The following is a 72,089-nucleotide window of genomic DNA, read 5'->3' as shown; positions in this document are numbered from 1 at the left end:
GGAGATCGGACGTTACCTGAGGACCTACTGCCACCAGTACCAGGACAGCTGGAGCCAGTTCCTTCCCTGGGCGGAATACGCCCAGAACTCCCTTCGGCAGTCAACCACTGGGCTCAGCCCCTTTCAGTGTGTCCTGGGCTATCAACCTCCTCTCTTCTCAGTAACCGGTACTGGTGGCCGTTCATCGCTCAGGATGTGTCTAGGTACGTCAAGGGTTGCTCAGTCTGCGCCGTTACCAACACCCCCAGAAAACTCCCGGAGGGCAAGCTTGTTGTCCTGGTTTATCAACCTCCTCTCTTCCTTTGGTCGGGTGAGCCCTCCCAGGTTCCAGCTGTCGATTACTGGTTCCATCAGAGCGTGAGGGTATGGGACTCGGCTCACGTTCATCTCCAGCAGGCAGTGCAGAGGCATAAGGACCAAACTGATCGTCGGCGCTTGGAAACTCCTCAGTATCAGCCAGGACAGAAGGTGTGCCTATCGACTCGGGACATTCGCCTCCGCCTGCCTTGCCGTAAGCTGAGTCCTCGATACCACTGTCCATTCACCATACAGAGCCAGCCGAACGATGCCACATACAGACTCAACCTTCCTCCACAGTACCGGATATCACCTTCTTTTCATGTTTCCCTATTAAAACCCTTCACTGATCCTGTCACTCCTCCCTCCACAGAAGCCGTTCCAGTGGACGTACTTCCTCCTCCGCTTCCCATCGTAGAAGAGCCCATCTACCAGGTCCGTACCATCATGGACTCGCGGCGTCGAGGTCCCAGGCTGGAGTATCTGGTGGACCGGGAGGACTACGGCCCGGAGGAACGGTCGTGGGTTCCTCGTGAGGACATCCTGGATCCAGCCTTACTCACTCAGTTTCATTCTGATCATCCTGACCGTCCAGCTCCCAGGCCCCGGGGTAGACTTTGTCGCCGCCCTCATCCCTCTTCTCAGTCGTCGAGAGCCGCCTCGGAGGAGGGTGGTACTGTCAGGATTCCACCAGCTCCATTCACTCCTCCCACTCATTCACTCACTCCTCCCTCGCGTTCAATATCCCCTGAGTACTGATCACCATCACCTGCACTTCATCATTACACCTCCCTTTATATTCAACTCCCTTTTACACACTCATCGTCTGGTCTCGTCTACACATGACCCACAGACTCTCCTGCTATACTTACCCGCTTCTTACCTGCCTCCCGTTGGACATCATACAAGCCTTGCCTTCAGCCATCATCATCTGTCTACTGCCTTTCATCTGCATCCGTTCCTGGGACCCTTCGCCTGCATCTGCAAAAGAGACACTTGTTAATTCCTCAGCTAAGTCACCATACAAAGTATCATGTGTCTTAATACTCACCATATCTCTGTCTGCTTCTGCAAAACCTGTGAAATAAACCTATTCACTTACCAGCAGTCTGACTCCTGTTCCATCCGTGACACGTGCACTACGCAGTTTAGCCAATTACAACACACCGCCCCAACTAACCAACTGAGCCCATTGCCTGTTTCTGAGGGAGTGGTTTCATAGAATCAGGAAGTCAACCGGTCGTTCAAATGACAGAGGAGAAAGCGGCTTACAATAAAGGTGAAATTTATGAAAAATAAGGCTTTTTTTAAAAATAGCACACACTTAGACATGTTATATTGCACCCCGTAAACACAATCATGCAAAGAAAAAAAGCAGTAAACCACCCCTTTAACAGTAAATTTCATTACTGAGGGTTAAAAATCACTCCCTTCTTTATAAAAAAATCACATTGTATTAATAAACACAGTAAAGCTGGTAGTTACCTCTTCTCAGCTACAGTGTCGTATCATCTGACAGCAAGTTTAGGATTCTACGGTGAAAAGTAAAGAGAGGAGGAGCACAGTGAGGGGGCGAGTAAAAAGTGCTCCGGTAAAATGGGTTTAGCGACGCCCCCGACTGCATGACACATTTATTTTTCATGTTTTCTGTAGTTTTAATTTACACAAGTTTTAATCCAGAAAGGGAAAAGTGCAATGCACAGTGAATATACTGTAATACTGCGGTAAAAACAAACAGCTAAAGACCAGTATTAGATGATTGGCTTCTATCTGCTTTTAAAGAGGTTTTGAAACTAAAATCATCTGACAGAAAAGCTAGAACCAGCAGCTCTGTCAGGCTGGAAACCAGCTACTTCCAGATTAAACCAGCTAAGTCCAACCACCAAATAAACAAGAGGTCAAACTCCCTCTAGGTGAATATAAGCAAATACAGAATGTAAAACTCAATGTACCCCCCTCTATGACCCTCGGCATATTACATAACACAATTGCATGAGACAAACAATCCATTTTATTCTGCTTCTTTTGTCATAATACTAAAAATGTTCTGCCAGATCTGTATTTAACAGTCCATCCTTAACAAATAAACTGTCTCCAATTGAAATACTAATGAGCAGGGCTTCCCCGACCTCGACCCGGGCATTCTCTCTTTCTAGAGGAAACCCGGAAGTCATCCTGGCCGATTATGTTGCTGAATAAACTAAATTATATTTATGGTGATGTTTCACTAACCCTGCCTGTTTCCACAGATAAGCCAACCCATAAATTCGTGCCTAACCCGCAGGTCCTGATCCGAAGTTTGAAATCAATGAAGGTGGGCGAGCCCAAATACCTCTAGGTCACCAGAACCAGCGTTCTGACTGACCACCAGCCTCAGTGGATACATGCAAAGCAGACACTTTATATTTTTCACTTTTGTTTTTTAACATGTCAATGTATTTAAAGTTTTAATAATACAGGTGTGTTGTAAATGTCATTTTTTTATATTCTTTTGACTGAATGTGACAGTTGCAATGTCTGGTACCACTGGGATTGCATGAGCAGACCAAATTTTGAAGAAACTTACTTTTGTCTGGGATCCCAAGACCCTGCGTTAATGTGTGTGTTTAAGTATTTTTTGCTAAATATATGTAATATAGGCTATATCATGACTTCACACTTGTGAATAAAACTTCAACACAGAATTAGTTGCTCCTTTTTATACGAAATTAACTCATGGGGCTCATTTTTTTTTTATATACAATTTAATTGTTATGGTAAGCTAGTTGAACATAACTAAAATTCGTTCCTTTCACAACTTGACTAGTTTAATTGTTGTATCACCACTGTGTTAAATCGCGTCCAACCACACAGTGCCTCGGGAAAAGGAAGGAGAGGATAAAAGGAAACAAAATCACATTGTAGAAATGTTTTTGTTTCCAACAATATGGTCCATTTTGTCAACGAAATCCATCGTTTGGGGGAGATTCGGAATGTTTCCTGTGAAAAAAAATACTTCACTTGAGGATTTAATAAAGATTCTTTGAAATCACTTAACTGAGCAAACAATTAAGAAAGACAACAATCACAACAGTGTGTTTGTGTAATTAAATCCCCATACCAGGGATTTAACTGAGAAGACGCCAGTTATGCGTCTTCTCCATATACACATAATGTGACATCGCTTCATTGCTCTCTTTATTCTATTCACAAATGCAATATACGCTCATGAGTAATTTATGGCATTGACATTTAAAGTAGGGTAAATGTGCAAATTACTGTGGTTGATCATTTTACCCACTTGTAATTCAATTTTAACATTTTAATTGTTGTGGTTGTACATTGTGAAAAACATCTCACCATGTTTCTAACCATTATGGAACATTATGTGTTTTTTGCGGAAAAAGATTTTTTTATATTCATTAATTCATGCATGCCACAAACAAACATTTCTGTTCAATATAATATCTTGTTGAGGTTATGCAGGCTCCCAACTGAGCAAGCAATAGGGAATGGCACAAAATAATCACAAACGAAACTTTATTATTGCACCACAGATACATTTTTACAAGCTCTCAAACAAAACAATTTTAAAAGTCCATCCTAGGAAAATAGAAGTATATAATTGAAACCAAAGAAACAAACCTGATGGCTGTTGGATTACTTACTAGGAAAGTATCCGATAGGCCACTGGCAAATCAACGGCTGTAATCATTAAATCATATCACACGACACAATATACAAACTACTGAGCATTCATTAACAGATATTTTGTTCAACACTGAAGTGCCTTGAAACTGTCAGAAACAGAGTCGTAGATCCAATTGCAAGTAAGCAGTTTATTTCGACGGGCAGCACAGGAAACAAAAATCAATACGCCACAATTTGCAGGCGGGCGACCTGAAATACACAATCCAAGTAGTGTAGGCAGTGACAGGAATAAACACAGCGTGGATCTCAGACCGATGGCTGGTTGAAGAGAACTCAAGGCGATTTCCGTACTGCTTGGAAGCACAGACTTGAAGGAGGAAATAACTCTGCTAGGAAAATTCTGACACAGGAACTAGGTGAGAGAACAAACAAGAGTGACGAACCAACACAAGGCAATACACTCCAACTAGATATAGGCAGCTTAACAAGCAGTAGACTAGCTGCAGCTGGAAACTGATTAGAGTGATCAGCTGGTTCCTAAGCAACAAACAAGCACCACACACACAGACCCCACACCCGACAGATAGGCAAAATGAACACACGGATCCATGAACCGTGACAGTACCCCCTACCCTAAGAGTGTCTCCTGGCACTCCCAGGGGAACCTACCTGGCGATTGTAATCATTGATAAGGGAGTGATCCAGTATGTCCCTAGCAGGAACCCAACTTCTCTCCTCCGGACCGTAACCCTCCCAGTCCACCAGGTACTGAAATCCGCATCCCATCCTTCTCGAGTCCAGAATGCAATTGACCAAATAAGTGGGGCTGGCGGATTAATGTGTGAATGGAACACAGGCTTTAATTTGGATATATGAAAAACGGGATGAATTCTCCTGTATGCAGGAGGGAGTTTTAGGCGGACTGCCACAGGACTAAGAATCTTGTTGACAGGAAATGGGCCGATGAATTTGGGAGCTAACTTTTTACATACGGAGCGGAGAGGAATGTTCTTGGAGGAAAGCCACACTTTTTGACCCACAACGTAGACGGAAGGCTTCGACCGGTGGCGATCGGCCTGGGCCTTCGTGCGCGCTGCCCCTTGGAGGAGAGTCTCACGGGCTCTACTTCAAGTGCGGCGGCACCTCTGGACGAACGCATGAGCGGAGGGGACAGCAACTTCGGATTCCAGACTGGGCAAAATAGGTGGCTGGTACCCTACGCTACATTAAAATGGAGATAGGCACGTGGATGACGCTGGTAAAGAGTTATGTGCGTACTCAACCCATGAGAGTTTCTGACTCTAGGAGGAAGGATTCTGAGAAACCAAACATCGCAAGACTCTCTCTAAGTCTTGGTTGGCACGCTCGGTCTGGCCATTGCTTTGAGGATGAAACCCAGAAGAAAGACTGACTGTAATGGAGACTTTCTTACTAGTGTGGTTCAATAGTGGTGTGATCACGGAGTGTGCATCGGTTAGAATGCAAAGGAATAGGATGGATGGATCTTTATGGGTTTTCATTTTCAGATGGGAGAGTATAAATGACTAGTTACATATACGTGTGTGGTTCTGTAACAAAACAGACAATAAAAGGAATATTAATTACCATTTACATACAAGTAACAAAAAATAGTAGTGTAAGTATAACCTGGGGAAATGAGAATTTAACCAAAAGAAGATAATAGGTAGAATTCACCATATATTCACTGTAATAACGCAGTCATATGCTATCACGCAGGCCCGAAAGCCTTCACCACTACTCAGGACTACTGCTATTACACATAAATAGACACTACTACACTACTAATCAACAGAACTGACATACAGGTGACTGCACTAGCATAAGAGGATGCTATCAACCAACTAAACGTAAAATAGAATGAGCATTAAGTGCGCAGGAAAAAACATGACTTGTCTTAACATCTTAGCTCAAGTGCTAACAACGATGAATGTGAAAAAATAATGTCAAACATACTCTAGTAACACTCTTATACGCTTTAAAATTACAGACATTGCACAGCTAAAGACCCACCTGTCTCAAGGACGCACACAGTGAAGTAAGGAAAAAGAAAAACGAGGGAACATGCAACTATCACCGATGCTCTGGGCCGACTAAATAAACACAGAAGCTTTCCTTATTCACAAATGGCTGCGCCCCTAATGGTCGGCCTGGGAACTGCATGCAAACTAAAAATACGGTATATAAACAGTCTTGTCTTTTCAACACTGACACTTGCCCCCAATAAATGACAAAACTCTCTCCAAAATTTGGAAATAAGCTGGAGACCCCTGTCAGAAACCACGTCCATCGGGAGGCCATGTAAATGAAAGACGTGATCTACGACAGCAACCGTTGTCTCCTTTGCAGACGGTAATTTGGGCAAGGGGATGAAATGAGCCACCTTCGAGAACTGTTCCACTACGGTCAAAACGACCGTATTGCCCTGGGAGGGCGGGAGGGCAGTAACAAAATCTAGCACGATGTGGGACCAGGGTCTCGAAGGGACAGACAACGGCTGAACTAACCCATCCGGTGGGTGATTGGAAGTCTTACCACGAGCACAGACCGAACATGCCAAAACAAAACTTCAAATGTAGCAAGCCATGGAGGACCACCAGAATCATTGCTTGACCAAAAAACTAGTGTGATTAACTCCTGGATGACATGCTACGTTGGAACAGTGATCCCCTCCGAATGACGTCGGACTGTAATCCCTCGGGCACAAATAAACAACTCGGTGGACACTCGGGCAGAGGCGTTACCCCTTCTAAGGCCAAATGGACCTTCGACTTGATCTCCCATATGTGTGTGGAGACAATGAGTCTCTCAGGAAAACTGCACTCGGGAGTGGACCGGCGAACGGAACGGTCAAAAATACGAGATAAAACATCGGGCTTCATGATTTTGGAGCCCGGACGATACGACAGAGAAAACTCAAAACGACCGAAAAAAAGTGCCCACCGAGCCTGCCTGCAGTTGAGTTGTTTAGCTGATCTGATATATTCTAGGTTCTTATGATCGGTCCGGACGATAAAGGGTACCCCTGAACCCTCTAACCAATGACACCACTCCTCCAACGCTAACTTGACTGCCAGCAACTCTCTGTTACCAATGTCATAATTACGCTCGGCAGGGGATAAACGGTGAGAAAGAAATGCATAAGGATGCATCTTGTCATCCGTGGGTGAGTGCTGGGAAAGAACCGCTTCTACCCCCACCTCTGACGCGTCGACCTCCACCAAAAACTGACTTGAAGGATCAAGGGCTATAAGAATGGAAGCTGAAACGAAGCGGCTCTTGAGGTTGGTAAATGCAGCTTCAGCTGTACCAGACCACCTGAACGTCGTCTTGCTGGAGGTCAAGGCAGTCAGAGGAGCGGCTAGTTGACTGAAATTCCGAATGAAACCCCGGTAAAAATTGGCGAGCCTTAACCTTTTCGGGATCCATGCGCACCCCCTAGGAGGAGATGATATAGCCCAGAAATGGAACCGACTGTGCATAGAACGAACATTTCTCCGCCTTGACAAAAAGCCCATTCTCTAACAGCCTCTGGAGCACTCACCTGACGTGCTGAACGTGTTCCTGGAGAGAAGAAGAAAATATCAATATGTCATCCAGGTAAACATATATGAACTGATCTACCATATCCCTCAGCACGTCATTCACGAGTGCCTGGAAAACCGCAGGGGGGTTAGACAGACCGAAAGGCATGAATAAATATTCAAAGTGCCCTCTGGGGGTGTTAAAGGCAGTTTTCCATTCATCCCCATTCCTAATGCACACCAAATGATAAGCATTACGTAAATCCAATTTCGTGAAGACGGATGCTCCCTGTAACCACTCAAAGGCTGAAGACATCAACGGCAAAGGATAGGTATTCCTTACCGTGATGTTGTTCAGCCCTCGGTAGTCAAAACACGATCGCAGAGAACCATCCTTCTTCGCCACGAAAAAGAACCCTGCCCCCACTGGAGAAGAGGAAGGGAGGATGAAACCGGCTGTCAGAGAATCAGAGATGTATTTCTCCATGGCCTCCCTTTCTGGAGCAGAAAGTGAGTATAACTTGCCTTTAGGCGGAGACATACCTGGCAGTAAATCTACAGCACAGTCATAGGGACGATGCAGAGGAAGAGAAGCAGCCCGCAACTTACTGAACACTTCCTTCAGGTCAAGATACTCATATGTGGCACGTTAGATAAATCTGTGTGTTCATCCTGAAACACAGAAGAAGACACAGAAGTACACGCAGACACTAATCAAGAAGCATGACAAGATCTACTCCAGGAGAAAACAGAATTCCTGCGCCAGTTAATATGCGGGCTATGGAGTACCAGCCAGGGATGACCTAGCACCACAGGAGCAGGAGTCTTAATTAAAAGGAAGTCAATGTTCTCAGAATGGTTACCTGAGGTGACCAATCTTAAAGTAACGGTAGAGTGTGTGACCGAGGGTAAAAGTTGACCATTAAGTGCAACCACAGAAATGGGCTGGTAGAGCGCCACCACTGGTATTTTGAGTCTGTGTACCAGATCGACATCCAAAAAAGTTACCCTCGGCTCCTGAGTCGATTAGAGCCTCACAGTCGAAGTTCGAAGTCTGTAGTCTTAAACTCACTTGAGGATGAGTAACAGAAAAAAGAGGATTCAGTCCGTGCAACCCCACCCGTTAGTAACCTCTAACCTACTAACGGGTGCTGGCTTTTACTGGACACTGCAGCGCGATGTGACCGGCGACTCCACAATAAAGACATAATCCCCGCTCTCTCCTCCTCTGCTTCTCCTGTGACGATAGTCGAGACCTGCCCAACTGCATAGACTCAGTATCGGGAAGAGATGCTGTTGCCTCGTCAGGTGAGTTAAAAACAGGGCTATGTGCATTCCTCGAACAGCCTCTCGGTGACTGTCGCCCTCGTCGACGTGATCTGGCTTCCACTTGAATCGCTAGATCAATCAGTTTATCCACCCAGGTAGGTAATTCCAGTGCATAAATCTCGTTCTTTATATACTCAGCAAGTCCGTATAAAAACATGTCCCATTGTGCTTCAACATTCCAGCCACACTCTGCAGCTAACGTACGGAATTCAATTGAATAATCTGTTACCGTACTCTCTCCCTGTCGCAGTTCTGCTAGAAGACGAGCCGCATCTCAGCCAGAGGCCGCACGATCAAACACCTTACGGAGTTCGTTGGAGAAAGCTTGAAATGTGACACAGCACGGAAGTTTCTGCTCCCAAACAGTCGTTTCCCAGCTGCCCGCTCTTCCCGCGAGCAAGGTAATCACAAAAGCCACCTTGGATTCCTCTGTGGGAAATGAAGAGGGTTAAAGTGAGAGATATAAGGAGCATTTGGCTAGAAAAGGACGACACAACTGGGGCTGACCAGAGTAGAACGCTGGAGGCGGAAGGCGAGGTTCCGTGGAAAGACCGGAACGGATCACCGAAGCAGGTGGATTACCTGCGGCCTGTTGTTGATTATCCTCAGTTCGTAATTGTTCTACCTGTCTCGTCAGTTCCGACACTTGGACTACGAGCGCCTGAACAGCACGGCCCGTGACCATAGTTATAGGGAGTAGATATACCCACTAGATATAGGCAGCTTAACAAGCAGTAGACTAGCTGCAGCTGGAGACTGATTAGAGTGATCAGCTGGTTCCTAAGCAACAAACAAGCACCACACACACAGACCCCACACCCGACAAGGCAAAATGCACACACGGATCCACGAACCGTAACAGAAACGAGCAGCATTATTCAATGCTTTGACGTAATTTCCACTGAAACAGGAATACAGGGCGGGGCATATCAATCAGCCCCTCCCCTTTTTAGAACAGCCAATAGCGTTTAGTTTGTATCACAACTCGGTAAAGCCAGTTTCCTTCTAATCTCTAACCGTTTCTCCTCCTAATCTCTAACCGTTTCTCCCAAGGGGGTAATCCATCAGCCAGAAACTGAAGCCTCCCTGGGGGCCGCCACTGTAGCAGACCATCACCTGCTGTTAGCATTCCATTGACTCCCATTCATTTTGCATCACTTTGACAGCGAATAACTTTACATCTGAGGCGTCCAAAGACGTCCAAATTGTCCATTATTTATTTCTAAAGAAACACGACAATGTATAAAAGGCTCCATTACTTTGTATCTTCAGTTTAGCCGTTTTTGTAAAAATAGGCTAATGATAGCGTCTTAACCACGCGACTCTCTGTCGCTCAGTAGAGAAATTATTGTATAGACAGGAGGAGAAGCATGCAAGCAATCTTTTACTGTCTATGAGGCAATTGGGGGGACATGGAGGCATAAAGTCAAAATGACAAAATAATTAATAAGAATACTTACCAAAATTTGCTCCAGGTCATGCTCGCCGTCTCTGCAAGATTAGGTGATTCAGATTTGTCTTGGCACAGCTACTAGAAGATTTACAACTGTCAGACAGGTTGCTCACGTCACATCTGTGTCATCAAGCTCAGTTTGAGCCTGCGCAGTCGTTCAGCCATCCGGAAGTGAGTGCTTCTAATGGGCTTCACTTTTCTCCGTTGAAATCAAGGCAAGGCAAGGCAAGGCAAGTTTATTTATATAGTGCATTTCATACACAATGGTAATTCAAAGTGCTTTACATAGAAGAAATTGAAATAATCAAAAGAAATCAGAATAATTAAAACAGTTTAGAATAAAAGATAAAATACAGAATAATTAAAACAGTTTAGAATAAAAAATAAAATAATAAAATAAAATACAGTACGAACAGTCGGACGAACAGTGGCACAGTGCTCATTCAGTAAATGCACAGCTAAACAGATGTGTTTTGAGTCTGGATTTGAATGTGACTACAGTAGAAGCACATCTTATCTCTTCTGGAAGCTGGTTCCAGCTGCGGCTGGCATAGTAGCTAAAAGCGGACTCGCCGTGCTTAGAGTGAACCCTTGGTATTTCAAGCTAATGTGATCCTAATGATCTGAGTGATCTGTTGGGTTTATATTCACTGAGCATATCTGCAATGTATTGAGGTCCTAGGCCATTGAGTGATTTATATACCAGTAATAATACTTTAAAATCAATCCTTAATGTAACTGGCAGCCAGTGTAAAGACCTGAGGACTGGTGTGATGTGTTCATATTTTCTGGTTCTGCTCAGAATCCTGGCAGCAGCGTTCTGTATGAGCTGCAACTGTCTTATGGTCTTTTTGGGAAGGCCAGTGAGGAGTCCATTACAATAATCCACCCTGCTGGTGATGAAAGCATGCACAAGTTTCTCTAAGTCTTGACTGGAAACAAAGCATCTAATTCTTGCAACATTTTTCAGGTGATAGTATGCTGATTTAGTTATTGCTTTGACATGACTACTGAAACTAAGGTCTGACTCTAGAGTCACAGCAAGATTCCTAACTTGATTTTTAGTTGTTTGACCCCTAGACTGAAGGTATGCGTTCACCTTGAGAACTTCATCTTTGTTTCCAAACGCAATGACTTCAGTTTTGTCTTTGTTTAACTGAAGAAAGTTTTGGCAGATCCAATTGTTTACTTCATCAATGCATTGGAACAGTGAGTTAATGGGGCTGTAATCGTTAGGTGATAGGGCTAAGTAGAGCTGTGTGTCGTCTGCATAGCTGTGGTAAGCGATTTGGTTATTTCTCATTATTTGGCTCATTGGGAGCATGTACAGGTTGAATAGGAGTGGCGCAAGAATTGAGCCTTGGAGGGATTCTGCATTTCATGGATGTCCACTCAGCCTAATGATTTCCAATCCTCACATAATAACCTCTCCCTCCTAAGTATGACCTGAACCATTTTAGGACTATCCCAGAAAGCCCGACCCAGTTTTCCAGCCTGTCAAGAAGTATGTTGTGATCGATAGTGTCAAATGCAGCACTGAGGTCGAGTAGTACCAGCACTGAAAATTAGCTTGTATCAGTATTTAAGCGAATATCGTTTATTATCTTTATGAGCGCTGTCTCTGTGCTGTGATGCGGTCGGAAACCAGATTGAAAATTGTTAAAGTATCCATTCGAGCTTAAGAATTTGTTCAGCTGATTGAAGACCACTTTTTCAATGATCTTGCCTATGAAAGGAAGATTTGAGATCGGTCTATAGTTGTTTAATATGGTCTTATCCAGATTTCTCTTTTTCAGGAGGGGCTTGACAACTGCAGTTTTCAGGGAGTTCGGAAAACTCCCAGAGAGAAGTGAGGCATTTACCACTTCTAGGAGATCTGTTTCTAAACAGTTAAACAGTCTTTTGAAGAAAGATGTGGGAAGTGCGTCAAGAGCACAGGTTGATGTTTTAAGGTGCTGTACAGTATCTTCCAAAATTTTGCCATTTATTTTTTCGAAACCAGACATAGTGAATAATTTCTCAGGCTGTGGTCTGATCTGTCTGACCCCAGCGCAACTCAAGGATGAGCTGATCAGCTTTCTGATATTATTAATTTTCTCAGAGAAGAAGGAAGCAAACTCACTGCACTTGCTGTCTGAGAGCATTTCACTGGGAATCTGGTTTGGGGGGTTTGTCAGTCTCTCTACAGTAGCAAAAAGAGTGTGTGTGTTGTTTATATTGCTGTTTATAATATTCGAGAAGAAAGTTTGTCTAGCTTTGCCTATTTCCTTATTGAAAGCATGGATGCTGTCTTTGTAGATGTTATAATGGACTACAAGTTTTGTCTTCCGCCACATGCGCTCTGCTTTTCTGGATTGTCTTTTCATATTTTGCACTGCTGTTGAGTTTCTCCAAGGTGCTTTTTGGCTGCCATTCTTCTTCCTGACTTTCATAGGAGCAATATCATCATACACTCTTTACTTTTGAGTTAAAAGTATCAAGGAGAAAATAAACAGAGTCAGCAGATATGCTTGGTGTTAAAGATATAGCCTTCATAAATAGTACACTAGTGTTCTCATTTAAGCATCTCTTCTTAACAGACACAGATCTAGCTTCAATGACAGGAGGGATCAATATATCAAAGAAAATACAAAAATGATCAGACAGTGCTACATCCTTAATAACAATTAATGAAATGTTTAGACCCTTGCTGATAAGTAAATCTAGAGTGTGTCCACGATTATGTGTGGGTCCATGTACATGCTGAGTCTGATCAAAATTTTTTAAACCGTTTTGATTTCTTCTGCCATATTGGTTTCTGCATTATCTATGTGAATGTTAAAATCTCCAGCAATGGCAAAGCAGTCAAACTCTGAGTAAATTGTTGATAACAATTCTGTAAAGTCCCCAGGCTGGAGAGTATTTTGGAGGCCTGTAAATAATGATAACTAAAATGCGTGGAGCACCTTTTAACACAATACCCAGATATTCGAAAGACGGGTAATTCCCAAATGATATTTGCTTACATTGATGGACATCTTTAAAAAGAGCAGCTAAACCTCCACCTCTTCTGATAGCTCTACAGACACACATAAAAGTAAAGTTAGGAGGGGCTGTTTCATTGAGGACTGTTGCACTGCAGCTTTCTTCTAGCCAAGTTTCATTTAGCAACATAAAATCCAGGTTGTATGTGGTTATTAAGTCGTTGACTAGAAGTGATTTATTTTTAAGTGAGCGGATGTTTAAAAGTGCTAACTTAACAGTCTTACTTTTTGTCCCCACAGCAATCTTAGTTTGTCGTGTAATAGGCACCAGATTAGATGGGTTTGCTGTATGGCTTTTGAAGGCCTTAGACTTTCTATAATGTAATCGTACAGCAATAGAGAAAGATACATGCACATTGGGTTCCCGCTTTTTCTGTAAACATTTGAGAAAGTTATTGTTGTCATAGCGGGGACCCGACACATATCACTGAGAGCTGGTATCAGTTGTTTTTGGTTCACCTCGAGCCGCTGGAGGAGGGTGTGGGCCCTGGCGTTGTGGCAGACGCCGAAGGGCTCTCACAGGGGGAGGGGGAGGGCGAGCTGGGCCCGCAGGCTTTGGTGGTTCCGGGGCCTGGCGTTTTTTTGTTGGTATCTGGGGGCTTGCAGCAAAAGAGTGGGATAGTCTAGTTCCAGCAAATACCAGTTGTTCCATTTTCTCTGAGAAGCACAGAAGTGGAGATGCTGGAGAGAGAGATAACGTGTCTGGTGAGAGCGGCTGTTGCTCCGGTGTTATTGGAGGCTGTAATATGTTGTCCTGATTTCCCTGGCTGTTTTCCAGAAAGTCGTCTTTGGGTGCTGAATCTTGGAGAAGTTCTAATATGTCACAGTCTGTCTGTGGTGAGCTCTGTGGGCAGGGCTCAGCTGAGATTGTGTCCGTGAGCAGAGGTTGTTGTGGCTGAGTGGTGTTATCATTGTCTTTGTGTGATGTGTCAACCGCATGTCCATTCAGGTGCTGAAGTGAAGTCCTGTGGTCATTCATACTGTATCCAGGTGTGTGTGTGCCATTCAGGTTGAGTGGATTGGCACACACTGCAGAAGGATGACGGAGGGAGAAGTAGATATAGTCCTTTAGCACTCTTGAACCAAGTTTGTTTGGGTGGTGGCCATCCTGTTGAAACAGTTGCCTCTGACTCCAGAAAAGATTGAAGTTTTCAATGAAGTTCACTTCTTTTATATTGCAGGTTTTTTGCATCCATGTATTAACCCTCTGGGGTCCTATGTGTTTTTGGGGTCCTGGAGCATTCTGACATGCTCTAACATTTGTGCTTTTTTCAGTTATTTATAAACATGTTAATGGCAAAGGTGTAAATTCACTCTATATAGCACAAACAGGGCTACCATAATATGTTAGCAAGATGTATGTACATGTTTGTATTTTTGAGAGAATATTGTTTATGCATGGTTATTGAAAAAACTAAAACTTAAAGTCTCTGAAATAAGGCCACAAAACACATACTAAATATGTGTCCACAAGACCTTTGACTAATGGATGTTCTCGCCTAGGATTTTTGCTTCAAAATGATCTGAAAATCATCCTTCCAAATCATTCACATAAAACAATACATTGATTTAAATTTAGTAAAACACTTTTTGTTTGGAAAGGCAATATGCGAAATGGGCGTGACTCATGTATAATGGTCTGATTCACACCTGTGAAGACAAAAGACCTACTTAATGAGCCTGCATAATGAGCTTTTCACAGGTGTGTCACTGAGCCACAAGAAAGAATACAAGGACACAAGAAAAGAAATGTGTATATATACAACAAAATTGGTTCACAGTTGGAAACATCTATAAAAAAATAGTATTTTTCCACTTGTATTTTTGCTTGCAAATTGTATAATATCCAAGGTGAACATTTCTAGTAATTGTGTAGTTAATTCTCATACTGTATTTTCAGAAAGTTTTGGATATGTATCCTCTCCCCAAATTTGTCACTAATAAAACACAATACAAATAATTTGAAGAGAAGGCTTATATTGACATTTTAAGATTTTGTTTACATCTACCTTGTAAATATATTATTTGCTATTTTATTAAAAAGGTTACAATTACAGCAACAATTAAAATAACAATATTTCAAGTGTAATATTTCTTTGTAAAAACTAAAGTATACATTTTATCATACATATTTCAAAGTTAAGGATTCATTAGTTTGAATAAAGCCTACATTGGAACAAACACTATAATAGCATCCTAGTTGATGACTTTATTTTTGACAAAACAAACATAGCCTAATATATTTAACATTTGAGCAGAAATTGGTGAACAAAAGCTTATTCAATGTGGCAGTAGTCTATAGTTTAGGCTACAGTTAATAATCTATCCAAAAACTAGTCAACGAAATGTTGTCTTTCATATTTCTTCTGTAACATAGGCATATCGTTTGTTGTTTTTATGATAGCCTATATTAGGGCATATAAATATTAATATACAGTTTAATACGTTGCTAATACAAAGACATTTTAACGTTATTTCAACATATTTCAGTCGATTTTCACTCATCTCAGTATAGCAATAGGGTTTGGTAAAAACTGTTCAGTTCATTAATTCACACACAGACGCGATTCATATTTAAACAGTCTTTTTGCGGTTTACATACACTATGATATCGCAATTAGAACACTAAAAAAAAAACTTACTTCTCAGATGGATATTTCATATTTCTTTGTAAAAACTAAAGTATACATTTTATCATACATATTTCAAAGTTAAGGATTCATTAGTTTGAATAAAGCCTACATTGAAACAAACACTATAATAGCATCCTACTTGATGACTCTATTTTTGACAAAACAAACATAGCCTAATATATAACATTTGAGCAGAAATTGGTGAACAAAAGCTTATTCGATGTGGCAGTAGCATATTTTACATTAAACAGTTAATAATCTATCCAAAACTAGTCAACAAAATGTTGTCTTTCATATTTTGTCTGTAACATAGGCATATCGTTTGTTGTTTTTATGAGCCTATATTAGGGCATAAATATTAATTTGCAGTTTAATACGTTGCTAATACAAAGACATTATAACGTTATTTCTACACATTTCAGTCGATTTTCACTCATCTCAGTATAGTAATAGGGTTTGGTAAAAACTGTTCAGTTCATTCATTCACACACAGACGCGATTCATATTTAAACAGTCTTTTTGCGGTTTACATACACTATGATATCGCGATTAGAACAATAATAATAAATAACTTACTTATCAGATGGATCCGTTGCTCCTCGTAATGAAAAAAAAACAGCACATGTTCTGAGGTAAATGTCCCAGGATTACTCCTCACACAGCCTCGCAAGAAGAAATAGTAGGCTACATTAATCTGATGATTACATTTGTTGTGTTTATGTTGCGTTTATGAGGGGCGTTGACACTTTGCATGTGTTGCTTCAGATCATTTGCGTTTGAATAGCGCGCGCTCTCCGTGGGCGTGTCACATTAGCAGAATAATGAGCTGAGAGAACGATAATGAGATCGGCTGACACCTCTCTCTTTTTTAATAGATTACATAAACAGAGAATATTTATTTTAGTTTTGAATTAGATATTTTAAAAGTACAAACTTAAATGATTATAAAGATATTTTGCTCATGCTTGTGTGAATAGTATTCGCTGAGCTTTGTTTAAGTTTAGAGACGTGCACCAGAAAAAAATTTAACGGAGACAGAGAGGCAGAAAGCACACCCTGTTTATTTTCTTCATTTTACAAAAGCACACGGTTTTGATGTTAATGTGAGTGTACACAAAAAAAAAGAAGACCCTCTATAGTTTATAATCATGTATTGCTTTTATTTATATGACCAAAAATGACGGAGTATTTTAAGTCTATGTTGCTGCTATGTGGAAAAAAAACAGAAAAACGCGCCGGCGCGTTTCTCGACCCCAGAGAGTTGAGCCCAATCAACCGTGAAAACCTGTTTGTTCCTCTTGCTGGGAGTGGTCCACTGATGAATGTTTGAACTTTCAGTCTTTTAAGTGTTTCAAAAAGTTCATTGAAATCCTTTTTAAGGAGTTCTGACTGCTCCCTATGAATATCATTCTTCCCCACATGAATGATGAGTCGATTTGCAGTCTTATGTTTCATAAGAATGTTCTGAAGTTCCCTGTTTATATCAGAAGTTGTTGCTTGTGGAAGGCAGCATGTTGTTGTATCCCTGCTATTAATGTTTCTGATTATGGAGTTGCCCACTATCAGAGTCCTGGGCCCGGCTGCAGTCTGAGCTGAGTGCCGCTGTCTGCTCGACCTTGAGCCCCAGTTAGCATCAGTGTTGGCTACAGGGTGATTCAGTCTGTGTTCGATCACATTCATCACATTTGGGGATTTCTCATTCATTAATACATCAAATCTGTTCTCAAGATGTATAGGCGGTGGTAGGAGACCAGTGTTTGCAATCCTTGTCAGAACCGTATGTGGGGTAGAGGATGCTACTGCGGCAATATGTGATGCTCGTGACAATCTGATGTCACGAGTGCCTTTGGGTCTCACTCCCTGTTTGTGCCATCGATTTGTAAGTCGATCGGCTTGTTTCTCTACACTCAGTATAGCCTGTCGAGGAGCAATAGATTTCTGGGACTCACCGGCTGTATGCTGAGGGCGTCCATGACAAAGCTCTGTTGTGTGTTCCGTCTGGTTTGGTGGTCCCGCAATTAACTTTGTTTCAAGAATTGCAATCCTTTGTAAAAGTCTGTGGCAGTTAGAGCAGCATGTAGATTCCAGAGGAGGCATTTTCTAATCCTTATGAATGTAGGCAGTTGTGTTTTCTCTTCCCTGGAATGTAAGCTTTCAGTGGGAGGCTGGTCGAATAAAAGAATTCTGCTTTTTTTTCAAGCGTTTGAGCACTGTGCTGATTTGCTGAAGTTAAAATTAGGTGATAAAAGGATATAAAATATAGAAATATAAAAGCGATAGAGCAAAGTGCGGAGCAGTAAGCGAGAGCGTCCGAACAGTAGCTGAGCAGGAAGTAAGAAGGAATTATCATTCAAGGGGGTCGCTGTGTCCATTTCTTTTACTGTCCATGGTTTCTCCTCCTAATCTCCTCCATATTGCTTAAAATACAGCATTCTGTGCAGTGTTCAAATGGGTCCAGTATGTTTTCTGGTCTGATAAAAAAAATTCGCGTGACACTAAGATGAAACCAGACTTCATTCGCCACAATGGAAAGCATGTTTTCCTATACTAATATTGTGCACCATGTGCCATTCCAACGCTATCTCACGACCAATTCGTACGAATTTGTACGAGTGATTAAAAAGTGGCTAATACGTATGATTTTGTACGACCTCACTCGTACAAATTTGTACGATTTGTCTAAACCCACGTGATGGGTAGGTTTAGGGGCGGGGTCAGGGGTAGGTCATTCGTACAAATCCATACGAATTGGGCAACGTAAAATCGTAAAATATGTACTATTTAGCAAAATTCGTAATAATTCGTACGAGTGAGGTCGTATGGATTCGTACGAATTAGCCACCTCGTAAAATTCGTACGAATTGCCGTGAGATCGAGCTAGCCAGTCACCATGTAGAAAATAAAGTATATGTGTGAACAAGCAAATGATTTTAGCCGCAGCTTCAACGTCTATTTATAATGTAGCCTAGTGGGCAGAGCTTCAGATTCTAGAGAGTATTTAATTGGACAGAAAATCTGATGAGAAGCTGAAGTGCAGAGTGATGACATCGAAATCATGTATCTATATTTGCGGAAGTGAGAGACTGTAAGTTTTGAATGCTTATATCTTATAAATGTGAATTTTGTCATTGTTTTGGAGCACAGCAGCTTAACAGCAATGCTAACATATTCATACTAAAATCCCAAAAGTTCAGTTTAAACTTTAAGTAACCGAAAACAGTTTATTTGGTCCAAGGACCATGCACTATACTTTCAGGGGCGCTTTCTCAGGAAACAGGAAACTCATAAATATTCATGTGCCTAGTGTCACTGAAAATTTCAGACACTGAATATTTCAGAAAACCGGTGTAGGCTAATGGAATAATAGAGACATCTTTAAAAAGTCTATATTTAATAAGACATGGTATGACTTACTTTGTAATACTTATTGTTAGTGAGTTGCTTAATGAACAAGGCATACTTTTATCATATTCAGAGTTCATCAATTTAAGAGTAGGCTATACTATACACGGGTTTCTTGTATACAAACAATACCGGATGCGCGCGCATCCAGGGGGCAAAAAACGGCTATCTGTTATGCCGAGTTCTGTAAAAGAACATTGTAATTAACGTAGATTTCGCATTATTTGTAATTTCTTGTTGACTCAATAATAAACTGCAATTCCAGAGTTGGATCTGTTTGTTTGTGTTTCATATTAATATAACATTATGTAAAATGTCCAACTGTTTTCGAATCAAAATCCGGACATACTGTGATGCATGTATGAATTATCATGTTAGACTATGTTAGTAATGTAATAGCGCTATAGAGCCCGAATTTGCTTTTATATCCTAAGTTAACCTTGTTTACGTTACTTTACGACCTGCAACATATCATGACTGCACACATATAACGTTCCCTTTCGAACGGTCACTTCGTATTGCGTAGCTATACGCAGTGGGGGGGAAACTCCTTTTCCTTGATTTACTGAAGCCTTTATGTAAAGCGCATTTGCAGCTGCACAGCTGCACAGCTAGAACATGAGTGTCTGGCTCGCTCATAGGCTGCGCTGGGGCAACTGCACATCCAATGGCGCGGGCGCCTTTGACGTGCGACCAATGAGATCACTCTGCGTCATACACGTCAGAGGGGGCGTGACCTCAGTCTATAATATTCCCCGAATTCGCCATTATAGCAGATTTTACTCCTTCAGCGACAAACTTCACGTCTCTGACCATTTATTGAGCCTTCGCCGTCGAACAAGCCTTCAGCCTGAGCGAGCTACAGTTCAGCAGACTACACATCTCAACCGTGTTTCTCCTGACGCCGTCTCTCCTGTGGATATCCTTTTCAATATCTGTTTATTATGTGTTTATATCTGTATCAGCGTTGTTCCATATTCCTCGTGTTAATCCAGGCCTACGAACACGCGAGCTTCATTTCATGCCTGGGACTCTACCACGCAGAGAATGCACTCTCTGTCGGCGGATGTGCGGCCTGCGCGTGCATGCCTATCTCCGTGCTGCGAACTCGGCTAACGTTAGCTCTCTCTCGAGGCGGCGGCGCCGCGTCACCCGCGCTTCCTTCTCCGGCCCTACTTCAGCCGAGGAAGAAGAAGTGCCGCAGCCAACGGCATCCAGAGAGCACGGACGTTTGTGAATGCACGCCGGCCACGTCCCCGCGGGCTTCACTCACTCCAGCTCAGTCATCTCCGGTCCCGTTCGAGGGAGATCAGCGCGCCCCCCTCCCCCCCCCCTCCCACGTGGCGGGCCTCGTCTCCTTCGGCGGACCCAGCGAGGCAGGACTAACTCCGACGCTGAAATGCTTCGGATCCTAACACAGGCCGTCGCGGACTGCGAGCTCGAGTGGAACTAACCTTGCTAGCTGGCGCCGACCAGCAAGGCCGGCGAAACAGGCCTCTCAGCCCCGCCCTGCGGCTGATGCCGAACGCTTCCCGCCAAAGCCGTCCTAGCACGCAAAGGAAAGAGAGGGCGCGTGTCCCGCACTTGCCGGACCACCCTCAAAGAAGCCAGCAAAACTTCCCACAGCCCCCTGTTCAGTTCAGGCCCGCAGCAGTGAGCGCGTCTTTGCAAACAAACGCCGTTTGCACGGCGACCCAAATAAAGCACACGAGCACAACACATGGGTTCACGGTCCCCCTTCACTAGGCGGCCCCTCCCCTGTTGTAACACTGACTTCCCCACACGCAAATGCTTGTGCAGTCAGTCCAACATTCAATGTGTGCACAAATCACAATATATGGGTTCACGGTCCCCCTTCACTAGGCGGCCCCTCCCCCGTTGTTACACTGACTTTCCCACACGCAAATGCTTGTACAGTCAGTCCAATACTCAATGTGTGCACAAATCACAATATAAGGGTATCAGGTGCCCCTACGTTAGGCGACCAGCCCCAATCAGTGTGTCAAGCCCTAGCCACGCGGCTTCTAGCTTGGCAAGCTATCCCCGATGTGTCGAGTTGGGTCATAAACACTATAAAGTGAGGTTACTCGCTCCAATTCGCTCGCAGACCCCCGAAATTTTCAGGCGGTTCTCGAGACTTTGGTGAGAAGCAGCGTGGGTCACGTGCTTCGCACTGAAGTACAAAATCTATTAGCAAAAGGGGCGATAGAATTAGTCCCCCCGGCGCTAAAAAATATGGGTTTTTACAGCCGCTATTTTCTGATTCCGAAAAAAGACGGCGGTCTCAGACCCGTTCTAGATTTGAGACATTTGAACAAAGCTCTCATTAGACGGCCGTTCAAATTGTAAACTATAAAACATATCCTCGCGCAAGTGCGCCCGGGAGATTGGGTTGTCACAATGGATCTGAAAGATGCTTACTTTCACATTCAAATAAATCCTCGTCACAGGCCATTCTTGAGATTCGCCTTCGAGGGCCGGGCTTATCAATACACCGTTCTGCTGTTCGGTCTATCGTTGGCACCCCGTACATTCACGAAGTGTGTGGATGCAGCACTTTCTCCTCTGAGATTTCAGGGAGTGCGCGTGTTAAATTATCTCGACGACTGGCTGGTGCGGGCACAGTCGAGAATCGAGCTATTATCTCACAGGGATTTTATTCTCTGCCATCTAAAATCCCTGGGTTTCACAATCAATGTTTCAAAAAGCAAACTAACCCCCAGCCAGAGCATGATCTTTCTGGGCACAGTTTTAGACTCAAGATATGACAGCGCGACTCACACAGAGCGCGCGCTCTCGGTGCGAGCGCTTGCAGGCACTTTCAGATTCCCCTCGGCGAGTGGTCCCTGAACCCACAGACGGTCAGTCTAATATGGAAGGTGTTTGGCGAGGCCGAAATCGACCTTTTCGCCTCGAGAATCAACACCCACTGCAAATTGTTCTTCTCGAAGAACAGGGACGCGCTGGCCCATGTCTGGCCCAATCGTTCCCTTTATGTCTTTCCCCCCCGTCTCGATGATTCCATAAGTCATCAAACGGGTCAGAGAGGGGGGGGGGCCCAGTCCTTCTGGTGGCCCCTCTCTGGTAAACCAGACCGTGGTTCCCGGAACTGGTTCAGTTATCGGCCACAATCCCATGGCCTGTCCCACTTAGGAAAGACCTCCTCTCACAGGCGAACGGGACATTGTGGCATCCGAGACCCGATTTATGGGCCCTCCATGTTTGGCCCCTCAACAGGTACCCAAGGACCTCCTGAGAAGGTTTTAAGCACTATATCTGAAGCCAGGGCCCCGTCGACTCGGCGCCTGTATGCTTCAAAATGGTCAGGTTTTTCCAGCTGGTGCTCGAAAAATCAGGCTGACCCAGAGTCATGTGTGATATCTGTGGTTCGCTCATTCTTACAGGAGCTGCTGGACGCGGGTTGCTCCCCGTCCACGCTCAAAGTGTATGTGGCAGCCATAGCAGCACATCATGTTCTGACGGCTGGCCAGTCACTGGGAAGAAACGACCTGGTCGTAAGATTCCTGAAAGGTGCGAGGAGAATGAACCCCTCCAGACCTCCGTCTGTGCCGCCTTGGGACCTCTCCACGGTCCTGGGGGCTCTGAAAGGTCCGCCTTTCGAACCGCTCCAATCGGTTGATCTAAAAACCCTCTCGCTGAAGACCGCTCTCCTTATGGCGTTGGCATCTATCAAGCGAGTGGGAGATCTGCAGGCGCTCTCTGTGAGCCCTGCACGTTTGGAGTTGGGTCCAGATGACTCCAGAGTCATCCTCAAGCCCAGACATGGTTACGTTCCTAAAGTGCTCTCAACACTGTTCAGAGCACAGGTGGTGACATTATCAGCCCTCCCTCCTTCTGCAGAGGATGGAGAGGTTCATCTTCTCTGCCCTGTCTGAGTGCTGAGAATCTATCGGGAGCGTTCGGCGTCTTGTAGACAATCAGAACAGCTTTTTGTCTGCTTTGGTGGTAGATCCAAGGGGGATCCGGTCACTAAGCAAAGACTGTCTAGATGGATAGTGGATGCTATTTCTATGGCTTATACCGCAGCCGGTCAAGTTTGCCCTATAGGTATCAAGGCCCATACGACCAGAGGTATGCCTCGTCATGGGCTTGGTCATCTGGCATTCACATTAGTGATATTTGTGATGCGGCCGGCTGGTCCTCGCCTTCCACATTTATGAGTTTCTATAATAGGGAAGTGCCTTCCCTGCAGGCGAAGGTGCTTTCGGTATGATTAAGACCCGTCGGTGGCTGGTCTTGTCATATATTACTGTGCACTATCACATTCACATATATATATAAAACCCGCTGTTGCCGGTTATATTACATATATATAAAACCCGCTTTTGGCCGGTTATATGACATATATAAAACCCGCTTTTGCCGGTTATATTCCATACATATATAAAACCTGCTTTGGCCGGTTATAATTTCATATATAAACCCACTTGACTGGTTATATGTTCATATACTAATAACCCCGACAGTGTCTGGGTTCATTGGTGTAGTATGTTGGGTTATTTCTAACTGATGTGTACTATGTGTCCGTGCGATGTAGAAAATTACTATATCCTGAAACTCGCGGACATTTTTTTTCCTTTGTTTTTTCTCCCCTCTTGTCCTGTCCAGCATCAAAGCGCAAGCATAATGATTACCTTCAGGGTTTTTCCTGCATAGACAATTATGAGGCGGCCGCCTCCGTCAAATTTCGTGCCGCCTCCGCCTCTCGACCAAACTCGGACAGACAGTCACGTGCTCATATACACTTTTTCCACCGTGACAGTTCTGTCGCGATTCCCGCTTGTGTCCATTCTCTAACCGTGTAGTTTGCCGATAGTGCTGCACGGATCATAATCCGCGGGTCGAGCGGGCCGAGTAATAAAAACGTTCCATTCAATCGAGGGTGGATGACAGCTAAATGAGTGTAATAAAGACACGGAACTCCCATCATGTTACCTAATGTACAGGACGGTAACTAAGTTGCGCTGTTGAGTCTCGCGCAGTTATTTATAACATTAATTATAGTTAAGAAACAATATATAGGCTACACACGACCAGAGTGCTGTTTTCCTGAATGCCATTACGATTGAAACCGAGATATTAATTTTGTCACCAGGTGAACAAACCGGGAACCAAAATATTGTTGACTCGTTTCCAAGGGGAAGGAATGCCGGTGTAACACCGGGCCGGTGCTGGGTTTACCTGTCATGGCCGCCGACCATAACAAGCGCCAGCTGAAGCCAGTGAGTAGCGCTTCATTGAAGCATGTGTCCGGGAAAAAGGAGTATAAAGAGAGGGGCTTGAAGCACAGCAGAGGAGGAAAAATGCTCGGGCAGTAGGAAAGCTCTACAAGAGTGCGCGAGTGGATTGTAGCAGCGGCAGCGGCAGTGAGCGGTGACAGGTGCAGAAAGCAGCGGTTTAAGACCTGATCAGTGTTCTATGTTGAGTCCCCCGAGACATGCTCATTAAGTGAGTCTTTTAAAAGAAACCACGAACAGCAGACTGGTGGCAGACTGACAACCGTGACTGGCAGAAAAGAGAGTGGAAACCCGCTGCAATTCACGCGATTCACCGAGGGAAAGTTAAGTGCACCCTTTTATGATTTACCTTCTGGCGAAAATCACATGTAAAGATTTACCATCACCAGTGTACGACTAACCTGTGTTTGTGGGCAGTGTGTGTAATCCTGTTGACAGAGCAAAGAACAGTAATGGTAACGGCTGGGAAGATTGCTGAATCCATGTTCATCTTCTGAGACAACTATTCCTTGGATCATTCACCTTATGAAGAGAAGAGAAACGAGTTGATTAATCACTGTGAAGGTAGAGTAAGTTTGCAGTGTCTGAAAGAGTGAAACAAACACGTGTGGAGATTTACAAGAGTGATTTATGCACAAGTGTGGGGAGATCAAACAACTGTGTTTTCTCTGAGTCTCTGACGGATGAAATTGAGCCATAACTTTGAAGATTCGTTCAAACTGATTTGTCCCCTCTGCTGTTCTGTGAACAGAGAGTCTACCGCTGCATTCTGCTATTGTTGTCCTGTGGTAAGCGAAGATTCAGTTATTAACTGTTGGATTCTGTACTCACCATTGCTGTTCTGTGAACAGAGAAATTCTGCCGTCCGCTGCTGTATTCTGCTATTGTTGTCCTGTGGTAAGCGAAGATTCAGTTATTAACTGTTGGATTCTGTACTCACCATTGCTGTTCTGTGAACAGAGAAATTCTGCCGTCCGCTGCTGTATTCTGCTATTGTTGTCCTGTGGTAAGCGAAGATTCAGTTATTAACTGTTGGATTCTGTACTCACCATTGCTGTTCTGTGAACAGAGAAATTCTGCCGTCCGCTGCTGCATTCAGCTATTGTTGTCCTGTGGTAAGCAAAGACTCAGTTATTAACTGTTGGATCTGTACTCACCATTGCTGTTCTGTGAACAGGGATTCTGCCGTCCGCCGCTGTATACTGCTATTGCTGTTCTGTGAGTCTGCTGACTGCTGTGTTTGAGCCACTGTCTGTCCTACGAGCTATTCAACGAGTCTGACGGCGAGAAAAGCCACTGTCTGTCCTACGAGCTCAACGAGTCTGACGGCGAAAAAAGTCACTGTTCGTCCCACGAGCTATTTAACGAGTCTGACGACGAGAAAAGCCACTGTCTGTCCCACGAGCTGATTCAACGAGTCTGACGACGAGAAAAGCCACTATCTGTCCTACGAGCTATTTAACGAGTCTGACGACGAGAAAAGCCACTATCTGTCCTACGAGCTATTTAACGAGTCTGACGACGAGAAAAGCCACTGTCTGTCCCACGAGCTGATTCAACGAGTCTGACGACGAGAAAAGCCACTGTCTGTCCTACGAGCTATTTAACGAGTCTGACGACGAGAAAAGTCCCTGTCCGTCCCACAAGCCCACCCAGAGAGGAATATATTTACCTGAAGAACGGAAGAACACCTACCAGCACTCCCCTCCCTGTATCGTGCCACAACCCCGAACGTCCCTGCCCCTGCTTTTATCCCTTTTTAATTTTAATAAAAAAACTTTTTAAACTTACCTTGGTTGTCTGTCCTCTGGTGTCTGCTCCTCCGGAGTGTGGTAAATAACCCTTGGCCTTAACATCGGTGACAGTTTCATAACAGTTCAATAAACAAATAGTTAAAATTAAGTTACTTACATTTTTAGACTGTTTTTGTTCTGTTTTAGCAGCGAAAATAGTTCCAAACAACAGAACCATATCGCGTCTCACAGCAACACTCATCCATTATTCATTACTGAATCATTCAGCGTTTTGAACTAACAGTTAATCGCTTGAGTCAAAGATTCAATTGCCCATTATTAAACCGCCTCATTCTGAATCAATCAGCCGTTTGAACGAATCGTTTACATTAATGACTCAATGACTCGCTCATTAAGACGGCAGCCTGCCGCCTCCTACTGGCGGTTTAGTTTCAAAGTATCATTCTTTTATTATTTGTATATTCAAAAAATATTCAAAACATTCTCATCTCATTTAATACAGTTATAATTTTTCAATGTAAATTATTTAATTTGATTGGTAACAGCCTGTCTTATTATTTTAATTGAATGTATTGATAAAATGTAAGAATTTGAAATGATATTTAGAGCATACATTAAATAAAATTAGGGGGAAAATGCCCTTTATAAAGGTACAAAAAATTGTTCTGATAAGAGTGTTTTCAAAAATGAAACATTGACAATAAGTTTAAAGGGAGTAAAGCCTCTGTTTAGGCAGAAAGAAAATGTAATTTTGCCAAAAGAAGAACTTTTAATTTAAATAAATGTTAATTGTGTGATATGTTACCATATTATCATGCTTAATTGAATAATTGTAATGTGATGATCAGATGCAGGTATCTAAATCAAAGAATATGGGTGGTTGGCGGGTGGATTATTATTTATGGATTATACAGTTTGAACAAGAATGTTTTAATGTAGACATATAGAATCATCATACTGGTGTGATTGTATGCATCAAAGTTTTAATTCAAGGCTAAGGCAAAATATCGAGATATATATCGCGTATCGTGACATTGCCTAAAAATATCGCGGTATTAGGCCATATCGCCCAGCCCTACGTCAGAGGCGCCCGCGCCATTGGATGTGCAGTTGCCGCAGCGCAGCCTATGAGCAAGCCAGACGCTCATGTTCTAGCTGTGCAGCTGCAAATGCGCTTTACATAAAGGCTTCAGTAAATCGAGGAAAAGGAGTTTCCCCCCCACTGCGTATAGCTACGCAATACTCGTTCCCTAACTCTGGGAACTGAGGTTACGTGAGTAACCGAGTAGTTACTTTACTGTAAATCAAAGATTCGACGATGGATTATGTGGGAAGCCTTAGTACCTCCGACCGTGGCGATTATATTAAAAAATTTACTCTCAGCAATGGTGAGATCTTGCCGGATCCCTACGCAATACTTGACGATCTTTGGATTGTGGATGACAAGAAGTGGCCAGCAATTGTATGGCCTGATATATATATATATATATATATATATATATATATATATATATATATATATATATATATATATATATATATATATATATAATTGCCTAATTCAGACACCAAGTGTGTATACAAGAGAAATGATTAGAGCGTACAAATCCCTTGATGCATTCAACTACGTGCTATGTGGTCATGTGCAGCTCGTCAAATACTTTGATGCTGTACCGGATTTTTGCGTGTTGAGGTCAGATGTGCTCCCTAGTCAAAGGCAAGGCATTGAACCCAAGCCTTATGATGCCTGGGCGGGTGTATGTCCATAAGGGCCTTGGTTACATCCTTACGGCTAACTGCAAATGCATGGCAGGGTACGTCTATCAAAATGTATCTGCCATCAGAAACCCTTTAGTCCGGTACGAAGACCGCGGGTCTTTTGCCCCCTGGCTGCGTGCGCAAGCAGTGATGACGTCGCCGAGAAATCCATGTATTATCTTTGATGCAATCCCAAGTAGAGTTGTATCATTAGAAATGTATTAAAGACTAATGATCTGCCATGTTCAACAGTGTTTTGGTCATCTAAATATGAAAACATTCAGTGGAAAAAAGTATGCAACATCAATTATGTTCTTTATAAATAGGAGTTAGAGAGGTATCCATTAAATTTTGCGAGGTAAGGAGTGTCTTGAACGTTTCAATTTAGATATGGAAAACTCATGTGAGTCATGCGGTGTTGCTAAGGAATTTTTTCTTTGAATGTGTAAAGGCCTACTCGAGATTTCTAACATAATTTCTAGGTTGTTTGGAACAATAATGCAAGTTGATCTGTATGATGTCATATTTTATTTTTAAACAGGATACAATTGATTCCAGAAGTTAAAAAATATTATCATACAACTCTTTCTTTTATTTGGAAAATATCACATGCATGCGTGAAGCTGAGACTGCGTCTGATGTCTGAAGCCAGATCCTATTCTATTGCGATAATGACCTTGCCAAATGTGCACTCGCGCTTTCCGTAGTCGCAGCTCTCATCAGCTGTCACTAGACGAACATTTCATTTTAAGATGTAGATATTTGTTTGTTGTTTTAATATATAAATGAATAATGTCGTCGAAAGGGACGTCGCGAGGTTTTTACTTTAATACTGTGCTGTCTCTCGCGCGCTCTCTGGCTGCTCATCGACCCGCTCCGATTGACAAGGTGAGAGTTTTACTTCCTATTAGCATCTGAAGCTAACAGCTAACAGAACCAAAACAAACCACAGTTTAATCCAGTACCTAATGTTCGCTCTTATTTATTGCACCTTTTTTAACATGTATATCCAAATGTTGAAGACTATTCATTCAAATCGGCTAACATTATCTTTATACAGTCAGTGCTTTAACGTTACTAGTTTAACGTTCGTCCTCCTCAAATAAAGATATTAACATTATTAATCATTACCTATGTGTAATCTTCTATATATTGAGTTTAAACCAATTTCAATTGAATAAGCAATGTAATTATTGTTTATTTTAAGTGCTTTAGTGTTCCGTAACAATACAGTTGTATGATGAACAATGAATGACAGGATAAAACTATTAATCTAACAACAGCAATAATAGTAACAATAAACAGTCAACAATTCACACATTTATAGTATGCATTTATATTATGTGCTGGCTGATGTTTCAGATCAATTGCTCATTTTAGAGTAGCTTTTTGCTCAGAGACTGAGATATATGAATAAACATACAATAATAACCCTGACACATGTTATTACTGGCTGACAGGACGTGAAAAACCAGATAGGCGTTGCAAGGGCGGATCTCTATAGAAAAGTCATTTGTGACTGAGAACAAAACATTTTTCTGAGCCTGAGTATTAATCTGTGTAAAGGTGCACTCATTTAAAACCAAGTGTGTGAGATGCTGCCGTCCTCATTTATGCATGTTATATTCTTTATGTATGATGGTTTTCTGGCCACTTTTTGACCACATAAAATGACTTAATCAATAGACTGTTTTAAAGGGAAGTATGTTATAAACTTCCTTACACATTGGCGAACTTCTGTTTATAATATGGTATCATGACGTTTTCATGATTTGTGTGCACTAATTGAAATAAAACTTATTTCAGTTAGTGTTTTTGTTTTTTAAAGTTTAAATGTTCATTTATTTGAAGTTTTTCATCTCATACTTACATGTTGTTTTATTCTTTATTTAACTGAACAAAAATGTTTTTAGTTTTAGTTAACTTTAATAACTCTGTTGGTGTCATGTTTTAATCTGTAGTTAGTTTGACACATAAAAGGGGATGATTAATAATATATTATTTATACAAATTAAAGACAAATGGCACACTGGCTTTTGCAGCTTCTGCATGGTTAAGATTGCAAGTTTTAAAAAAAAAAATACATTTGCACAATACAGGTCCAGAAGCTACAATGCATGTGTCCCGTGGACATCCGTGGTGTTTTCCAGCTGGATGAGCGGAGGAGAGATGCTGTGATCGCTCTCGGCATCTTCCTGGTGGAGTCTGAGCTGCAGGTACTGGTTTTAACACGGCCACACACATCAGCTTTCTTCATTCAAATAAGGGAGAGCTGGACACATTTAACCCCTACTACTGTATAAAAAAATTAAAACCATATTGTATCTGATCAGGAGCATCTTATTAATAAGTGAATGTGCAAAAATTTTTGAATGTTTCCGTGTTTTACTTTGATATTACAGTTAGCCCCCTTTTTATTAAATACTTTGAAATGTTACATTACATTACAGAATTAGAGCAAATCCACTCTGATGCAAGAAAATGTTCATGAGAAATTGTATTTGAATATATCATTAGGCCTATATGAAATTTATTAGAACATATAAACTCAGTTTTCCAGTATTAATTTAATTGCAAAATGTCTAAATTTAAGAAACCTACATATACTTTTTCCAACAAAATAACACAAAAACAACAAAAATATTACTCTGGAACTTTTTCAAACAAAATATATTCATTTTACATGCTTAAATTAAAATGTGAGATGATAAAGCTGATCAACAGCCTGAATCTACAATGCTTCATCAGTAGGTGGCAGCAGAATGAAATGTGGAGTTCTATTTCAAACTCTTTGCTTTTTGTTCATTGGTGGTTAATTAGATATAGTTTATTTTTATGTCAGTTACATATTTTGTCTGTTTACTGTTTATAGTTCTATATGTATATTATCAATAAAATTCAGCCCTAAAAGTGTGTGACATGGGAAAGAGGATAATTTCAGAAGTAATTTTTGCATATCTAAGTAATGAATAAATGTAAAAAAACTAAAACAATTTCATATGTAAAGCCACAGTTAGCTTCCCAGGTCAAAACGGACCCAAAAGAAATTTAGTTTAAATGGTTATATCTCTTAAAATATACGTAAAAAAAAAAAAGTGTATTTTGATAGTTGATGTGATGAGATCTTATGTTAATCAAAGTGAACTCATTTGTCGTGTTCTTTAGCAACGTTGGTGTGTGTGCTGAATCTTATGTTTATTTACTCCTTCAGCACAGGGACGCTATTGTCCCGTACTTGTTGGTTTTGCTGAAGGGATTACCCAGGGTGCAATGGATCGAGGAGAGCTCAGAAAGGAAAGGACGAGGTATATTAATTCTGTCGTCTTTATCACATTTCCTTATTTGATTCTCAAATGTTCCTGATCTTACATGTCTCTCGTCCTTGTGTTCAGAGACACTCCCCATTGCAGAGAATTTCTCCTTCAGTTTGGTGACGATGCTCTCAGATGTTGCCCAGATGGACGACTCTATGCGAATCCAGGTGCGTTCATGATGATTTAACTTGCTGTTGTTTACCATGATTATTTGAATAAATGTACTTTTTAATTTTCAACCAGGATCGTTGTCATTAATATGTAAGTTCCTTTTTTCTGTCAGTGTTTCTTTGATTAGTAGCTTTAGACTCATTTGCTACCCTATTGTATTTAAAAAGAGAGGCCTAATTTCTCACTACATAAAAAATGACCATATTGACAGATGTCATTTATAATTTAATGTAACAAATACAAGTTTAATAGGTTGTATTACATCTCTAACTGAACAATTAACACCTGTGAATACGACAGTACAACGTCTCTCGTTATCATTAATGTTAAATGAATAATGCTGTGCATCTGCCCTGATTGAGTTCTAAAGAGAAAAGAGCAGAACTTATAGATTTAAATTCTCTCAAATCTCTTTCAGATTTTGGAGGCTGTGATGAACCTCATGCAGGTGCTACAGGAAATGTGTCAGAACATCGAAGGCCAAGATAAAGGTCCGTGTTTTCTTCCTATCCTGAATGCCATTCCTTATTTTTAGGTGTTCATGTGAAATTCATAACTTTCATTATGTGAGTCAAAGCTATCACCTGGAAGTAATAGTTTTAGAAGAGTTTTATTTTCTCCATATGGATTTGATTGGATCAATAAACATGGACTGTCAAATCATTGGTTAATATTTTATAATTAATTACACTAAAGTTATTTTGGTTTTTTTGTTAATTTTTTTTTTTGTTTAAAGTTTTTGAAAGAGTCTTCTGCTCACCGAGGCGGCATTTGATTAAAATACAGTAAAAACAATAATATTGTGAATGTGAAATATTATTACAATTAAAAAGTTGTAATATATTGTAAACTGTAATTTATTCCAGTGATCAAAGCTGAATTTTCAGCATCATTACTCCAGTTTTCAATGTCCCATGATCCTTGAGAAATCATTCTGATCATCTGTTTTATCTGATCATCAATATGATGATTTGCTGCTCAAGAAACATGTCTTAGTATTGTTGAAAATTAATGTTTAAAACATTTATATTTTTTGAGAAACCATGATAAAATAAAAACGTGACTCAAAATGAAAAAAACAACAACAACAGCATTACATTTTTTTTATATAAATGTCTTTACCGTCACTTTTGACCAATTTAATGCATTCTTGCTGAATAAAAGGATTACTTTTTATATATATATATTTAATTATATATAATTAAAGTATATAATTATTGTTTTTTTCTTTAGAATTATCACAATATGACCAGATAAATTTACTTAAAAATCAAGAAATTATTTAAAATGAAATAAAAAAATGAATGAATTCATTAATAGGGTCAATTTTGATTTCATGTTGACTTTGAATGGCTTGAAGGTGTATTTCAGTGTGAAGTAATAATACTCTCTCTTCTGATTTTCCTACCCAGAATACCTGTGTAAATACACAGTGCCCTGTCTGCTCGGAGTGGTGCGAGCGTTTGGCCGCTACAGCAACACAGAGGAGCCACTGCTGTCGAAACTCTTCCCACGGGTCAGCCCTCAGACCTTGGGCACAGGAGAGGGGACGGAGGTGACCCGACGACGATCCTTTAACGATTTCCGCTCCATCCTACCCAGCTCGTATCTCGCCGTCTACCAGAGCGACTCTTTACGCCGTAAAACCAGCAGTGTTTCCAGCATCTCACAACAGGTAGCGAATGCATCTTCTCCCTTCACTATAGGGGCTTTCGCACCGGGTAGTTCTAGAGAACTAATAGTTCCCTTAGGAACATTTTCCTGGTTGCATTCGCACCGCCAGTAGGAACTCTGAAGTGACGTAAGGCACGCTTGTTGTTGTGACTTTTATTTTGACGGCGCGGAGAACGCCAGAGCCTTAGCAAACAAACAGTGCTTGCATTCTCCGTGTTCATTAATTTAAGATCTGTCTAACAGTCCTGTCTAATATGTTGTAGGATAGAACTGTTATACATAGAAAGTAGACAGTATATGAAAAGGTATTAGCGTTTGTGTCGCTAGTTGAGCAGAAATACATAATCATGTTTTGTGTGGTCCCCTTAAAGTAAAGGTTCCGAGTCCCATCTATCACTGTTTTCCATGATTGTAGAGTTAGATTCTGGAGTAAATATATAGGCTATAATCTGTGTTTACACATGGATAGTTCCTAAAGTGCTGGTTTAGACCCTACTCTGAAGTAGGAGCTAAATTAGTTTGTCCAAAAGGAGTTCCTAGAACTGAACATCGTTCCTAGTTCCTCCCAAAAAACGGGTACTTCCGGCAATAGTTCTAGGATCCATGAATAGGTTCCTCCGGTGCAAAAGCCCCTAATGAGAGGGTGTCTGCATCTTTAAAACGAGCCTGCAGCAATATAATGCTATATAATGCCACCCAGTATGATCCAATACTCTAGAGTCTAGAGCTAGTCCCAGCTAAAATGCATGTTTGAGCTGTTTTAACTGAAAGCAACTTGCCCTGATACATCTATAAATATGTCAGTGTCATTGTTTTGTCTCAAGATGCACACAAGTTATGTTTTTTTCTAAGGAACGTTTACAAAAGCTTCTTAGATGTCCTAACTGTACTATGGCCTTATCTGTGAAACCAGGCCTACATGATTTAGTCAATAGGTGTAGCATTTGTTGAAATTGTGATTTTTTTTGTGTCTGTAATGACCTCTTTGTGTTTTAAAGGCCAGTCCAGAGCGTGCCGGACTTCCTCCAGGTTCCCCTTCGGACCCTTCTGCTCCTTATTTTGAAGGTAACTTTAAAAAGAACAGCGTTTTCACAGGTTTGCCTACTTAGTATTTATTGATACAATTGACATGTTTGGACAAGGTTTTGATGTCTACGAATGCTGTCTTGGTTTGATGTGTCCTGACGTGGTCCTGTTTTTGCGCTCCAGCCGGCTCATACTTGCCCGACGGCAGCGCTGTGGACCCAGACTACTATTTTTCCACTATAAGCTCGAGTTTCTCCGTCTCGCCACTCTTCACGGGCAGCAACAGTAAAGAGTTTGATGTGCCACTGGATTTACTGAGGCAGCTTCTGCAAATGGTCAATGTTCCGCAGTGCCTTCAGCTACAGTTTATTATGTTGTACTTGTATGCCACTGGTGTTTGTATGTTTACTTTGTTTTGTTGTTGCTTTATCTTCTTGGATAGGTTGAGCAGTTTGTGTCAGAATCTTTTATGAAGACGCTGGATCAGAATATGGTTGCAGTTCTAGAGGTATATGCTTTGATTCAGATCCCACTGCTTTATGTTTGTTCTGTTCAAACGACAATGTGTTGATTTCTGGACCTTTCCTCTTTGTTACAGGTCAATGCAGCAGCTAATCTGAACTACAAGACGTTCAGTGATCCGCTGTATGTGGCCATTTTTAAAATGCTGAGGGACACTTTATACTACATGAAAGGTAAATGTAAATAAATCAAGTCACCTTTATTTCTATAGCACTTTATACAATACGGTCTTAAACAGGAAAATAATGATTCAATGATGCAAACAGAATTCAATTCTACTGTACAGCAGCTCTACAATGACAATAGTGTTATTATTCAACTGAAATAGTGTTAATTATTATTATTTTATTATTATTAATCTTTATTAATGATAATAATTATTATTGTTATATTATTATTTATATATATATTTAAAATATTTATTATAAAAACAAAATAACTATAATTTATTACCAATAAAATCAAATAATATTTTGTAAAAAATATTGTAATAAAGTATTAACCTTTTAAAATATATTATATTTTGTGTTATTATTTTTTATTAACAATCTATTATAATTAATATTATAAATATCAAACTAATCAAATAAATAAATTATTTAAATTAATAGTAGAACATGGGTATAAATGTTTAGATAACAGGCATAGAAGAAAACTAAATGTTTATAAAATGTTAAACATTTGTAATTTATAAAATGTTTTTTGTTTTTGGGGAATTTCACACAAATATTTAGCATCTCTAAGACTTGCAGCTTTCAGTAACTCCAATAGCTCCAGTAACTCTTATTACTGTTTGTGTTAATGTGATTGTTTTGTGCTCAGACCTGCAGGTGTCGTACGTGAAGGAGGTTCATGACTTTGTTCTGGAGCAGTTCAGCAGCAGTCAGTCGGAGCTGCAGAGGATCCTGCATGACGTGGAGTATCTGCACAGCGAGCTGAACCCGCTCAAACTGCGCTGCCAGGCCAACGCCGCCTGCGTGGACCTCATGGTTTGGGCCGTCACGGAGGAACAGGGTGAGACATTCTCGGATCATTTGCTGCATGTATGTCATGATACACTCTAACTGTTCATTTATCGGCTTATTCATTTATCGGCTTGTTTCTGCCAGGTGCGGAGAACCTTTGCACCAAACTGTCTGAGAAGCTGCAGTCTAAGACGTCTAGTAAAGTCATCATCGCTCACATGCCTCTGCTCATCTGCTGCTTACAGGTGCATCCTGAGTTTTGCCCCTCTCACAATGTGCTAAACATTTTGGGGTGAAATAGGATATTTCATGTATAATTGTGCCACATGTGTTCTCGAAACAGGGTCTCGGACGGTTGTGTGAGCGTTTCCCTGTGGTGGCTCACTCAGTCACCATGTCTCTAAGAGATTTCTTGGTTGTACCGTCACCTGTGCTGGTGAAGCTCTACAAATATCACAGTCAGTACACCACAGGTGAGGTCTTCCCCTTGTTTTCATTCTCATTAACAGTTCATTGTCTAGATTTGTGCTGCTTGTGTCACGGTACATCAAAACAGATATTAAAGAGGCCACATTACAAAGTCTTGATTTTGGGCTCTACTAGAACAGGTTTTCATACTTAAATGTTATACAAACACATTATGTTCCTCATATTCTCCATTGTTGCAGCTCATCTCTTCACAGTCTGTCAGTAACGCTCTGTTTAGTTCCTGTCTCTATGAAGCTCCTCCTTCTGAAAAGCACACTGTGCTCTGATTGGTCGGCTGGAGCAGAGTGTTGTGATTAGTCAAGCGCTTCGAGTGTGTTTGGGTAATGCCCCGCCCCTTACCATAACAACCAGTTTAACACACTACTAACTAACTCAACCAGGCCCCGCCCCTTTATTCTGCGTATTAATTATTTAAAGGAGGAATATTGTGACGTGTTTGTTTCCGAAAGAAACTCAAGACTACAATGGGAGTTCAGAAACAGTGACTCAGATATAGAGAATAACTCCCGCTGGAGGGACTTTGTGCTTTCTGACCTTTTTCATGCTCAAACAGCAACATTACACACTAAAGAAAGATGAATGTGTAAAAAAAGACCCTCTTTAAAAAATATAAACAGTTGGCTCTAACTCCATTTCCCACTAAACAGGAACAGGTGAGATCAAGATCCATGTGACCAATGAGCATTCCCAGTCCACCTTCAGTTCTCACGCCAGTAGGAAGAGTCAGCCGTCCATGTACGAGCAGCTCCGAGACATCTCCATCGACAACATATGCAGGTAAACCTCATCTATACTTTTAAAAATGTTTTCAGATGAAAGTTATGGCTAGTTTCTTTGCGCAATTAACATAAAATTCATCCTATACAATATGTGAGATTAGGAAAAATGCTACCCAAATCATAATATGCCAAAGATGTTTTGCTAATATTGCCAACAATTCCTTTGGATTGCATTGTGCAATTTAGCATTTTCAATTTTATGACTTCAATTGTGACATACAATTTTATGTGTTTCAATAATGACATGGTACTGTTTAAACATTTGGGGTCAGTAGTTATTATTTTAAAGAAATGAATGCTTTTATACATCAAGGATTAAACTGTTTAAAAGTGTGATTTTAGACATTTATAATGTTACACAAGATTTCTATTTCAATTCAATCTTGTTCTTTTGAATTTTCTACTCATCAAAGAATCTAGAATGATTCTAGAGTATGATTTTGCAGTTTTTCACATGGTTAACCACAGTTACTGAACACTAATAAGTAACTTTTTTTGTTAATCCAGGTGTTTAAAAGCAGGGTTGTCCATGGACTCAGTCATCGTTGAGGCTTTCCTTGCCAGTCTTTCCAATCGTCTGTACATCTCGCAGGAAAATGACAAGTATGTTCTGACAGTAAATCAAATCTCATTCATCTTAATCCAACTTTCTTTCTTATTGTTCATTAAATAGTTAGTCTTTTAAATCATTCTTTTTCAGAAGCTCTCATCTAAAAGTAGCCTAAAGTAGCCTTTAAGTTGGCATGAGACAGAAGTAGACAGTCAATAGTCTCTTCTTCCCTATTGTGACGTATATCTGAGTGAAACGGCTTCCTGAAAGGTTTTTGCCCTTGGGGAATTGAATGAATGGTTGTGGTTTGCTATTGGTGGATCTCATGTGAGTGACAGGTTGCCCCGCCCTCATCATCAGAGAAGAGATGCTTCAAGAGGGAGGGGAAGTTATCCTGATATAAGATTATGAGGCACATAAATAAAAAAATATGTGCACGGATGTATCATTTAAATTAAATAATGCAGTATTCCATAAAATACAAATATTCCATAATGTATAAAAGTGAGAAAAACATTGTGTGTCTCTCTCCCGCAGGGAAGCCCACCTCATCCCAGATCACACCATCCGAGCATTAGGACACATCGCTGTGGCTCTGAGAGACACTCCCCGTGTGATGGAGCCCATCCTACAGATCCTACAGCAGAAGTTCTGCCAGCCGCCGTCCCAGCTGGACGTGCTCATCATAGATCAGCTGGGCTGTATGGTCATCACCGGAAACGTACGCCACAGTTCTGTCTTCTGTCATAGGGAGTGTTTCGGTCAGTCTACTAGTGCTAACGTCTCCTCATATCTGTTTGTCTCCGGCAGCAATACATTTATCAGGAAGTTTGGAACTTGTTCCAGCAGATAAGTGTGAAGGCCAGCTCGATGGTTTACTCCACCAAAGACTACAAGGATCATGGATACAGGTGATTATTCCCTGGGGATTTCTTTGGTATTTTGGCATTACCAAGGGCGTGTGGATGGACAAAAATCATAGTAATCATAACAGATAATATCAAGTTGTGCCCTAAATTGTCCTGAATATTCTGTTTCACTCATATATTTCACATCATAGTTTTTTTCACCCATTTTTTTTAATACAAAGTAAAAAAAGCTTGTGCCAAGTAATGAATGTAAATAAAAAACAAACAATATAAATAAAAAATAATTCTGGCTCAGTAAATAAATACACAATAATATATATATTTTTTTACAATATATATATATATATATATATATATATATATACATACATGTGTGTGAGAGTATCATTACTCCAGTCTTCAGTCACATGATCCTTCAGAAATCATTCTAATATGCTGATTTGCTGCTTAAGCTTCATGCATTTGTTGAAACCATAATATACTGCAATTCATAATTATCAGATAAAAACATTTTTTTTTTAACCTGTTATTAACCAACGCCCCCGGTACCGGGGGCAACGGGGCGCCCCCCCCCCGCGAAAAAAAATTCATATTCAAATTTCTAAGCAACCACTGAAATGAAATAACACAAAATAGGTATCATTTTAAAGCTTAGAATCTCAGCTTTTTAATGCATCTAATCACTTTGATCAACTCCTAACGAGTGCTGAGTAATCCCTCTAAAACGGAGTGTACCGCCAGCTGGCGCCACCTAGCTTCGATAAAAAATAATAATAATATTTTTCAAAAATATTACCTTGATCAACTTAAAATAGGTGTCATTTGAAAGCTTAGAGTCTGAAATTTACAATGAATGTAGCCAATTTTATAACTTCCTAAGTAGTGATGAATTATTTGCTGATAAATAGAAAAAAAATGTTTTCATAATTTATGAAGTAGTACATACTACAATATGTCAAATACATCATACAGCTCAGATAGTCATGTGCCATATGTCATTTGAAAGGTCTCAATGAGTAGAATAGAACAAGCATAATTGTTTCGGGCTTTTTACTAAACTTGAGTGAGGTTTTGTACAAGAAGCCCCTCAAGAGACCATATGTAAATCATATAAGGATGCATAATTTAAGGCACATTTCCGTTCGTAACTTCATTAAACATACTCCGATTGTGGGAAATGACACATCATTATTTACAGCAGATTCTTACGATTAAAATGAGTCCAAACTTAACATAATCCATCACTCAGAACTAAAGATATTCCTCATGGATTTCTACCACAAAGAAAATCCAAAGACGCACGTAGCCAAGCAAGGTAGCTTAGACTTGGCCTTTTCACTCGTATCTTCATGAAAGATACATCGATCATGTAAAATGACATATCGTTATTTACAGCAGGGGCTCACGATTAAAAAGAGCCCAAACTCAATATATTCCATAAATCAGATCTAAAGATATTCCTCATGGCGTTCCAACACAAAAAATACCACAGACGTACCTAGCCAAGTGTATACTGGTGAAGCACTCGCTTTGGTTTTTCGCTTATAACTTCATGAAACATGCACAGATCGTAGGATATTGCACAACATTATTTTCAGCAGACTCTCACGATTAAAAAGAGCCCAAACACAGCATAATCCATCACTCAGATCTTAAGATATTCCTAATGGAGTTGTAACACACGCACCCCCACAGGCGCACATAGAACCTCACGAAGTGATGCATGCTTGGCTAAAAAACATGTCTCTCATCTTTCCGGGATGCAATGTGTTTTCCAATGTTTTCGGAGCCATCCGTGCTTTTTTAAAACGTGGGATAACACAAAATATGTATCATCTTAAAGCTTAGAATCTCAGCTTTTTAAAGCATCTAACAACTTCGATCAACTCTGAACGAGTGCTGAGTAGTCCCTCTAACTCTGAGGGCACCGCCCGCAGAGGCCACCTGGCTGCGAAAATATTAATTATCATATTTTTCAAAAATATTGCCTTGATTAACACAAAATAGGTGTCATTTGAAAGCTTAGAGTCTGAACTTAATAGTGAATGTAGCCAATTTGAACATCTCCTAAGTATTGCTTAGTTATTTGCTAATAAATAGAATTTATTTTTTTCATAATCTATTAAATACTTTTTTTTACTATGTACTGCAATGTGCCAAAAACATAATACAGCTCATGAAACATTCACAGATCGTTGAAAATGGCACATATTTTTTTACAGCATACTATTACAATTAAAATGAGCCCAAAATGAACATAATCTATTGCGTTTATGACAAGATATTCTCCATGGAGGAACAATTTTAAAAATACCCATTAGGGGGCGTCAATGACTGAACAAAAAGCCTGTCTTGGTTCCAAATGCTGTAACTTTTGATTCCTTTATCCAATCACCACACAATTTTATCCAGATGCAGCTCACATGTAGAGGGAATTCACCAAAAAAGAATTTTCCACCTACCTTATTTCCTTCCTGAGTTATTATATGTCAAATAAGAAAGATATGCAAAATCATAATAAAAATTATATTTATTTTTTGTCTTTTCTCGGCAGGAAAATGTCCAAATGTAATGTAATTTATATTTTCAAAAAAATTGAAAAGTGTTCTATCAAACGATACCTACCTTTTGACTCTCCTTGCTATAGTTTTGGAGTTATGAGTCTTTAGTTTTGTGCGTCACTCAGAAAACAACAATTTTTTATTGCCTTTCAAATGTGTGAGGACTAAACAAAAAGGCTATGTTTGTTCAGAATGCTGTAACTTTTGAGTACTTTATGCAATCACCACAAAATTTTATCCAGATGCAGGTCACCTGTAGAGGGACTTCACCAAAAAAGAATTTTTGAGCTACCATATTTCCTTCCAGAGTTATTCTATGTCAAACAAGAAATATGCAAAATCATAATAAAAATTATATATCTTTTTTTGTCTTTTATCAGCAGTTTCTCAGCAGGAGAATGTCCAAATGTAATGTAATTTATATTTTCAAAAAATTTGAAAAGTCTTCTATCAAACAATACCTCCCTTTTGACTCTCCTTGTTACAGTTTTGGAGTTATGAGTCTGTACTTTTATGCGTGTCTCTCAGACAAAACAACTCAAAAATGGCTTCAGTGCTTAACAGGTTAAAATAGGACACATTAAATTAATCAAAAGAATATCCTGAAAACATGTAACACTACAAAAATATGAAGCAGCTCAACTTTTTTCAACATTGATAATAATAAGAAATGTTTCTTGAGCAGCAAATAATCATATTAGAATGATTTCTGAAGGATCATGTGACACTGAAGACTGGAGTAATGATGCTGTAAATTCAGCTTTGATCACAGGAATAAATTACATTTTAAAAATATATTAATTTAGAAAACAGTTCTTTTAAATTTTAGTAATATCACAATATTGCTGTTTTTACTGTATTTTTAAGTATAAAAGACGTCTCTAAAAACACGAATAAATCTTAATCAAATGATGATTTAAAACTTTTGATACGTTAAGATATAGACATGAATATATATATATATATATAGACATAGACATACACATTAAAAGTACAGACAATAATAGTAAGCATGACACTAGCGCATCACAGTACGTAAATGCTTTTCATATTTACCAAGTGCATCTTGAACATGTCAGTTATCTCAGTATTGTCGTGTTTGGGGCAGGCACTGTTCTCTGGCCGTGATCAACGCTCTGGCCAACATCGCAGCGAACCTGCAGACAGAACAGATGGTGGATGAGCTGCTGGTGAATCTGCTGGAGTTGTTTGTGCAGCTGGGACTGGAGGGGAAACGAGCCAGTGAAAGAGCCAGTGAGAAGGGCCCGGCCCTCAAGGTATCGTGTCTTCAGATTAAAGTCCTTTATTGTTTTTTCCCTACTTCATTTTAGGACAAGCATGCTTGTGTAGCATGTCTTGCATTCTTTATATTGGACTGCTGTTGTCGATGTAAAGACATTCTGAATGTTACATGATAATAAAAGAGGGAATGTAGAAATGCCGTGTGTTCTGCTACAGAGAGGATTGTTTTAATTCAGACCAGATTATTAGCGTTAATGCTGTAATAGTATTTGTCCATAGAATTCACAGTTGACTGTTGAAAAATCATGAAATATTTAGTTTTATAAATTGGATTATTTGAGTAAGTTAGTGTTTCTGCTTTTAAATATATCTTATGTTTGTTTTTCCTCAGGCATCCAGCAGCGCTGGGAATTTAGGAGTTCTCATTCCTGTCATTGCTGTGGTAAGAGAATGGGATTTCTGCTAATGTGACTCAATGCACTGTATACAGTCTACATAGCTTGAAATAGCGGATTAGAGTGCGCTAAATATATTTTGAAGTTTTAGCCATTCGCAATTGGTCAACACTGCCTTAATGTCACAGATTTGTTCTTTTAATGTCTAGTTCATGGTTTAGAACTGAATATTTGGTTGTTATTTACATGTATGTTTAGATTTAAGCTAATCGGATTTATTAAAAAAAGATGTATATGTATGTATATAAATTAAACCTGTAAATGTATATAAATTAAACTTGAATAATTGAGATTTGCACATTTTAAAAAGTGCTTTCTTGGGGTAAATCAGACTGTATTTGTTGCAAAATTTGATAAAATCAACACACTGTATTTTACGTTGTTTACGTACAGTCTGCACATTTAATTATTTTGGTTAAATCCTGATTGTGTCACTTTGTTCATAATTTAATCTGTCTGCTTTTTTATCTTATAGCTGACCAAACGATTGCCAGCCATAAAAGAGGCCAAACCGAGACTTCAAAAGCTGTTCAGAGATTTCTGGCTATATTCGGTTGTGATGGGCTTCGCTGTTGAGGGCTCAGGTCAGATATTTGTCATTTATATATCACTCCAACATATATTTGTAGCTGTTTATTTTCTCTGTTTATTTGTTGAAGATTAAACAATATATTATTACTTTTGATAAATTTATTTCCAAATAAAAATAACTGAAGGCCCCGATGTACTCACGTTGAAGATCTTTTTTGTTCTTCCTTTAGAAAAAGACGTTAGAAATAACTTTGGAGCGATATACTGTTAGCGAACATCCTGACTCCGCCCACGGTGTTTAGATGAATATGTAAATATTTGTTGCAAAATAAACACAACAAAAACGACAGCGGTAAGAAAACAGCACTTTAGAAAGCATCTGATCACAGTGATGTGAATATATTTGCAGCAGCTCTGCAATTCGGCACTCTTTATTCAATAGATTGCTTAAAAGCAAGCAGCTTTACAGTATTAAACATAAAAAACAGTGTCAGTGTCACTTTCAATTAGAATTACAACTTAGTGTGTTCAAGTTTTTAATTCAAGTTGACTTAATTAAAAGTCTTATAACTTGTAAAAAGTCCTCGTAGAGCTTGTAAATACAACTTGTAGGCTGGGAATTTTCTGAGAGCTCCTACTTGTACCATAATTGTACGCATAATTCCCACTCCAAGGATGTGAACAGCTTCGAGTGCATGTTGTCATCTCGAAATTTCAGTTTTTACGAAATGGCGTGAACGCAGCATTACTCGTTTCTCACCCTGGAAAATTCCACCTCAAAGAAGGCGGAGCCTCAGAGCCACACCTACCTATTACATCATTACCACAGAACAATGGTAGTTTAAAGGTGTTTACGAGCCTAAAGTTTGCTTTGGTGAGCTGATTCGAACTCCAGAAACGAACTTCGTTTTGGACAGATTTAGTTTGAAATGACGTCACACCGGTTCATCCTTTGATTTCGCTTGAAGTATATCTGGGCCTTGAAGGAAACTTTGTAATTACACTGCTGCTTAGTGCAGTGTTTATAATACTCCAATATTAATTGATTCAGATCCCATTTTTTGGTCCGAATATTGATGATATCTTCAGCTGATTTTGAGAAATCTTCTTCAGGTTTGTGGCCGGAGGAGTGGTATGAGGGAGTGTGTGAGATCGCAACCAAATCCCCCCTGCTGACGTTCCCAAGCGGAGAACCGCTACGCTCAGAACTGCAGTATAACTCTGCCCTGAAGAACGATACTGTCACTCCGGTACTGCTTTATTTCTTGTTATTAAATCTCAGATTGCTCCAATATCGGGAAAAATGATCAGACTGATCATTTTGGTCAATTCCGACATGATCGCCAGGCTTATTATCATTAACTAAAAGCATTTTCGGTCCCACTTTATATTAAGTGTCTTTAACTACTATTTTAATTAACAATTTGATATAATGCATTTATTGTGTACATACTGTACGTTTTTACATTGTACTTTTATTTCAAAATACCTTTCTGTACTTATAGCTGTAATTATGCTTGTACAGCACTTGTTGTTTTTAAAAACTTCTCTATAAATAAACTTTGATTTGATTAATTTCTGAAATTACATCTATAATTTCACTTCCTTTACACTTTTACCCACCCTTAACCTTACCCATGCCAGCAAACCTGTGCCTAACCGTACCTGTATCATTCCTCAATAGCAGCAAATGTGTTTTGCAACACAACACGAACACACGAAGTTCATTGATGTTGTCCATTCATTTACCACAGCTTAGAGCCAGTCGTGACAAAGTTGGGGGCTCGTCCGGGATTTGAACCCGGGACCTCTCGCATTTAAATAACTAAAACTAAATAAACTAAAAGAAAAAGCTAATACTTAAACACTATGCAGATATATTTAAACAAAATCTATAGTAGTATATCAATGATACTAAAATAACACTGAAGTTTGCATCCCCAAGCGTCGTGATTCACTCTGTTAAACTGTATGTGTTTCTAGGCCGAGTTGAATGATTTGAGGGGGACCATCATTAATCTCCTGGATCCTCCTCCTGAGGTCGCTGCACTCATCAATAAACTGGACTTTGCCATGTCCACCTACCTCCTGTCCGTCTACCGGCTGGAATACATGAGGTACGAGGGAACGCCAGTCTATTAGACTTGTGTCTGATGATCTGTTTTTTGTCTGAACAGTCACATGACCTCTTGTAACTTCTCAGGGTGTTACGCTCACTGGAATCTGATCGTTTCCAAGTGATGTTTCGTTATTTTGAAGATCGAGCTATCCAAAAGGATAAATCAGGTGGGCTAGACCTTCTGTTTCTAGACAATTTAAGGAATATTTTGTCAAGTCACCTTAAATATAGCGCTTTTTACAATACAGATTGTATCAAAGCAGCTTCACAGTGATAACATGAAAATAATACAACAAAGTTTGTTTCTAGAAGAAAATTGCGTCATTTTGTAACCTCTATTAATTAATGGGGAAAAAACATTCAAAATACACATATAAGTGTTTTATGTCTATTTTATTACACTTTATCTATTTTGGTCTGTATATTTCAATTATAATACATGACTTTAAAGGCTGTGAGATTTTTCTCCACTTAAGCAGCACTTACACCAAACTTTACAGTTTTATTCCTATCTATATTCTGAAGGGTTTTACTGAGAGGTTTGTTCATATATCATTCCCCTCACATTTATATTACATTTTATTTTATTTAAAAACATGGTGAATTTATTTTTGTCTGGATGTTGAAAGTATTTTCTGATTTAGGGAGAGATAAAAAGAAATCAAAAATCAAAAAAGCTGTCAGCAACAAAAAGAAACAATTTAGAATTTTGAGCCTTAATCTAATTCAGATTTCGGTTCTGGAAATCTATGTAAATGAATGCATCTATAATGCCTCATTTACAATTATTAAACATTTATGCCTATTAAACATAGCATTTCAGAGAACTTGTAATACAATATTAAATTTACTGTGATTAATCAACTGGGGAAATGTCTTTTAGTAAGAACTTGTCCTATTCACCTGTGGCGTCTTGCCTAAAGATTCAAATTAGCAAATCTATTCATTTGACAGCTTTGATGTGATTATGTCTTCTTTATTTCATCTCAGGAATGATGCAGTGTGTCATCGCAGTGGGTGACAAGGTCTTTGATGTCTTTCTTCAGATGATGGCTGACAAGGTAAATGAAAATTGAAGTGCTTAATGCTTAACATGAACATCTTTAGCATCTCTTCCTAACTAGACTCAGATTAAGGACATGAATCACTCATTGTTGTCCTCTAATATTAGATTTTTTTCCCCCTAGGATAAGACCAAAGCCCATGAGGAGGAGTTAGAAAGTCATGCTCAGTTCCTGTTGGTCCACTTCAACCACATTCACAAGAGAATCCGAAGAGTGGCTGACAAATATCTGTCAGGACTCGCTGAGACGTGGGTGCTTTTCCATTAAAATCACAGAAAATGATTCCAGACTATACAAAACCGTATTCTCTTGAGATGTTTCTGTAGATATGATTAGGAATCAATTTAAACTTTGAACTGGTAGAGTTAGTGTTTTTATGTGGGTTGGTTGATTATCGGTAATCTCACAAACAGTAGACTAGTGTCTTAGGTCGATTTCTTCTTCTTGAACGTTGGAACCTTGTCTCTTTGTTTTTTTTCTAGTTTTCCACACTTGTTGTGGAGCGGTCGTGTCCTGAGGACCATGCTGGATATATTACAGACCCTGTCTCTTTCACTCAGCGCTGTATGTGCTTCTTCCTTTGCTCAGATCAAGTTAATGTGTTTCCTCATTTGGAGATTTGTTACAGGAGGTGTTTATGATACATTATTGATTTTAAAATCTTGAACTGTTCTTCAGGACATCCACAAAGACCAGCCGTATTATGACATACCGGACACCCCGTATCGCATCACAGTGCCGGATACATACGAGACCAGAGAGGTATGTTTACTTCACTTATTTATTAATTTTTTTACACTTATTTAAATCACAGGATTATGTACAGTTCCCGCTCAAAAGTTAGGAAACATTACTGTTTTTAATGTTTTTTAAAGAAGTCTCATCAAGCCTGCTTTTATTTGATCAATAATACAGAAAAAAACAGTAATAATAAGCAGCATAACTGTTTCCAAATCCAAAATTGAAGAAAAATTATTGATTTCTAAAGGATCATGTGACAATATAATGGTATATTAAAATAGTAAAACAATATTTTAAATTGTAATAATATTTCACATATTACTGTTTTTTCTGTATTTTTGATAAAAAAAATGCAGGCTTGATGAACATAAGAGACTTTCAAAAACATAAAAAATAGTTTCCAAACGTTTGACCGGTACTGTACTTGTAAGTTAACCATATTTATTTATATGATATTTATATTTATTTATTCATTTATAATTTATAAATGAAAATCTGCTTGATTTTTACTACTATTTAAAAAAAAAACTTAAGGAAAAATTAGCGCAAAAAATGATAGATATGGAATTTGGCTTTTTATAAAAAAGCATGCTATTGCATATGTGTTAGTGATACATTTGGGATGTCATATGTCACGTGTAGAGCATAGTGAAAGACTTCGCTGCCCGCTGTGGAGAAATCCTTAAAGAGGCCATGAAATGGGCGCCATCGGTCACCAAATCTCACCTACAGGTTTGGATTCCCATAAAAAAAACAACAACAAAGATTTGACTTCAACAGTATCATCCTCTGCAATGATTTTTAACATCATCTATGTATTGTCCACAGGAATACCTGAATAAGCATCAGAACTGGGTGTCGGGCCTGTCACAGCACACGGGTCTGGCGATGGCCACTGAGAGTATCCTGCACTTTGCTGGATACAATCGACAGAGCACCAGTCTGGGTGTAAGATGAATGACTTGTGTTGTGTTTTAGTTCATGCTAAAGGGATATGAAATAGTTTCTCACTGATTATATAACCAAAAAAGTATGTTTTCTCTTATTTCAGACCACTCAGCTCACAGAGAGACCAACATGCGTGAAGAAAGACTACTCTAACTTCATGGCCTCCCTTAACTTTAGAAACCGCTATGCTGGAGAGGTTGTACTAAATAATAAAGCTGATACTGTTGGGTATTTTATGAAAAAGTAATTAGTCTTAACTCCTCACATGTCTCGTATGCAGGTGGCAGGGATGATCCATTTCTCAGAGGCCACGCGGAGCACGTCTGACCTGAATAAACTTATGATACGTCAGATGAATGAAGCTCTGGACGGAGGCCAGCCAGAAGCCTTCACCGAAGCCATGTTCAAAATGGCTGCGCTGTTGATCAGTTCCAAAGGCATGTCACTTCATTGCAAGCTATACGCCAACAGTAGATCTTTATGCTGTTGGATTGCAATAACAACAAAAATGTACATTTCATAATCAACTGAACTTATAGTATAATACAACCTATGTTAAATTTCACAAGTCTTGATGTAGTTTTTTGGAGTCAATTAGAATAAGTTTTCATGCTTGAATGTTGAAAAAAATATTCTCCATTGTTGCAGCTCCCATTCTGTCTGTAATGCCCTGTTTAGTTCCTGTCTCTATAAAGCCCCTCATTCTGAAAAGCACACTGTGCTCTGATTGGTCGGCTGGAGCAATGTGTTGTGATTGGTCAAGCGGTTTGAGCGTGTTTGGGAAATGTCTCGTCCCTTACCATAACCGCCAGTTTCAACACACTACTAACTAACTCAACCAGGCCCCGCCCCTTTATTCTGCATATTAATTATTTAAATGAGGAATATTGTGATGTGTTTGTTCCCGGAAGAAACTCAAGACTACAATGGAGGCGTTTCAGGAAGTTCAACAACACTGACACAGATATAGAGAATAGTGACTTTGTGCTTCATATCTTTGCAGAGCTTTTTCATGGAACATTACACTCTAAAGAAAATTTAACATGTAAAAAAGCATAATATGACCCCTTCTATGACAGTAAATAGAGTATTGATTGTTGTATTTATTGTGTAGAATGGGACCCTCAGCTACTGCATCAACTGTGCTGGTCTCCATTAAAGATGTTTACGGAGAATGGCATGGAAACAGCTATAGCCTGCTGGGAATGGCTCCTGGCTGGAAGGACAGGTGTTGAAGTCCCGGTAAGACACACATGTAAACGCATCATTGTCAGAATACCAATATTTCGTTATATCAATACCAAGTCCAGTCAATTTTATTTATATAGTGCTTTTTTATAAATCACTGCTGTTATGTTAGATGAAAATTGTTCCATATTATGTGCATATTTTAGCTATGCAGGTTTTACAAAATGCTTTTTGCCAAGTTTTCCCTGCATTCTGTGTTCAGTTCATGCGGGAGATGGCTGGTGCATGGCAGATGACCGTCGAGCTGAAGATGGGGCTGTTCTCTGACGCCCAGGTGGAGGCGGATCCCCTGGCGGCCTCAGAGGAAAGCCAACCCATCCCCTGCCCGCCCGACGTCACGCCACACTACATCTGGATTGAGGTTACCGTTACCTTGTTTATCCGTCCAAGCTTACAGGCATCTCCATAGCTGTAGATTTACCCCCGCCCAAAAGCTTCTTATGATACACACCAGAAATAGCTTGAAGAATCCTTGCGAGGAAATCTCACTCTCCTCTATTGTGCTGGGGTCGTTCTTGAAATAGAACTGTTGTGTAATTGACCGTTCGCAAAGACCCGCCCCCTTTAGTTACTGTTGCTATGTCCGTCAAGCCACGCCGCTCTCACGCCACACTGTTCTCATGCAGTGAAAAATACATCGTGGAGGAAAGAGGACACTGACAACGCGCTGACAGACAGGACAGACCAGGTTACTTTTGATATGAAACAGTCTCACCGTTCAAATTTGGTCATTTTTTAAAGCAATTCAAACCATAAATACCGTTTTGAGGCTCTTTAATGTGTCTGACAGATCGCTGTAGAGCCTCAGTTAAAGCTGCTGGTGAACCGATCATCTCTTCCTTCTAGTTAATTTAAAGCATCAAATAAATATTAATGAACATGAGAAGGAATGTTGTTTTCACCACGGAAAGACGTCAGTGTACACTGTTTTTCAAGTTAAAATCCTCCAACGTTATTCTACTAACTCTCCTGACTGCTTTGTCGGACAAAAATGGTGGATTCGGCGGATTATGATTGGTCAGATCGCCTGTCAAACAAAGTCCCTGTGAATGGTCAATTGCATCAGTAAACTTTTTACTACATTTTGCTACAAAATTGCTCTGTTTGAGCAAACAGTTTGCTCTGTTACATTTATTGATTGATCTTTCCCCCCCAAAATGACAAACATTTTATTTACATTTAAATGTATTCATTTAGCAGACAATGCGACTTTCAAATGAGTAATTTCAGCTCCTGATCTTTCTCAGCACTTGATACACAGTGATACGAACATTTACGATGGTTTCTGTTTTACGTTATCAATTCCCGCGCAAATCTGGATTTGTGGATTTGATTTCGCAGCACAGAAAACAGCATCTTCTCGAAATGAACAACACAAACTAAACTCTTCCAGTCTCAGCTACAACTACAGTGTTTCAGTGCGGGGCAAAGTAGACGTTGTTCGTAGGCAGCCAATGAAGACCAGGCTGGCATTATGCAAATTTTTTACAAACCTACATATGTTTGTAACAGGATATGAGACCAGGATTTTGCTGACGACTCGTTTCAGCAGTTTAGAATCAATTCTTTCTTTTAGGAGACAATAACTTTACTTGTCTTGCACTTTGCAGACCTTTTACATTTACAAAAAGCTATATTGCACACCGCATGAAAGGTCATATTCGAAAAAGCACTTTAAGGAGGCAATAACATTGTGAAAGTGCTAGCAATACATTTTCCAGAATAGTACATACAAGCTATAACAGGGATGAGTTTAAAAAAAGTGGAAGCATAGAAGCATATATAGCATTTATTTCATCAAGTTAATTGTCTTTTTTCCTATTTATTTAGTTTCTGGTCCAGCGTTTTGAGATCGCCAAGTACAGCAGTGCGGATCAGGTGGAGATTTTCGGCAGTCTTTTGCAGAGGTCTATCTCTCTCAATGTTGGTGGCCCAAAAAGCAGCTTGAACCGCCATGTGGCGGCCATTGGACCTCGCTTCAGGTTAGCAAGAAGACTAGACTGTTAAAAATGATTTATATAAAAATTATTGGAGTATGTTTTACTTAAATACTATTTCAGTCTTCCTACTTTGATTAATTCAGTGTGTTACTTGCCTTTTCTAAATCATTTTTGTGAAATTTACTAGCAATTTCAGACTGAAAATTCAAATCCTACAGCATTTTTTTCATTGTACTTCATTATATTTACATCGTTTTTTTTGTAGTTTGTAGTAAAAAAAAAAATCTCTGCATTTTGTTGATGCTCAGACTGGCCCTCCTACATTCTGACGTAGTGACCAATAATAAAATCCAGCAGTTAAAATGTGCTATATATTATATATTGCTTTATGTAAATGTACTGTATAAATGCAATAAAAGTATACTATATATACACAATATATTATATATTGAGCTCTGCGATAAGTTTACATTTTAACCTGTGAATTTACACAGTTCTCAGAACCCCAATAAAAAAGAAGTATGCTAAAAAAAAAGTTTTTCCAAGTAATTGTTCCAGTAAACAGTCATTTATAAGAAATATTTAAGTAAGCAGTCATTTTTAACATAATTACAATATTAATTGTAAAATAGTACTTACACAATACTATTCTAATTATTCATCTAGTGAACTTTACTTGTCATGTTATAATAAATGTATTTGTTGGCGGCCCAAAATGCTGCCAGAGCTGGCACATGGCGGCTACCAGATCTTGCTTCAGGTCAGCTAGAAGACTACATTGTATAAAATTATTGAATAAAGATTAATGGATTATGTTTTGCAAGAAAAGACTTAAAAATTTCACATTTAATTCAATGTGTTCCTTTGATGTTTCGTTGTAATTACTGTCAAATTTACTAGCAATTTCTCCTAATTAGTAAGTGAATCCTACGACATTTTTTTCAGTGTAGTTCATTACATTTCATAGTTGACACCAATCTTTTTTTTAACAACATTTCTCTGCACTTAGGCTGTTGACGCTCGGTCTCGCCCTCCTGCATTCTGACGTAGTGACCAACTCCACCATCCGTAACGTCCTGCGGGAAAAGATTTACTCCACCGCCTTTGATTATTTCAGGTACTGAAATACAAATATTGGAGTTTTTAATATGATAAATGCTTGTTGAGAAAATGGGAAAAGTACTTCCAGAACCAGAGCTGCTGGAAAAGTTGGTAGTCTCAGTTGAGCTAATAAACTTTTATTTATTTGGCTGCTTGTGTCCTTTAGTAAATTAATTGAATCCTAATTATATTTATCTTTTTTTTCTTTTCTTCAGCGCCGCATCGAAGTTCCCCACGCAGGGAGACAAACGTCTGCGCGAGGACATCAGCATAATGATCCGCTTCTACGCCAACATCCTGTCCGATAAGAAGTACCTAGCTGCTAGTCAGCTCGTGCCACCTGGTGAGCTTGGCTCCAATCCCCCTCAAAGCTCCCTATCTGCTGGGATTTTCGGATCGCTTATCGTTTCCAGCACTTCTCCGCTATCGATATTAAGTAAGCCTCTCTTGCTACAACTGTGCAACTACAGTGCAGCAGGAGCTTGTTTATGAGGTTCAAATTTGCATGGCTGCAAATTTGAAACCAATACTAAAAATGCACGGCAATCATCCGGGCGGCAAATTTATCAATTTGTTCGCTAAGCGCAAATTGACAAATGCATCCGTCCCGTCTACACCCCCCTCCCTCCCTCCCTTACCGCCACCACACGTCTCTATCCATCGTAGAAAACATGATCTCATCAGAACTTTAGCGCTTTCATGTAAAATGCATAATCATTTCAATACCAGAGAACTAATTGAGACTTCATTCGTCCCTTAAACCCTCTCCATCGTGTGATGTGCTACATCACCAGAAATCACCACAAATCAGTTGCTTCGCTTGGTATTTACTCGTCGAATGTATTATTTGCAGGCTTCGCTTCCTCGAAATGCTGTTGTTAATAATTCATTAAAGAAAATGGAAATAGGAGAGGAGCAAAAGTGCTGGAATGATGGAACAACCAAATAGTAAAAGGGAAAGTTGAAATGGGGTAAATTAATTAAATTAATTTACAAATAACTTAATGGGTAAATTTCACAGAACCTGTCAAGAACATGTCCAGGTCATATTTCACTTCTAAATCAGAAGAAATAAATATGAAATCTATTTTAGGGCCATTTTTGCAGTGACATTTTTTTTTACTTTTATGCAGATTTTCCCAAAACAAAACTATCACACAAAAGTAATATTATATTATATAGTGCACTCATTTTTTCCACCATCAAAACATTTGTACACAAAGAAATTGTGCTTAAAATATATATTTAAAAAGTATTTAAAATGTGTAAAATCGAAATCCAAATAAAATCTGAAATGATTGTCATTGCAATATTTAAATGAAAATCTAACGAGATTCATCACTGAAAGAATAATTGGAATTACAAATAAACTCAAAAGAAAAACATTTGAGTGCATTGAAGTAATTAGAATTTGTGGAAATGTGCTTAAATGTTTCCAAAAATAATGTCACAATGCAATTCAAATTTGAATGGCCTCATTTTCTTTATGCTAAATATAATAACTTTTTTTTTCTCGTGATTTTAGTGAGAAATATGATCTGCACATGCTCTTCATGAGATTCACCCTTAATAGTTTAGGTGTTTGGTACAAGAAAGGAGAATAAAATTCTACAAAATCCTCGGCTTGACGATGTTTCCTTTCACAGACAACCAGGATCCGTCCCTGAACAGTTTGTCAGTGATGAACGCCACTGACCCCAGGAATAACATGGACACGGCTATGGGTTCCCGGCAGCAGAGCGCTCAGGGCTGGATTAACACCTACCCCCTGTCCAGCGGGATGTCCACCACCTCTAAGAAATCAGGTATCGCTCATCCTGATTCGTTTTAATAGTTTAATCTGCTTAGCCAATGTCTACCTGCTAATACTATGATCTCCCTGATTGTTAAGAGTCAGCAGGACACTTAGATGAGCAATAAGTGCTTTCTGAGCTTCTGGAAATGAACAAGTGGCCATTGTTTCACTGATTACTCTCTTTATTTTTTTAATATCATGCATTATGAACATTGCATTTTAAAGAGTTTTTTGGTTTCCGTAAGATCTGTAAGACTTTCGTTTATTTTTGGAACACAAATTAAGATATTTTTGATGAAATCTGAAGGATTTCTGTCCTTCCATTGACAGCTAAGCAACTACCACTTTGACGCTTCAAAAAGTTCATAAAGAGATCGTAAAACGAATCCATATAAATATATGAGCGATTTAGCCCCAAAGTTTCTGAAGAGACACAATCGCTTTATAAGATGAACATGAATGAATTTAGGCTTTTATTCAGCTCTCTCATGCAGCTCTGGTACTGTCTTCTGTTGTTTCCTTTCACTATAGGCATGTCTAAAAAGAGCAACAGAGGCACCCAGTTGCACAAGTACTACATGAAACGCAGGACGTTACTGTTGGCCTTACTGGTATGAGACGCCTTTTCCCCAACCTGATTTCATCCTCAGTTCCTGATAAACAAATGAACTCCCGTGTCTTGAGCGTCTCTGCTTTCTCAACAGGCCAGTGAGATCGAGCGACTGACCACTTGGTACAACCCGCTATCAACACAGGAGCTGGCCATCGCCACCGAGCAGTCGGTAGAAACCAGCATCTCCAACTGGAGATCCAAATACATCAACCTGAGTGAGAAACAATGGAAGGACAATGTAAATTTGGCCTGGAGTATCGCTCCGTACCTGGCCATGCAGCTTCCAGCAAGGTACACCCACAACAAGACTATTAGCTCTGTCCCAAACTCTAGTGAGCTGTCTACCTAGACTGCATTTTAAGGCATCTTGGTGTTGATCTTCTCTTTTACCTAATTTTGACCGACTGTAGTAATGTTTCTGGGATGCATCCTTTGTGCAAAATACGATCCCAGAATGTAGTGTTGAATTCAGATGGAAAATATTATTCTAAAAGGCAGAATGAATAAAACCTATTTTTAATGACAGTAATGCACATTGTTCCAAAACTATATTGTATTATATTATATTATATTATATTATATTATATTATTAAAAAGTGCACTCACACTTTTACACATAAAGACATTTTTTAAATCTTGATCGAATCGTATCATTTGCCAAATAAAATCTGGAATGATTTTAATGATTTGCAATTTGATTGTTATTGAAAATCAAACAAGAATCATCAATTAAAGAATATTGAGAATTACAAATAAATGTATGAGTTTTTCAGGCATGTATATCATTTGTGGAGAATGCAATCTTAATAATACTTAAAGTATGTACATAATTCAATAATGAAAATTGTTACTTAAAATAGCACAGTGTCACCTAATTAAAAATTGATTATTTTATTTGTTTACTAATGCATTTTTGTATTGTGTCATTTGATTAGCAAAATTAAGTTTCTTTTTAGTTCAGAATGCTGCCTAGGTGGTTTTGTTACAGAGCTCATGTTTTGATGTCAACGTATGACCTCTTTTCTTGCTTTTGTAGGTTCAAAAACGCGGACGCCATCGTGGCTGAAGTGACCCGTCTGGTTCGACTGGATCCTGGTGCTGTTAGCGATGTGCCGGAGGCAGTGAAGGTTAGGGCTGCCATTCTTCCACAACAGGACATGAACTCCAAGTGTGTTAAAAATCACTCTCAATGTGACCTGTGTTTTTCCCATAGTTCCTGGTGACGTGGCACACCATTGATGCTGATTCTCCAGAACTGAGCCACATTCTGTGCTGGGCTCCTGCGGATCCTCCCACCGGCCTCTCATACTTCTCCAGCATGTACCCTCCTCATCCGCTCACCGCTCAGTATGGAGTCAAAGTCCTTCGCTCCTTCCCTCCGGTAGGTACCAGCAGGGCGGCGCTAGAGCAATGGTTCTCAACCTCTCTGACTTCAAGGCTGACTCAATTGTCAAATGCAATATTGAAGATATTTCTGGTCTTGTGCTGTTATGACAAAGCTGCTCGTAATTTAATAATATTAAATTAATATAATAATATTTTTATTTAAATATTTCAGTAAATATTCAAATATAAATATTTAATTAAATATTATAAAATTGTAAATAATATATATATTTTTTACCAATTAATTTGTATGCCTTTTCTAGTGATTTGTGATTTTATAGGGTTTTTAAACTCACAAATAGAGGTTTCACATAACTAGAAAAAAACATTTAATTAAAAAAATGTACTTGATTTTTATTTATTTACTATTTTAATATTAATTCCCATGACTTTTCCAGTAGAAATCACACTTTTAAAATTGTATTATCATTACTACTATTAGAAATGAATACTTTTATTCAGCATGGATGCATTCAACTGATCAAAAGTGTTTTAGTATTTTACAATTAGCTCATCTAGGTTTGAATGACAAAGAAAATGTTGACCGATAACACATAAAACAACCTGAACTAATAAACAAAATGACCCTAGTTATTATGCTCTGCATTTTTTTTTTGCTCTCTATCAATATCAGTTATTTGATAGCTGTGCTTAAGCTACAGTTTCCATTGATGTAATCATAGCCCTGTGATCCTTGTAAAAATGAGACACCCTTGTCTTTCCAAACCTGTATGACTGTCTTTCTTCTATGGAGCACAAAATGAGATGTTTTAAAGGGTGTTCATGCTTTAAACACCACAAACGTGTCATAAAAGTGGTCCTTATGTCACTCCTTGTGTGAGGAACAGATTGAAATTTTGGCCATTACGTTTTAGTGATCTTGCGTTTCTCTTACAGGACGCCATTTTGTTTTACATTCCTCAAATCGTTCAAGCACTGCGCTATGACAAGGTGAGAAAGAGTGAACTGTGACCTTTCCTGAGCTACCTCTGCCTTTTGTTAACAAAAGCAGTCATTTCGTTCACCCCTGGGCTGTTATTAACATCTTATCTGCCATTTTTGACAGATGGGCTACGTGCGCGAGTACATCCTGTGGGCCGCACAGAAGTCCCAGCTTCTCGCTCATCAGTTCATATGGAACATGAAGACCAACATCTATCTGGACGAGGAAGGCCATCAGAAAGACCGTACGTAAACTGTTCAATCTGACTGTGTCAAGTTACTTGCCATTATTTGGCAGTTTAATTCAAATTTACATACACTACCATTCAAAAGTCTGAAATGCATATGAGCATGACCCATGCATTAGCCAATCAGAAACTGGGAGGCGGTTCTCTGTCTGTCAGTCATTTTTCACGTTCACATGGCAACTCACTTCTCACTTAAATATTTATAGCAGCACATTAGGTTTAGAATGACATAAGATGTTCGGGTCTTAGGGTGTGTTCACACTTTGCTGGTTTGGTTCAATTAAAAGGAACTCTGGTTGCTCTGTTAGTGCGGTTCATTTGAATAAGGGTGAAATCCAAACCATGATGCGCACCAAACAAGCGGACCGAGACCCACATTTCCAAATGAACTCTGGTGCGGATTGACTGAAATATAAACGTAACACAAACCAAATACATTTAAATTAACCAAAAACAGGACATGATGTCACAAGCTGCAACCCTATAAAAGACAGAATGCTCAAGCATACCTGGTTCCTCTTGTCACATGATCTAAGTTGCCCGTTACAGTTCGGTACAGGCGTCAGAACCGCTTCTCCTTTCAGTAGATCTTTGTTTGTGTGCAACAGAGGAATTCATGCCGCTGTTTTGACTCCTTTACACATTAGTTCAGCTCTTAATGAGTTCTCCGCTAGTAAAAATAACATTATATGTGCGCACATTTAGCCCACACACTGCATGGCTTTGGATCTTTAGAGCTAAGCGAACCAGACTAAATGTATAATTTACGTTTCTGAACCAAAAGAACCAAGAGAACCGAACTACAAGAGTGAACACATGCTGAGATATACAGGTGGATGTGTATTTATTGGGTGCTGGCTTTGTGTTGTGGTGCAGCGGACATCGGGGAGCTTCTGGAGCAGATGGTGGAAGAGATGACACACTCTCTGTCGGGCCCCGCTAAAGACTTCTACCAGCGCGAGTTTGACTTCTTCAACAAGATCACCAACGTCTCTGCCATTATCAAGTACGCTCACCACATATGAACTGTCACACTAATGCCAATGATGGCTGTTACCTTCCTAGACAGCATCATAACTGAAATGGAACCGATTAAAAACATATAATGGTTATATTTCTTTCAACTCCATCTACTATCATTTATTCACTGATCACAGTGCATTATGGGTTGTATTATGAGTTTGTGAGTTGATGAAAAGTTAATAATTAATTGGACCATAAAAATATCAAATAAAAATTTTAATTTCTAAAATAAAAACAATTAAAATGAAACACTAAAAAAAGGTATGCATGTCAACAGAAAAGCATAAAAATGCAAATGTGTTGAAGTACTCCCTTAGATTTTAATATTTTAATATTTTAGAAGTTAATATTTGAAGTCAGTCTTTTTTACTTATTATTTTGGCAGCACTTTATTTTACAGACTTGTTTTGCATGTACATACTATGCACGACAAACTATGTAGTAATGACAATAACTGGGTAATAACTAGGTACAAACCCTGTACCTTCCCCTAACTTTAACCCATGTAGTTACCTTATATTGCCCACTACTTTAGTGGACAAGTACTCTGTAAGTACATGGAAAGATCACATACTGTAAAATAAAGTGCAACCACTATTTTACAATTAGCTCAAAGAGGTTTAGATGATTAAAAAATATATATATATATATTTTAAAGTACGTGCACTTACAGTGTTCTTACCTAAGAAAGTACTAGGTAATATAAGGAAACTACATGGGTTAAGGTTAGGTTTAGGGGTAGTGCCTAGTTATTACATAGTTATTGCAATTACTATAAGAAGTTCATTGTATGTAACAGGACTGTAAAATGCAGAACTGTAAAATAAAGTGCTTCCAAAATATTGTGAATCCCTGTTATAGGATACTATGAATTTGCTGTTTAAAAGAGCTTTTACATATGAAGTATGCTTATGATGCCTAAGAATGTTGTCTAGCTAGGCAGTGATTGGTTTTTGGAAACCATTCTTATTTTCCAAGCCTGTTGCAAATCATGATTGCAGACAGGTCAGTATCATGGGAATTGGGAATATCACTTAAGTTGCTGATTGGCTGTCAATGCTTTTAATCAATCATCAGCTGGAAAAAATCATTCTGAAAGTGATTCCAACGACATCGATCCTCTGTGTCATTAGCGTTATAGCACTCTTTTATATTTAGAACAATTTTGTACAATCTTTTCGTTATTTCGTTATTGTCCTTGTTTTAAATGTGGCTTGATAATAATTTTCTTTATGCAAAATATGCCTATAAGAATAACGCACTGTGTGTAAATGGAATAGAGATTAAAGAATGCGGTTCTTGTTTTCCAGGCCTGTTCCAAAAGGAGATGAGAGGAAGAGAGCGTGTCTGAAGGCGCTGTCAGAAATCAAAGTTCAGCCAGGTCATTTTAGAATATATCTGAATAGTTACTTGTGATAAGAGTAATTGCTTTTATATTACTTCTGTATTTTTCATTGATCTGTTCATAACTTTTCTAACACTGTTATCAGGATGCTATTTGCCAAGCAATCCAGAAGCCATCGTCCTCGATATCGACTACAAGTCAGGAACACCTATGCAGAGGTATCACGGCTCACCATGTCCTCTTGTTCTTTTGTTCACATGCTATCTCCAGTATTGACAACATGTGTTTACATAGCACATGTGATTTATGAGGTCATTAACATTAGATTGTTTTTACAGTGCTGCCAAAGCCCCTTATCTGGCAAAATTCAAAGTTAAGAGGTGTGGAGTTAGCGAGCTTGAAAAAGAGGGTGAGTCACACATGCAGTGATGGTGGTGTATATGCAGTTTCTGCATTATCCTCCTGAGCGGCCCATTGTCTGTCTGCAGGTTTGCGCTGCCCATCAGACTCTCCGGATGAAGGTGAAGAGAGTTCAGAGATGGCTCAAAAGGTCTGCTGGCAGGCGGCCATCTTTAAAGTGGGCGATGATTGCAGACAGGTCAGTATGCATCAGTTATTTTTTTGGAGAAATGTAAATGTAAATGGGTGAATCTCACGAATACTATGAAGTCTGTATCATATTTTAGTCCCAAATAAAAGAAATATGAAATTGTAGGTGCTATGCAGATGTTTTACATTTCCCCCTAAAAATCTCATTAGTGTATTGCAGGAAAAAAAGCAGCAATTACTGTAATAATGAAAAATGTAAAAAAAAATAAAAGTAAATGTATAAAATATGAAATAATAATAAATATTGTATATATACACTACCATTTTAAAGTTTGGGGGTCAGTAAGTTTTTTTTTAATGCAATTAATACTCTTTATTCAGCAAGAATGCAACAAAATGATTAAAAGTAAAAAAATGTATAATGTTACAAAAAAATGATATTTGAAATCAATGATGTTGATGATTCTTTTGAACTTTCTATTCTTCATGCAGCACAACTGTTTTCAACATTGATGATAATTATAATAAATGTTTCTTGAGCAGCAAATCATCATATTAGAATGATTTCTGGCGGATCATGTGACACTGAAGACTGGAGTAATGATGCTGAAAATTCAAGCTTTGATCACAGGAATAAATAACATTTTAAAATATATCAATAGGGAAAACAATTATTTTAAATTCTAATAATATTTCACAATATTACGATTTTTAATTACAATTTTTGATTAAATAAATGCAGCCTCGGTGAGCATAAAAGACTTCTTTCAAAAACATTAAAAAATCGTTCCGACGCCAAACTTTAGAATGGGAGTGTGTATATATTTCTATATATTACAAGTAAAAGTAAAACATTTTCTCAAATTATAATTGAGAATATCTGAGAGAAAATGCTTAATTGTAATTAATAATGTATACTATGAATGCACTGTTAGTTAAAAGCATATCAAATAAATCTTTTGCTGAAATGTGACCTGTATGGGTTTTCCCGAAATTCACCCAAATAATTATTCTCCAATTAATTGATTGGTTGATTTTGTTTCTCTTGTATCAGGACATGCTCGCTCTTCAGATCATTGGTCTCTTCAAGAACATCTTTCAGCTCGTGGGTTTGGACCTGTTTGTGTTCCCGTACCGAGTGGTGGCCACCGCTCCTGGAGTGAGTGACCCTTGAGCTTCCTGTGAGACCTCATGTTGCTCTCCTGCTGAAGTCCTGCTTACATGCACTCCCTGTTTGATTCTTTTCAGTGTGGCGTGATCGAATGCATTCCCGACTGCAAGTCCCGTGATCAGCTCGGCCGGCAGACCGACTTTGGCATGTATGACTACTTCAGAAACCAGTACGGGGACGAGTCCACGCTGGCCTACCAGAAGGTGACAACCATTTGCTTCAGGAAATGTCATAGATTAATATTTTATTTTGTCTGTATAACCATCCTTCCAGATATATATACACAAGTGCACAGCTATGAATCTGCACCATCATATAGACCTCAAATCAATTTAAACCAGGAATTATTACAACTGCAATGACAATGAGTTTATCAAAAGTGTGTACACAGATCATGAACAACATGAACATCTGATGTGTTTGAAAAACCCACACTTGAGAGAATAGAAAATGATACTTTTCTTCCTGTTTTGCTCAAGCTAATGTGTTTTTATTAAGTTGCTTATGCATCTGATGGTTCATTTTTAATGCATCTTTTGTCGTTTCTCTCTTTTAAAGGCTCGATATAACTTCATCCGCAGTATGGCTGCGTACAGTCTCCTGCTGTTCCTGTTACAAATCAAAGACCGACACAACGGCAACATCATGCTGGACAGCAAAGGCCATCTAATCCACATCGGTCAGTCGGGTTAAACCACACTAGCTTAACTCAAAAAAGCTACGTTATTTTGTAGCATTTTATTTCCCCTCAGATTCCACTAATGTTAGTCATGGTTTCTTCCACCATCATTTGACTCTTGTCCTCCCGCTCTTTTACCATTATATTCAAATTCAAGTCAAACAGACTGTTTTTGCTACTGTTAGATGCTGTTTATACATTGTGCAAGTAGTGGCAGATACTATTTGCAAATCAGTGTTTTGTTGTACATTATAAAACAGTATGCAATAATAACAAATTGTTCAGTGCATATGATTATATTTATTAAAATCATAAATGGATGCCGCCTTATTGAGACATTACTTGTCCCTGTCCCTTAAGGCCTCTTACACCTAGCCCTAACACTACCTGAAAAACACTTTATTCCCTCTATTAAATACCCATTAGCCACTTTATTTCCACTTTTCGAATATTTTCTTAATTTTTATTTAAAATAAACTCCTCTCCTAGCTGATATGAGATGGGAAAAGGGAGAAGAGCAAAAGCTAATGCCACCTGCCTTATTCTTGTTACAAGTGGGATTTCTTTTGTAATTTTGTCAGGCTCAATAGACAATGGTGGGCGGATTTAGTGTAAATAACCTTTGCCAACAAGGTGTAAACAGACACTCACTCTGTTAAGATATGTATATGACCTCTTATGATTGCCTAACTAGCCTACCAGTGTTAGTTAAGTATTATTTATTTTCTATTATTATCTATTTTCTATTATAGTCTATTAAAGTATTAATATTTTTATTTTATTTAATTTATTTCCAGTTTGCCATTTAGAGCTTCAACTTACTGCCAAGACAACCTTCTAAGTTCTAATATTTATTTTGTTTTATTTTAGCATGTGTTTTTATGTTTTTAACAGTTTGATAATATCCCTGGTAACTACTACATTTTTTATATTTTTTTATATTATATCTATAGTTCATCAAACAAAAACATTTTCATTATATAAGCTACATTTTTTATTTAATATAATTTTAATCATTGCATATAATTTAAAAAAATAAATACAATTATTTAATGTTTGATTTATTAAAAAAAATAAAAAACAAGATGAAATGACTGAGTTTGTGTTTTATATATTTATTTATTCATCTTGTAGACTTCGGCTTCATGTTTGAGAGTTCTCCGGGTGGTAATCTGGGCTGGGAGCCCGACATCAAGCTGACCGACGAGATGGTGATGATCATGGGCGGCAAGATGGAGGCCACACCCTTTAAATGGTTCATGGAGATGTGTGTGCGCGGATACCTGGCCGTAAGGTGAGACGGGCCGCGGTTCAATATTTCAGAATCCTCAGAGATGATAGATTAGGTCAGAAGTGTTGACACTTGAGTGTGTCTGGGAAGGGTTTTGGCTGCAAACCTCCCGAATATTTTAAAGGGGTCCTATTCAGCTTTTTTCTATGTTCATCTTTCTTTAAGTGTGTAATGTTGCTGTTTAAGCATAAAAAAGCTCTGCAAAGTTCTAAAGCACAAACTCCCTCCAGCGGGAGTTTTTCTCTATATCAGTGTCAGTGTTTCTGAACTCCCTGAAACGCCTTCATTGTAGTCTTGAGTTTCTTGCGGGAACGAACACGTCACAATATTCCTCATTTAAATAATTAATAAGCAGAATAAAGGGGCGGGGTCTGGTTGAGTTAGTTAGTAGTGTGTTAAACTGGTGGTTATGGGAAGGGGCGGGACATTTCCCAAACATACTTGAAGCGCTTGACCAATCATAACACACGGATCCAGCCGACCAATCAGAGCACAGTGTGCTTTTCAGAAGGAGGAGCTTCATAGAGACAGGAACTAAACAGAGCGTTACTGACAGACTGGGAAGAGAGGTGCTGCAACAATAGAGAATATGGGGAAAATAATGTGTTTTTTGAACATTCAAGCATGAAAACCTGTTCTAGTAGAGCACAAAAATATCAAAAAGGGCATAATAGGTCAACTTTAAAATTGCATAGGGTTTGTTTTCTATCATTAGCTGGTTTATAATTATTAGATTTTACATTTCATGCATGTTTTTGAAATCCTTTTTATAAAATACTCTTCTTGATATTCAGTAATAATATCAATTTGACTGTAATGACACTTGGATGAGAACAAAACCTGAACTAAATTAAGCTGAATATTGACACCATTATCTTGTGTAGAGCTACTTCATAGCTGAAGCCAATTTGTTTCATAATTGATGAACTCTGTTATTGAACTGAACTGAATCAACATTGAGCTGACTTGAACTGAATAACGACACTATTATCTTCTGTAGAGTTGCTTTATCATGGAATTAAAACTGCTTTGAGACAATCTATATTGTATAAAGCGCTATAGAAATAAAGGTGACTTGACGGTCTGTGTTTTAATGGTTTATGTCAGGCCGTATATGGATGCTGTCGTGTCATTGGTGACGTTGATGCTGGACACAGGGTTGCCGTGCTTCAGAGGACAGACTATCAAACTCCTGAAGTACGTTACTGAATATTAAATCATAATTTAATGCTCAAATCTGTCATTCATTCGTCTGAAACTCTGATCGTCATTCATTGTGTTCGGCAGGCAAAGGTTCAACCCCAATATGAGCGAGAAGGAAGCGGCGGCCTTCATGATTAAAGTCATCGAGCGCTGCTTCCTCAGTAGCAGGTAACAAACATCACTTTTCTCACATGATATTCAAAGAAAGAGTTTAATTGTGGATGTAGTAACACTCTTAGTCAACATTGGTTATTGCATTTTACCTAACATTGAGCAATACATTTGTTCCAGTTTTTATTAATCTTTGTAAACATTAGTTCAATGGAAAAAAAACAAATGTTCAAGTTACAGTAGTGGCCAAAAGTGATGTCCGGCCTAGGAAAATGAACATATTAACCTTTTGTTAAAATATTTTTTTTAAAATGAGTATAGTTGTGCTTATAGTCGATTAATCATATTGCAATTTCGTTGTCAAGCCTATGCGATTATATGACGCAAAATGCTGCGATTTTTATATGAAATAAACAAATTAGGGCTGTTAACGCAATTAACGCAGCATCTGTTATTTTTGTTATCCTTTTGGCTAGTGTTACATGAAACCCCTCTTATTCATGCGAATGCTTTTAAAGCATTCATGCGCGACAAGTCAAAAGAGAGCGCGCTGTGCTTTTTATCCAGACATCAATGGCTTATTGATCATTATAGGCGTTATCAATCATTGACATTTAGTTGTTGTTTCAGCATTTCAGCATTATCACTAATCTGTGTGTGCATTTTGCTTTAGAACCAAGCAATTTGTTTATTATATCGCAATCGCAATATTGACCTCGATAATCGCAATAGGACATTTTCCCCAAATCAAGCAGCCCTAGTTTTATAACGCAATGAAACATGACAAATTGTTGACATAATATTTGGCCAGGCTGTTACACAAAGAAATTATGAACTCATGCAAAACAAGAGAGAACCAATGAAATATTAATAACTGATTATGTTGTAGTCAGTATGAGCTTTTTGTTTTTCTATGCATCTTTTTTCATAGTGAAATAAAACCTGTAGCTGTAGTTTGCCTCTTTTTTTTGCCATATAATTTCTCAGATAAATAATTTAACCAAGTTTAGTGTTTTGATCTTCCCACACATACCAAAAATATTTTCCTCATATTTTCATGTTTTAATCAAACTTGCAGGGTCATTAAAAACAAATATCCCCTCCGCACATCACTTTTGAGCACTACTGTAGATCCATGAAATGAACAGATTCAGCACTTTTGATTTTAATCATTTATTTGTAAGTGTTAAAATGAACATTTACTAAAATAATAAATGCTTTACAAGAGGTATCTTTCATTTTTAGTTCATGTTAACAAATCAAACCTTATTGTAAAGTGTTACCGTAAACGTTTATATCGCAATTCTGTGTTTCTCCAATACAGGAGCAAAACCTACGACATGCTGCAATACTACCAGAACCAGATCCCATACTGAGACCGGACTCGCACATCCGCCTTCCATCTGACTTCTCTTCACCGGCCTCAGATTGAGATCAGTAGTCATTATCAGTCTATTTCAATCCTTTATGATGAGCACTTTATAGATCTGAATAATTCACCCACTCTGATTGGCTCAGATGGCAGCGTCCAGGTGTGTCACATCCTGTCTGGCGTCCTCAGGGCCTCTCTAGTGATCCGCTGTACTCCAAAAGCTGCATGTATGTCCCTTTAAAGCAACTGCCATGACGGTTTGTGTGAGTTATGACATTCCATGCGTATGAATACATCCTTTAACTCTACTTGAATCTTTACTGGGTTCAGTTGCGTCACCCAGGAAGCCATTTCTAAGATTATGGCACGAATTGCACTGTAGATTGTGTGCCGTCAGCAAATGACCTGTGTTATGCAATACATCAGTGTTTGTGCGTTGTGTTTGGTCCTTACGCTGTGTTCGGCACTGCACTGCAAAAGATGATTTTGTCTTGTTTTCCCAGAAAAAATATCTAAACATTCTTCAAATAAGACACATTTAATTGAGAAGCCAAGTGACTCGAGACTAGTTTGATGAACATTGAGTGAGTCTATGCTTAAAACAAGAAACAAAATCTGCCAGTGGGGTCAGAAAAATAACTTCATTTCTCTTCATCATTTCTTGCTGACCTCATTGGGAGATATTTTTTCTTGTTTTAAGCAAAAACTTAATGTTATACATTTTTCATAAAACAAGACTTAATATCTTGAGTCATTTTGCTTCTCAAGTAAATGTATCCTGATTTAAGAATGTTAAAATATTTGTGCTGGAAAACAAGACAGAAATACTGAGTAAGAAAATATATTTTTTGCAGTGATGAATGGGTGAATCTCACGAAACCTGTCAGTCTGAAAATTATAGAAATTGGAGATTTTCTAGAAAATTGTCTATTTTTTGCACTGTTAAGTTTTTGTATTGTATTGTGACTGTGCATAGCACATTTTTAACCGCAATTTTTTATCAATATAATGCAAAATGTCACTTATTAATATTTATGTTATGGTGGTATTTTGTGTACTGCCTTTAATTTGTGTTGATTTCAATAAGAAAAATTCGTTTTTTTTTACTATAATACAAAAAATATTTACCGTATTGTACTGAGAATCCGGATTGAGAGAATGGGAATTACAACAACAACAAAAAAAGTAGTACACTGTCTGAATGCATTACCGAGAATAAGAAGAATAATGCAATTAATTAAAAAAAAATATGCAAAATATCTTAATGCTCCTGAAAATAGGCCTTTCTTTATGTGAAATATCAATAATATTTCAGGGTGAAATCTTGTGGTTTCGTTAGATTCACTCAGATGTTGTCTGTGCGTTTACTCCTAACAGGGATTTTCAACCCAAAAAGGAAATGTAGTTTACTGACCTTACAGAATATCTGGTGATCATTATGTGTGTCATTTGGCATGTACTTTTCTTAAAAAAGATCTAATTTCATAGTGGTTTAAATAGGGAACTGCGAGTGTTCTGTTCACTTCGTCGATGAAAGATTTGCTGTATAGTTGCTATTCCTCATATGCTGTCGTAGCTCCGCTGGGTTTTTACTCGCTGTCAGTGAATAGATATAAAATAATCTCTACACATTAGAGACAAAAGCTTTAGTCCTATGAATACTTTTCGTTTCATGTTACTCAAAGATAAGAGCTTATTTTAGCTGTTTAGCAACAATAGATTCTAGAAGCTATACTCAAGTTCATCTGTATGTATGTATATATATATATATATGTACGTCTGATATTTGTGACGATAAGAAATATGCCAGAAAATACTTTATTTCTGTGTATGTTAAAGTTTCATCTGTTTAATTTCGTGTTTTAATTGATTTGCATCACCGTTAGCATCATTGACAATCATGTTGCTTGTTGAATTGTGTCCTGAGTAAATCCATTTACAATTCAGTCATGAAATATTCACGTTTGAGAGAAGCGTCACAACATGCTGGGAACGTTTCTTAACCTCATGAAAAGCCGTCGCTACTGATATACGCCGTTTGTCCACATTTGCACTTTTAACGTTTCATTGCTGTCAGTGTAATCAATCAAATGTATTTGTGAAGAGAAATGGACCTGAAATGACCTATTAAAATATAAAGACTTGGACAAAAATGTTCTCCTTGCGTTCCATTATTCATTGTAGACACTGGAACCTGATCCGTGTCTTCTGTGTGTGTTACACCTACAGGACGCTTTAGATGCTGTGACTGAAGACATTAATATTGAATTGCTTGCTGTAGCGAGCGCAGAACTGCTAAGCTAATGCTGCTAAGAGTGACCATCACATTTATGAAGCTTACACATGCAACACTCACAAACTCCTTGTACGAGGAGGACGAGTCACGTTTGAACACTGTAAAATAAAACCATAAGCCACAAGAGTCTTTGCATAATGTATAAGCACACTCTTTACTTGTACAACTGTAATGCAAAGCAGATTTATTCAATTAAATTCAAATTTATTTGTATAGCGCTTTCCACAATACATATTGTTTCAAAGCAGCTTTACAGAAAGTGCATTTCAGAATTGTACATAGAAAAATACAGTTAGTTAATCAAGTATAGTTTAGGGCATAACATATCGCCGGCGTTGAGTCTTCTCTTTTAGCAATATGATGACATAAATAATGTTCAGTTTTATTGTTTACAGTTTTATTGGCATAAACTTCTACCCAACAACACACACACACACACACATATACATATATATATATATATATATATATATATCTTGCATATATAAGTTCATTATATATGTGTGTGTGCATATATACATACAGTACTGGTCAAAAGTTTGGAAATCATTTACTTTTTTTAATGTTTTTAAAAGAAGTCTTATATTCATCAAGCCTGCATTTATTTGATCAAAAATACAGTAAAACTAATATTTTGAAATATTATTACAATTTTAAATAATTGTTTTCTATATTGATATATTTTAAAATGTAATTTATTCCTGGGATCAAAGCTGAATTTTCAGCATTATTCTTCAGTGTCACATGATCCTTCAGAAATCAGTATAATATGCTGATTTATTATGAATGTTGGAAACAGTTGTGCTGCTTAATATTTTTTTATAGCCTGTGATACTTTTTTCAGGATTTTTTTGATGAATAAAAAGTTAAAAAAGTACAGCATTTATCTAAAATAGAAATCCTATTTAACAATATACAGTACCGTTCAAAAGTTTGAGGTCAGTCTTTTTTTCTTTTTTTTTCAGCAAGGATGTGTTATATTGATCAAAACTGATAGTAAAGATTTAAATTGTTACAAAAGATTTCTTACGATTTCTAACTAAAAAATATTTTTTTAATTCTTTATTCATATACAGTGCCTAGCATAAGTGAATACACCCATGATAAAGTTGACTAAAAAGAGGAATAAAAAATCGTCTTTTGGAAATTGATCTTAATGCCTTAATTTAAAAAGTGAGGAAAAATCCAACCTTTAAAAACATCAATTTTCTTTGTAAATGAATAATGTATCGTAAATAAATAAATGTTCTTCCTTAAAATACAGGGTGCATAAGTCAGGACACCCCTATGTTAAATTCCCATAGAGAGAGCAGATTTTTATTTGTAAAGGCCAGTTATTTCATGGATCCAGGATAATATGCATCCTGATAAAGTTCCCCTGGCCTTTCGAATTAAAATATCCCACATCATCACATTCCCTTCACCATATCTAGAGATTGGTGTTGGATGTTAGATCCTCCATAAATTTAAATGTTTTTAAGGGCCGCCTAAAATCGCATCTGTATTCTTTGGCTTTTTAGTACAGTGTATTTGGAGGTTTTCTGTATGTTTGTATGTCTACATGTTTGCTGGTTTCCTTTTATTGTGATGTACAGCACTTTGGAACTACAGTGGTAGTCTATAAGGTGCTATATAAATGAATAAACGAACGAACGAACGATTGGCATTAAGATCAATTTCCAAAAGATGATTTTTTTATTCCTCTTTTTAGTCAACTTTAGCATGGGTGTGTTCACTTATACTATCCACTGTGTGTGTGTGTGTGTATATATATATATATATACAGTATGTTGGGTGTCTGCGTAATTATACCATAACATGTACGTATGTACCTGTGTGTGCATATATATATATATGTGTGTGTGTGTGTGTGTATATATCAGATAATAATACAATTGTTCTGTATTTTTACTATTTATATTTCTTGATTTCAAGTCTTCGACTTTATAGAGGCCAAAAGCAGTTCCTACTACTGTAGTTTTCTGTAAGTTGAGAGGGAGAGATCTGAGAGCTGGAGCTGCTTTGTACGAGAACTGAAGCTCAAGAAGCCTCAACTGTCTCCAGGAATTCCACTTCCACATCCATACATTAGTGGAAATACTGGGTTGCCACGGCAACGGTTCCCTCAGCTCTCAGGAGTGGGGGAGGGGGGAGTGGGCTGCAATAAAAAGGTGTTGCCACTGATTTCTCTCGTCTCCTGAAACATGCCCATTTATTCTCGACAGGGCAATTTTCAGCGAGCGCGATTGAAACCCTCCCTTCTGTCCGGGACACGGCTGGAGGCGCTGCGGGGGGTGGGGGGCTGGTGCAGAAAGAAAACACTCAGTGTGTTTCATTGCAGGTTTGACGCAGAGACCACAGAGGATTCTGCAACTCATGAGCAGAATCAAGCGCATTACCTGCACCTGCACTTATTGAACATCACAGAAGTGAGCAGAATCCTGTGTGTGTGTGTGAACTATACTGTGTTTCGGTGAGGGATGTCCTGATGGGATTGCCCTGGGCAGGTGATTGCATTAGGGCTCCAGTACTGATACTCTCCTTTTTAATGAGCTTAGAGATTATGGGCTTTAATGTGTAGCTGCTCGTCATGACAACGCGCCAAGAATACTTTAAACTAAAGGCCTGTTCACACTAAGAACCATAACTATAACGATTACTATATTAGCGTCCACACCAACACAGGATATTGTTCTATTTATTTTAAGCACACGATGCAGTTTTGTCATATGCCGCTTTAAATACTTTTTTTAAAAAAATGTATGTTCCTTGAGGTTCACTTCTAAAGTTTTTTGCACCAAAAATTCTGAGCCTCTGTCTGAAATGATCAGTTTTTAAGGCGCGGCTCCTTTAAGGCTTGTCAGTAACAGACACTTATGATTGGCTAACGTCATCGCATAGGAAACAGTATCAACACCCACTTGCTATTGAAAACATGATCCATATAAAACCATAATTTACAGCATTATGAAATCATTTACTTATGGTTTGTGATGCAGCTGCTGTCAGATTCAATACAATCTTTGTTAGCTGCTTCATCTTTTAACTAAAGTTTCTTTGTGAACTCTCTATTACACTGTGCCTCGCTGACAAAACAAAATGCTCCGAAATAAACATAATTGAAACCATAAAATTTCACTTATAACGAACGATAGATGTTGTTAGCTGTTTGAATGTGAACTAATGTCCACTTGAGCTTTAATCAAACACTGAATGCATGTTTGTGTTTTGACATTTTGAGTGAATTTTTTTTTCTTTGTTCATGTGACCTGAAATATTGCAGACTGATTTACTGATAGACATTCTAGAATTCAGTTAATGAACAATTCATTTCCAATGCTAAAGCAGCAGCTTTCCTTTTCTGCAAATTATATCACAGATGTGTAAACAAATTTAACTCTATTTACTTTCCTATTGAATGTTCCTGGTCTTATTTTTTGATTCATCAGTGACGTTACTCTAAAGAAAAAAAAAAGTTTTATCTCAGTTAGTTGACCAGGGGAAATTTCTCATTTTCATTTAGTTTAAGTTTAAGTAAATGAACTAAAACTACAGAGACTAAAACTAAACACTATTTAGACATATTTTAAAAATAATAACAATAATAAAAATGATAAAATACAGAACAAAAAAAAACGCTCATTTAAATAAAAACAGAATATATATATATATATATA

At 38.7% G+C, this 72,089-nt stretch overlaps 1 protein-coding gene and 1 long non-coding RNA gene across 3 annotated transcripts in view; one reads left to right on the top strand and one right to left on the bottom strand.

Annotated features, from left to right (window-relative positions):
• LOC143749609 (uncharacterized) overlaps positions 1-1,878 on the bottom strand; it is a 12,912-nt gene extending 11,034 nt beyond the window's left edge. The window contains exon 1 of the long non-coding RNA XR_013207050.1: positions 1,783-1,878. This is a non-coding gene — a long non-coding RNA (uncharacterized LOC143749609). The remainder of the gene's footprint in view (positions 1-1,782) is intronic.
• Positions 1,879-28,767: 26,889 nt separating this feature from the next.
• On the top strand, positions 28,768-68,269 carry pi4kaa (phosphatidylinositol 4-kinase, catalytic, alpha a). 2 transcript variants are annotated; one of them, XM_077243753.1, is made up of 55 exons: positions 28,768-28,967; positions 30,179-30,295; positions 31,291-31,384; positions 31,472-31,560; positions 31,983-32,055; positions 32,977-33,239; positions 34,237-34,303; positions 34,448-34,599; positions 34,707-34,772; positions 34,863-34,959; positions 35,609-35,800; positions 35,896-35,996; positions 36,095-36,224; positions 36,888-37,017; positions 37,527-37,622; positions 38,107-38,290; positions 38,380-38,480; positions 42,108-42,276; positions 42,633-42,683; positions 43,172-43,280; positions 44,341-44,477; positions 45,211-45,344; positions 45,431-45,513; positions 46,337-46,407; positions 46,534-46,658; positions 46,893-46,974; positions 47,089-47,172; positions 47,794-47,883; positions 47,980-48,099; positions 48,203-48,295; positions 48,380-48,536; positions 49,214-49,341; positions 49,550-49,708; positions 51,178-51,329; positions 52,297-52,404; positions 52,604-52,731; positions 54,035-54,193; positions 54,715-54,794; positions 54,888-55,087; positions 55,833-55,923; positions 56,010-56,177; positions 57,080-57,133; positions 57,249-57,369; positions 58,249-58,378; positions 59,706-59,776; positions 59,886-59,958; positions 60,079-60,149; positions 60,229-60,338; positions 61,344-61,448; positions 61,538-61,663; positions 62,019-62,139; positions 63,274-63,433; positions 64,538-64,627; positions 64,718-64,801; positions 66,069-68,269. In XM_077243753.1, the coding sequence occupies exons 1-55, from the start codon at positions 28,872-28,874 to the stop codon at positions 66,118-66,120; spliced, it is 6,294 nt and encodes a 2,097-aa protein (XP_077099868.1). In that variant the 5' UTR covers positions 28,768-28,871; the 3' UTR covers positions 66,121-68,269. The 2 variants fall into 2 exon arrangements, with proteins under 2 accessions (XP_077099868.1, XP_077099867.1); XM_077243752.1 differs by having other exon boundaries at positions 52,604-52,824.
• Positions 68,270-72,089: the final 3,820 nt, after the last annotated feature.

This window comes from Siphateles boraxobius, unplaced genomic scaffold, assembly GCF_051911475.1.
Source record: "Siphateles boraxobius isolate OS27281-9 unplaced genomic scaffold, OSU_SipBor_1 25, whole genome shotgun sequence".
In the NCBI taxonomy this organism is placed as follows: Eukaryota; Metazoa; Chordata; class Actinopteri; order Cypriniformes; family Leuciscidae; genus Siphateles; species Siphateles boraxobius.
This window is presented reverse-complemented; position numbering and strand designations above follow the sequence as displayed.

Bases quoted from the DNA above. Each gene is read 5' to 3' on its own strand.
- pi4kaa (XM_077243752.1), top strand. From the start codon at position 28,872: ATGTCGTCGAAAGGGACGTCGCGAGGTTTTTACTTTAATACTGTGCTG. The intron at 34,773-34,862 runs GTATATGCTTTG...TCTTTGTTACAG, and splicing joins ATATGGTTGCAGTTCTAGAG to GTCAATGCAGCAGCTAATCT. The intron at 38,481-42,107 runs GTGATTATTCCC...TGTTTGGGGCAG, and splicing joins TACAAGGATCATGGATACAG to GCACTGTTCTCTGGCCGTGA.